Source organism: Lactuca sativa, chromosome 4 (genome assembly GCF_002870075.4).
Source record: "Lactuca sativa cultivar Salinas chromosome 4, Lsat_Salinas_v11, whole genome shotgun sequence".
Classification (NCBI taxonomy): domain Eukaryota; kingdom Viridiplantae; phylum Streptophyta; class Magnoliopsida; order Asterales; family Asteraceae; genus Lactuca; species Lactuca sativa.
This window is the reverse complement of record NC_056626.2, coordinates 104,975,942-105,048,030: the sequence shown is the minus strand read 5'-3', so window position 1 is coordinate 105,048,030 and position 72,089 is coordinate 104,975,942. Positions and strand designations below refer to the sequence as shown.

Genomic DNA, 72,089 nt, shown 5'->3' with positions numbered 1-72,089 from the left:
AATACCAAAGGAATAACCCTAGAACTAGCATACAATTTTCGAAATTCATATATGAAATAGGGTTAGAAGAATACCTCACTTGTTATATTGTAATAACAAGAACACGTTTGAAGATCCTTGACTCTTGAAAGCTTAGTGCCCCAAGTGTTGTACCTCTAACGGAGTCACAAACACCCAATGCAAAGGATGAGTTGGATAGACAAGAAAATCGGCTACACTAGGGTTTCATAAGCATTGGCCGAAATTCTTATGCCTGGGGGGTTCCTTATATAGCTGTGGGCTGCTAGGGTTTCGGGAGAAAACCCAAATTTCTGCTTAAGGCTTAAGCAACCCATGAACTCCTCCTTATGAGGCCTTGGTCAAAATCTATAGGGCCTCCCTATAGGATTTCGTTCACTCCTAATTAAGGATTCCAGTAGCCCAGTTCTGCAACTATCAATGATTTGCAAAACAGCCCCTCTATTATTAATCAGTTCCTTTAATCCTAAAATTAATATCGAATTAATTTCTGATTAATTACTATTTAATAATATGATTTCAAAATAATATATTAATCTTATAATATAATAATAAAATCATTTGAGCACCAATTTATTATTTGATATAATAAATCCATCTCTCTCTCTCTCTCCACCAATCATCCTGTCAAGTTACATGAGTGAAGACAACCCAAAAGGACCATGCTTCAATCAAATCAAGTACATACCAATTATAATTATGGGCTTACACACCTAATCCAATATTTAGGCAGTTACCGGTTGAAAGAGACCGAATGGGTAGGCCACCACCCAGATATGGTAGGCGGTTACCGGCTGAAACAGACCGAGGGGGTTGGCTAGTACCTGGATATGCTAGGCAGTATGTTTATTATATTGTATGTGGTATTATGGGGGAAGTCACTAAGCTTTGAGCTTATGGTTTTCAGTTTTGGTTTCAGGTACCTCTTCTTTGAAAGGAAAGGAGTCGGGATGATTGCAACGGATCACACCATGGTTTCCGCACATGAGATCTTTATGAGTTATAATCTGATGTTGTTTTAGTATGATATCTTTTGATTATTGACATATTGGTTTTGACATGGGATGACACTATGGATGTTTTAGACTATTGGTTTTATAACTACCCTATTAAAAATGAAAATTTTGTCCTTTAATTTTTTGGATGTTTCAAGTTAGTATCAAAGCCTTGGTTTGAAGGATTTGGACACACCTTCGGGGGTGTCTAGACTCAAATCGAGGGTTTGAGATATTTTTTACAAGAAAAATATATATATTTTTAAATTTAGATAAGGGTTTTAAATGAAAAACAATTTGTGTGATGCATGCAATCGGCCGAGCTCAAGTAAGTTTTCCCCAAGAATCCATATATGTTATGTTATGATATGAAGTATGAAAATGTGAACTGCATGCTAGATTAGGGCTAAGGATCTAGGAATGATGCCTTGTATGCCTACTGTATGTTCTTATTGAATTGCGTGCTAGATTAGGGCTAAGGATCTAGGAAGGATTTCGTGTATGCCTACTGAATGTGCTTATTGAACTGCATGCTAATACTGATTAGTCAGTGATATGATGGTTTGTTTAGAATATGCCCAGTTTTGGTTACTCAATGCTCGAATGTTGCTTGCTTTGTGCTTTTAGGAGTCCTAGTTATCTTTAATTAACTAGTAAACGAATACGTTAACTTACACATTACGAGGACTAAATAATATCAGAAGGTTAGGTCTAGCCCTATTTTGCAGCTCTTGTATGAGTCCAACCGTTGTATGGTAGGGCCTCTCATTCGAAGAACTATGTGGTCTTAGTAATATTTAATGGTATTTGCGTGCTGGTTAGAGAGAGATAGCAGGGACTTCTTATGCAGTTAATGGCGGAGATTGGGCCAGAGATCACCCTAGGTCAAGCCTAGGAAGAGATTATGCACATGAGCTATTGAATTGAGAATTGTATACATGGATAGGAAGAAACTTTGGTAAACCAAGGCAAATTAAGGAGAGAGTACGGATATATGTGGAAGGTAGTATGTGTCCCGTACTACTGAAAACAAAGGATCCGTACTTGACTCTTGGGGAGCTGCGGGGAACCACAAGTGGCAAACTATGAGACCTCTCGATGTTATGTATGACCATGACAATTGTGTGTTTTGTTTAAGAATGGTGGTGACACGTCACGGAGCAGGGGGATCAGGATCTGGGTCTGGTTAGGGTACGAGTTCTGAGTCAACTGATGAGGGATTGCATGAGTTCCTTGCATCTGAGATTACGAGAGGCATCCTTGAGTCGACCCCGATAATTTTTGGGCCGATCAAGGAGGGTATCATTGAGCTGATAGAGGGTCACCTAAGGGAATTCAGGAGTGAAATGGCACCTGGCCAGTCAAGGACTTGTACGCTCTCCTTCAAGGATTTCACGGATGTGGAGTGCCAGACTTATGCGGAGTGAAATACCCCATTATGGCTAGGTGATGTATCGCAGACATTCAGTCTTCACAGGTGATGAGCTTCTGCCCTGAGGGTTCGAAGGTCAGATTCACTGTTGGGTGTTTGAGGGAGTGGGCTAGACCTGGTCAGATTTTGTAGCCAGGTTCCGGGCCGAGTTTGCGCCAGCTGTGGAGGTTCAACAGTTGGCCAGGGAGTTCTTGGATATGAGACAGACTACTGAGATGGTGGCGGAGATTACCGCCAAGTTTAGGGAGAGGTCCTTTTTGGTGCCCCAGTACGCAAGTGATGAGGAGATGAAGAAAACCCGGTACCATGATATGTTGAGAGCTGACATTCGGAAATATGTCAGCTATTCAGCATGCCCCACCTTGGATGATATGATAGCTAGGGCACGAGAGAAGGAGATTGATATAAAGCAGATCAGGAAGAAGAAGGCGGAGGCTGGGCAGGCGACTGGGGTTTTAGTGAAGAAACCCAAGGGATTCGACTCGAGGTCGAAGGGCCAGCAAGTCCGGAGCCGCTATGGGAAATGCGGCAAGACTCATGAGGGAGCTTGCAGATTAGGGGGATCGGGCTGCTATAAGTGCGGCAAGTTGGGGAACTTTAGCAGGGATTGTACTGCCCCTACTCCCGACCTTCAAACATCAGACATCCTTTGTTTTCACTACAATCAGCGAGGCCATAAAAAGGCCAAATGCCCTAGATTGGTATCTGGAGCGCCAGTGGCGGCGCTAGCTCCGACGACCCTGCGGATCATGGATGGCCGACATGGAAAGCCAGATGCTCCTATGATGAGGAGCCAAGCCTTCTAGCTGACCGCCGAGGAGGCACGTGTCGTACTAGATGTGGTGATGGGTATGTTTCTTCTCCTTATCTTTTATTATATTTCAGTTTTGAAATTTATGTTCCATGTATTCTGTTTTAGGATCGATACATGTGAATGGTATCCCAGTGTTGGTGTTATTCGACTTGGGAGCTACCCGATCTTTCGTTTCTCTTGCACTCAGCAAGAGGTTTGTCGAGTCTACGAGCTTGTTGGATTGTCCTTTTGAGGTCGAGACTGCACACGACCGATCTATCCGGGCATCAGAGGTTTATAAAGATTGTGTCCTGAGGATATGTGACGAGCGTTACCTCGTGGATTTGGTTCCCATTCCTTTGTGTCGGAACAAGGTCATCATAGACATGGATTGGTTGATCCCTAATGGGGCGGTGATCGACTGTGAGTAGCAGTTGGTTCGAGTTAGGACCCCAAGTGGGGGAGAGCTAGTGATTCAGAGTTAGAGATCGCAACGTGGACCGGTCATGTGTTCAACAGTGAGAGCCAAACGCTACCTTCAGCAAGGTTGCATAGGTTTTTTCGCCTATGTTGTGGATACCCGAGAGAATGGTAAGGAGACTGTGGAGGATGTGCCAGTTGTGTGGGAGTATCCAGACGTATTCCCGGAGGATTTCCTGAGGTACCTCGGGAGAGGCAGGTGGAGTTCAGGATTGACCTAGTTTCGGGTGCGGATCTGATAGCCAAGGCGCGGTATCGATTGGCTCCTCCCGAGATGCAGGTGTTATTTGCACAACTATAGGAGCTGTTAGACAAGGAATTTATCAGGCCGAGCAGTTCACCTTGGGGAGCCCTACTTCTGTTTGTGAATAAGAAGGACGGGTCTCATCGGATGTGTATAGACTACCGGGAGTTGAATAAGATAACAGTGAAGAACTGTTACCCACTCCCGAGGATTGACGATCTCTTTGATCAGCTTCAGGGGGCATCTTGGTTTTCTAAGATAGATTTGCGTTCAGGCTATCACCAGATGAGAGTCAGAGATGAGGATGTATAGAAGACTGCTTTCTGGACTCGCTATGGCCGCAATGAGTTCGTGGTGATTCCATTTGGTCTCATCTATGCTCCTGCCGTGTTCATGGATCCCAACAACTGTGTATGCAGACCGATGCTAGATCGTTCTGTGATAGTCTTTATTGATGATATATTGGTTCATTCCAAGACACAAGAGCAACATGAGGAGTACTTGAGGGAGGTGTTGGAGACACTGAGGAGAGAGAGACTTTTCGCAAAGTTCTCTAAGTGCGAGTTTTGGTTGCGCGAGGTGCAGTTCCTGAGGCACCTTGTCAACCATAACGGTATACTGGTCGATCCGGCCAAAGTGGAGGCCATGATGAGATGGGAGGTTCTGAGGTCTCCATCTGAGATTCAAAGCTTCCTCGGTTTAGCAGGCTATTATCGGAGATTCATTTAGGAATGCTCCAAGATAGCAGTACCCCTAACCCAACTGACCAAAGGGGTAGACCAACACCCTGATATGCTAGGTAGTTAGCGGTAAAAATAGACCGAAGGGGTAGGCCAACACCCTGATATGCTAGGCAGTTACCAGTTGAAAAAGACTGAAGGGGTAGGCTACCACCCGAATATGCTAGGCAGTATGTTTATTGTATGCTATGTGGTATGATGGGGGAAGTCACTAAGCTTTGTGCTTACGGTTTTCAGTTTTGGTTTCAGGTACCTATTCTTCGAAAGGAAAGGAACCGACATGATTGCAACGCATCACACCATGGTTTCCACACATGAGATCTTTAGGAGTTATACTCTAATGTTGTTTTAGTATGACATGTTTTGATTATTGACATACTGGTTTTAAATTGGGATGACACTATGGATGTTTTTAGACTATTGGTTTTAAAACTACTTTATTAAAAATGAAACATTTGGTCTTGAATTTTTGGGATGTTATAGTGTTAAGGTTCGTTCCTCTGTTAGGGTATATGTTCCTGCAAAAATTGGTTCAGTAGTAGTAGCTAAAGGTGGTTTTCCTTATGAGATGATTTCTCAGTTCTATTTTGGTTACAAGTAAGTTCAGTCAGGGTTGGCTGGCATAATAGAGTAAGTTGTAAGGAATGATTTGGAGGAATAAATCTAGTTTGAGTGGGTGAGAGTTGTAACAACTGTTTTTCGGATTAGTGTAGCTTGAAACTTAGTGGAATCAAAGATGGAATTTTTTGGCGAAAAACTCCATGCCATGACGTAGAAAGGTTATTCTAGAACATGCGTTTTAGTGGGCTCCATGACGTCACAAAGATTGGTCATGGCGTGACAGCCGTCGCAGCCCAAAATCTGGGATTTTTAGGGTTTCTCTCATATATAAACACCTTAACTCCCATTCATTGTTATCTTTTTCAGCCTCTATTCCCTTCCAAGCCTCATAAACCCTAAACCTAGCATCTCTTGGTGATTTTAACTCATTTTGGTTCTTTTGGTGGCTTGAAAAAGTAAAAGAAAATTTCTAGTGTATTGATCCAACAAGCAAGCCTCATTATCCTTCTCTTATGCCTTTTCTGGACCTTTGAGAGTTATAGCATCTTTTGCGGGGCCTTGAGTAGTGGTTTAGTTGGTTTCGTGAGTCAAGTGAGTCTTCTCACTATACTCGTGAGTCGAAGGCACCAAAGTCGGCCCACTGAATTGTGTTATGTAGGATGGTAGTTGTATTTGTAAGTCTTGCATTGGTATGTTGGGCGAAACCGTTTGTATGTTGGGCGGGGCCCGATATGGGAGTTGGGCTTGAGGTTATGTATGGTATGTGGTATTTTGGTGAACTCACTAAGTGTCGTGCATACTGTTTGTGGTTTAACATTTTTTAGCTACTTCCAGTTCCACCCGAATGCGTAGCATCCGCAATGGCTTTTCCGCACAGATTATATTTTTTTTTTATTTTGATGTTTGGATAATACAATTTACTCTTTTGGTTTTGGAACAAATGGTTGTATGGAATTATTGGTTTAAAATTGAAACTTTTTATTAATATTTTTGGGATGTTACACAAATATAAATATATTATATATGTATAATATGAAGATTAACTTAGATAAAATATATTTCTATATAAAATAATTTATATAGTACATGATATATACATATATATTAAAACTTTTAATTTTATCGACCAAAAAAAGAATCATAAAGACTTCTTCTCTCTTAGATGACTTGTAATTTCCTACTTTCTCTTGTAAAAGAAAGTGACGAAATATTTTTCTTAAATCACATTCTAAGTACACGACAATAAAGTGAAGATGGAGATGAAATGAGAGATAGATAGATTATTCTCGAGTTTGATAGCTTGAGAGAGATCAAGGGGGTAAGCGGTGCAATGATCTAAGAGGGATGCAATGTTCTCTAGCTCTAATTTCATTATCGAGTAGTCATTTTTTTTTCCTTTTTACAACTCTTTTCTTTACACTTTTTTAACTTTTGTTGCTTTTGTTATAGTTTATATAACATTAATTTTCCTTTATAAACTTCAAAAGGACAAATTACACACAATTTTCCTTTATATATATATATATATATATATATATATATATATATATATATATATATATATATATATATATATATATATATATATATATATATATATATAATTGTGTATGATTTTTAAAAAAGTGTTACACTTGATTATTCAGGTAATTTTATTTTTATTTTATAAACTTTAGAAATTGTGAAGATTGGTCCTATGCAGGGCGTACGGTTATCTCATATGCAACACGTAGGAGGGAATCGTATTGTGGGGACTTAATGATCTACGCCATACGTAAATCAAGCTACGATACGGTTAGCAGCCCAAAATTAAAACCCTAATTTCGGGGTTTTGAGTCCTATTTAAACGCTCTAATACCATGGAGGCCTTTCCATCCTCATCCTCCATTCCCCAAACGTCCCTCTTTGAACCCCTAATTCCTTTTTTGGTGTATTTTGAACTTGAGAGTGTTTTGAACTTAAGAATTTCCATGTTTTGTCCACATAATCTTGGTTCTTATGAGTATGAGCTACTCTAGGGTATTAGGGTATCGTTTCCAATCGATTTTGTAGTTGTTAATTCATAAAAATAAGAGCTTGGACACTCTCATCCTCCCATACATGAGTTTTTTATCAGCAGTTGGATTTTTAGACCTAGGATTTGGGTTGGTGTCCTTTCGATGCATGAAAATGGATAAAGTCAGAAACTTTATACATTTGGACATTTATATTGCTTAGATCTGAGAGTTTGAAGGGTAGGCCTCCTGTATTAAGCATTTATTGGATGGTTTTAGGAAACAACTTATTACAAGGGGCATAATTCTACCTACGCAACACGTAGCCTCATTTTCACCCGTAATTGCCATCTTAGGATCTATTATGGGTGTAGAGTTGTTACACATGGCGTAATCTGGCTGGATTGTGACTTTTAACTTTTTGACCGTTGAACGTTTACTTTGACCAAGTTGACTTCCGGTCAAATGGATTACTTTGAGTTGTAGATTGAAGCTTGGTCCCAATTTGTTGTATAGGTGATCTGTAGAGATGGTATTTGGAGCAGTGTTCTTTTCAACTATTGACTTTGAGGTGAGTTTTCATCACTGTTCTCGTGGGTCAAAGATACCAATATTGGCCAATTATGTTGTGTTATGTATCCTGGTATTGATGGGTTTTGAGCATTACAACATTCCTATAGTGCACATGCTACCCTAATTAATTTGGATCTAGGTTTTTTTCAAGTTATACATGCATATCAATTATCCAAAGCATAACCCTAGATCTAGTACATACAATTCGAAATTCATATATATATATATATATATATATATATATATATATATATATTAGGGTTAGAAGATTACCTCACTTGTTATATTGTAATAACAAGAATAATCCTTGCTAGATCTTGACTTCTGAAAGCCTAGTGCCCCCAAGTGTTGCACCTCTAATGGAGTCACAAACTCTCAAACAACAAGGATGACTTGGAGAGAAGAAAATCGGCTATCCTTAGGGTTTCTCTAGCATAGGTTGAGGCCGAAATTCTCATGTAGAGGGGTTCTGTATATAGTTGTGAGGGTTGCTAGGGTTTGTGGAGGAAACTGTAATTCCTGCTTAAGGCTTAAGCAGCCTATAAACCTCCACTTTAGAACCCTTGGACGAAATCTATAGGGCCTCCCTATAGGATTTCATCCACTCTACTCCATGGATTCCATCAGCTATGTTTTGCAACTATCAATGATTTGCAAAACCAGTCCCTCTATTATTAATCAGTTTCTTTAATCCCAAAACTAATATCAAACTAATTTCTGATTAATTACTAATTAATAATATGATTTCCAAATAATATATTAAACTTATAATATATTAATAGAATTATTCTAAGTACCAATTTATAATTCATATAATAAATCCTACTCTCTCTCTCTCTCTCTCTCCTGTAGTCATCCTATCAAGTTGCATGAGTGAAGGCAACCCAAAAGGACCATGCTCATAATCAAATCAAGTATGTACCAAATATAGTTATGGGCTTAGACACCTAATCCAACAGTCTCCCACTTGGATAAGTTTAATAACTATTATTGCAAGTATGACTTCAGAATCTGATCAGCAATCGTAGCTTTCAACAGCCGATGTCGAACTTTGATCTAATCATTCTCTCTGTCTAAGTTTGTTTCTTGACTTCCTATTTACGACGACTGACTCAGACTATAATTGAACACATCAACTTAGTCCAGGATTGGCCAAGCGTTTAGGGTGTCATCACTAAATCATCAAGGGGCCCATATATATTGCTTTTATCCCATTTAAGGTAAAAGTAACGGATAAACTTCGAATCATATGCACAACAATATGTTTTTCCTAGATAGCATCATTTCACATTTTCCTAAATTAACTAATATTGGAAATTTTTTATAAAAATATTTAGTTTCTTTATTAATCTTTATACTTTTAATGATGAATTAGTTGCCCTATCCTACCCATTCAGCTAACGATCCTCCACCAATCAAGGAAGCGGTGGGTGAGATTGGACACCCATTAAACTGCAATTTTATAAACAGCAACCTTATACCCCCCCCCCCCCCCTTATAGATCGGCTTTGTGAATGAGGCCTAATAACAATAAGACTAGCTTAATCTTATATATATAATTATTAATCTTATAATATTATAATAGTATAAGGGTTGAATTTTAAACTTGTAAAATTCTCAAGTTTGGAATTTAAATATTTCAAAATTAAAAATTTAAATCCCAAAACTTGAGGGCAAGTTTTGAAACTTTTCAAAACATCTTTTAGATCAAATTTGAAAAATAATTAATTAATCATACTATTAATATTTATCACATAATTTGACCTAATTTATTTTCTTGACAAGATAATTAAAATCAAAATACAAATACTTAATCTTTATCATAAAAAACAAGTAATTATCTTATTTATGACAATTATCTTTGAATTGCATTATGATAATCCATACCTTATTGAAAAAATCAGATTTTCACAGCCAAAAACGTTTTTGGTAATTATCCTACTTCAATTTCAGTCAAAATCCCAACAAATCAGCCACCAGACTACCCGACTCGCCGAGTCAGAGAATGGACTCGTTGAGTTGCCTTGACTTGTCGATTTCATCAGGTGACTCGACGAGTTCATCAGGCAGAAGCATGATTTTTCAATTTTCAGCTTTCAACAATTTTAACCGTGCATCAAATACAAATGAAAAACAACGTGTCTCTGATACCACTGTTGGGTTATGAGCAAATCATAATTCCTATGGTGCACATGCAAACCATAAAGCTTAGGATCTAGGTTTTTCTATTTATACATGCAATAATCATCCAAAGCTCTCAAACCCTAAACTAGCATACAACAAAATCAAAATCAACATAAATAAACTGGTAGGAATGTTACCTTTGATTGTTTCTTGAAGATTTGTAGCTTTTGAGAAACCTAGCACCTCAAATGTGATGCCTCTAATGAATCACAAACACCAAAGCAAGTGGATGATGTTGGAGAGAGGAGATGGAAGCTTAAAATCGGCTCTATGATCTCTAGGGTTCAAGTGGCCAGTTTTGTGAAGCCAAAGGGGTCTATATATAGCTGAAGAATTAGGGTTTCAGTCAAAGTCCTCATCTGGTTGCTTAGGCTCTTTGCAGCTCACAAGAATCTTCCAAAACTTGGCCCCTTGGACGAAATCCTTATAGGCTCCCATAAGATTTTGTCCAAACCCTTTCCAAGGGTTCCTCAGCCCATATTGCAATTATCTTATCATCACAAGTTCAGTCCCTTTAATTCAATTAACCTCTTTTGACCAAAAAATTAATTCTAAATTAATTATTGAGTAATGTTAATTAAATAATGTGATTTCTCTTTTAATATATTATTCATATAATATATTAATAAACCATAATAACCTCTTTCTCCATTATTCATCCAATCAAGTTGATTCGGTGAAGGCAACCCAAAAGGACCATGCTACAACCAGGTCAAGTACATACCAAATATAGTTATCGACTTAGACACCTAATCCAACAGACACAAAATACTGACATGCACCCGAGTCAAGGAACACTAGAGTAGGTACATAATTCACTAGAAAAGTACTAGCCATGACATCCGGTGTTGATTTGGCCTCTTTTGTTGTTAGATGGAATGCTCTCCCTCAAGCCCTCGGAGCCTCTGCCTTCCCCTGTCGTCCATCAGTAATACGCAAGGTCATGGGAGTTGGAGCCTGAATCGTCCTCGATGCAAGCTGAGGACACTCGGACCTCAAGTGACCTGTCTGGTTGCAATTGAAGCAAACCCAAATTTCCTTGGGGAAATCCTTTTCCATATGCCCCTCCTTGCCACACATATAGAAAATAATCCCCGGCCGACAAGGTCCCTCATGACCCTTGCCGCACTTACTGCATGTGTTGCCCCTCTGGCCTCCAACTCTCGAATCAGCAGGCTTAAACTGCTTGCTCGTCGAATACGAATGCACTAGCCTCCTATCTCTCCCCTGAGCCTCCTTCTCATCTCTCACGTGGGTCTCTAACTCGATCTCCTTCCTCATGGCATTGGTCTGTAGCTCAACCAATGTCTAATATGAGGTGTTCACCATGAACTCATGGATATCCTTCCTCAAGATACTCCGATATCGGCACACACGTTCCTACTCTAGTGACACATGTTCAGGGCTAAACAGGGCCCTATCATGGAACATCCTGATGGTCTCAGTCATCGTCTCTATTTTCTGCTTGAGATACAGGAACTCTTAGGCCAACCACACACACACACACACACACACACACTCTCTCTCTCTCTATCTCTCTCTCTCAACCAATGACACAAACTCATCTTTGAACATCTCAGTAAATCTCTACCAAGTCACTACAGAATGCTCCACAGTAGAATAGTCAACCGTCACAAACTTCCACTAATCATTTGCTCCCAAACGAAGTAGGTTCAGCGCAAAGCGAACCTTCATATTCTCCGGACACGAGCAAGTTTAGAAGCAACCATCAACATCATAAATTCATCTCATTGTAGAAATCGGGTCCTTGGTCTCGTTAAACTCTGATGGCTTCATGTTGTTGATGTTGGATTAGGTTTCTAAGCCCATAACTAAATTGGTATGTACTTGATTTGATTGTAGCATGGTCCTTTTGGGATGCCTTCATCATAGCAACTAGAGAGGATGAGTTTTGGAGAAAGATGTTAATAAATGGTTTATTAATATATCATAAGAATAATATATTAATTAGTAATCATATTATTTAATTAGTATTAATCAGAAATTAAGTTGGAATTAATTTAGTAATCAAAGGAACTGATTAAAAGAACGGGGACTGATTATGTAAATCAGAGATAGTTGTAGTTTTAGGCTGATGGACTTTATTGAAAGTGGTGGACGAAAATCTATGGAAAGCCCCATAGAGTTTTAGTACAAGGCCTATCATATGGGGGTCCATGGACTGCTTAGGGCCTAAGCAAGGAAATTAGGTTTCCAACTGAAAACCCTAGCAGCCTCCACTATAAAAGGAACCCCAGCCTTTAGAAATCGGTCTACCTGCTTCCCAAGAGAAACCCTAATCGGTTTCTACTTCCTTCTCCCTCATTCTTTGCTTGTGGTGTTTGTGACTCCGTTAGAGGTTCAACGCTTGGGGCACTAGGCTTTCGAAGGTCAAGGAATTGAAGAAAGATTACTTGTTATTACAAGAGAACAAGAAAGGTAAGATCTAAACCCTATTAGTTTTGATTATATATATATATATATATATATATATATATATATATATATATATATATATATATATATATATATATATATATATATATATCTTAGAATTAGGGTTATTGCTTTGAAAATCTTGTTTGCATGTATAACTTGAGAAAAACCTATATCCAAGGCAATTAGGGTTGCATGTGCACATAGGAATGTTGTAATGTTTAAAACCCATATTGTTATCAAAGTTTACGGTATTTTCTATTATATTTGATGCAATTGTGATTTATCTAAAGGTGGAACAAAATCGTTTTTGCTCAATGTCTGCTGAACTCGACGAGTTCAAAGATAAACTCGACGAGTTGGGGTCAACTTGACGAGTCCAGGCCCTGACTCGACGAGTTGACTCGTCTGACAACAAATTTTCCAAATTTTTGATCTATTTTGGATTAGGACAATTACCATAACTTGTTTTTATCATAATAAATTTATTTTATTGAATGGTTATCTGATTTCCTTATCCAAATAGATGGATTTGGTCAAATTTTAAGATAATGGCAAATTATTTGATTAATTAATTATTTAAATTTTGAATTGAATAATTTTGAAAAGTTTCAAATTACACCCTCTAGTTTTGGAATTTAAAAAAATTTAATTAAAAGTTTAATTTTGAAATATTAAATTCTAAAACCCTAGTATTTTAAACTTTTAAAATACAACCCTTATACTATTATAATATTAAAAGATTAATATGTATATATATGTATAAGTTGCGTTAGTCTTACCGTTAGTAGGCCTCATTCACAAAGCTGGTCTATAAGGGGTGTTTAAGGAAGCGACCTATAAAATGACCGCCATTGGGTATCCACTCTTTCCCACCGCACTCTTGACTACGGGAGGGTCATTAGCCGAACGGGTAGGATAGGACATTAATTCTCTCATTAATAAGTGTAATGATAAATACAAAGTAACTAAATGTTTTTATAAATTCCCAATCTAGTTACTTTAGGAAAAATGTGAAAAGGATGCTAGTCCATGAAATTGCACTTTGCACCTTGCCAAGTCGTTAGTGGATCGTGTGTGGTTAACCAGCACACTAACTTGGACTAACAAGGATGGAAAAGGGTAGCTTGAGAATTATCATAGATCAATGGAGCTTGTTTGGTTGACCAACACATTGATTAGGTGGTAAATTACATCGAGAGTGCCAAGCTAATTTGCATGGTTATTCACACCTTGTTTGTGATCCTCGGTATCCCAATCACAAACTTGAAGGGCATAATCGAGATTAAACATGCCATTGAAAAGTTCAATGAATCTCAAAAGAATCTAGGAATTTCATTTCATTTAAAACCTGATTCTTTATTTCGTTTTTCATGTTGGAATTGGTAAGTCGTCAATTGCCTACCTTCAAATAATTTACAATTGGATTACGGCATCCCTCATCCGAATTGTGTGTTATTGTGTTGGGTTCTAGCCTTATTATTTCATTTGGGTGTCATATTAAGGATTCCTTATCTAATCAAAAATTTGTTCTTCTTTTGCAGATGTCTACCTCAAACAACGCTTCCGGTTCCTCAAACAATAACTCCTTCTCACTCATGAACATTTACGCGAGGGTTACATTCCATAGATCAAGTTTTAATCATTGGATCTGGAACATCTGCATGGCCTTGCGTTACGAGGACAAAGAATATGTCCTCGATAATCCGTTAAAAGAGGTTAATGAATCCAAAGCTACTCCCAAAGAAATAGTTGAGTATGAGGCTCACCATAGGATGCCACTAAGGTGTCATGTATTAAGGTAGCCACCATGACTACTGAGTTGCAGCGGTTCTACGTGGACCACTGGCCCTACGAGATGTGCAAGGACTTGATGGAAAACTACCATCAAAGAGCACGTCAAGAGAGGTACGTGATAGTCACCTCGTTTATCACCACCAAAATGAAGGATAGAGAGTCCATCATGACCCACTTGCAAAGAATGCAAAGATATGTGGGACGTCTCTTGAAGTTGAATGTGAACTTCGATGATGAGTTGGCTATTGACATAGTCCTACACTCTCTACCTCCTTGCTAGGATGAGTTCAAGATGACTTATCATATGAGCAATCGGGAAGTCACATTGAGTAAGCTTCAGGGTCTGCTAAGAACTGCTGAAAGTGGATTGAAAGGGAAAAATGTCGAATCTACTCCTACTCCTGCTGCTGCCCCAGTCCTGGCTATTGGACATGGAAAAGGGAAAAAGATGAAAGCTCCCTCAAATAATTGGAATGGAAAGTCCCATGATGGATCTTCTTCAAGTGGATCCAAGGAAAAAACCAGTTCTGCCACTCCCTCTTCCGATCCTAATGAAGCAACGTGCTTCTACTGCCATGATAAAGGGCATTGGAAGAGAAGCTGCCCGAAGTACTTGCATGAAATCAAGGATGGAAAGATAAAGACCTCCTTCACATGTATTTATACTATTCTATCTAATAACTAATCACATGCTAGTTCTTGGGTCCTTAATACAGGATATGGTTTTCACATTTGTTCTGATTTGAAGGGGCTAAAAAGAAGTAGGGATGTGGAGCATGGGAAGATGAACTTGATTATGGGGAATAGGAAATTGTCGCCTGTCACCAAGATCAGAGTTTATTCTTTAGTGCTTAATAGTAGGTTAGGGTTAGATTTGAATGAATGTTGCTACTCGTCAGAGATGACGAGGAATAATATTTCTTTTCATGGTTTGTATAGACACGATTTTATATTTTCATTTAATAATGAAATTGGTTCTATTAATGCTTATTATAATGGTTTATTTTATTTTGAAGCATTGCCTTGTAATGGTGTGTATGAAATTGTGATGCTTGTAGATAACTTAGGAAATAATGTTTTACATATTGATTCGTCTAATGGTTTAGATAAGGCATGCTTATGGAATTGTCGCCTTGGACATGTCAACAAGAAGCGCATAGCCCAACTCCAAAAGGATGGAGTGTTGGAGTCATTTGACATAAAGTTAGATGACACTTTTAAGTCTTGTTTACATGGAAATATGACTAAATCACCTTTCACTGGTACTTGTGAAAGAGGTGAGGGATTGTTGGATGTCATACACACAGATGTGTGCGGGCCCTTTAGATCCACCACAAGGGATACTAACCGCTTCTATGTGACTTTTACCGACGATTATAGCAGATATGGATATATCTACTTAATCAAGTACAAGTCGAAAACATTTGAAAAGTTCAAAGAGTTTAAGCAAGAAGTGGAGAATCAATTGGGCATGAAGATAAAGATGCTCAGATCCGATAGGGGTGGTGAGTATCTTAGTATTGATTTCCACAACTATCTTAAGGAATGTGGCATTGTTTCACAATTGATGCCACCTAGAACACCGCAATTCAATGGTGTGGCTGAAAGGCGCAATCAAACCCTGTTGGACATGGTTCCCTCCATGATGAGTCGAGCTTCACTACCAATCTCATTATGGGGGTATGCCTTAGAGACTGCCGCCTATATCCTTAATCTAGTCCCAACTAAGAAGGTTGCCAAAACACCTCATGAGATATAGAAAGGGAAGGTTCCCTCGTTGGCACATATCAAGGTTTGGGGTTGTGAAGCTTTCGTAAGATGAGAGACTCACGACAAGATTGAACCTCGAAGTGAGCGATGTATTTTCATCGGTTACCCACATAAACCCTTTGGATAACTTTTCTACAAACCTAGTGATAACTTAGTCTTCGTAGTGAGGAGAGGAGTTTTCTGCGAGAGGGAACTCATATGCCAAGAGGATAGTGGGAGGACAATTGATCTTGAAGAGATTCAAGCATCAAGCAGTGAAGGAACCTTTAACACTAGCGCTCAACCTGAGGAAGAGATTCATGTTGAACCAGTTGACGATTCGTTACCTCTTAGACGTTCCAATAGAGTTAGCATTCCACCTGTATTATATGGTTTCCATATAACTGTGGAAGGTGATATGCTTATTAGTGATAATACACTGATAAATTTGGATGAACCTAATAGCTACAAGGAAGCCATGGCGGGCCCTGAATTTGCTAAATGGAAAGAAGCAATGGACAGCGAGATCCAGTCCATGTTTGACAATAAAGTTTGGAACTTGGTTGACAATGTACCAGGTCAAAAGACAGTTGGGTGTAAATGGATCTTCAAGAAGAAGACCGACATGGATCGAAGGTGCAGACGTTCAAGGCACGACTGGTTGCAAAGGGCTTTACTTAAACCCTGTGGGTTGACTATGATAAGACTTTCTCACCAGTGGCCAAGATCAAGTCTATTAGGGTCATGTTAGTTATCGTTGCGTTTCATGATTATGAAATTTGGCAGATGGATGTCAAAACCACTTTCCTTAATGGGAAGTTGGCTGAAGATGTTTACATGTGTCATCCAGAGGGTTTTGTGGATGCTAAATACCCCAATATAGTGTGAAAGCTTGAGAAAAACATTTATGGATTAAAGCAAGCGTCTCGCAGATGGAATCTTTACTTCGATGAGAAAGTCAAAGATTTTGGTTTCTCTAAAAGTGAGGATGAGTCCCGCATATATGTCAAAGCTAGTGGGAGTATAGTTAACTTTCTAGTACTGTATGTCGATGACATACTGCTCATAGGAAACGACGTTCCAACCTTGCAAGAGGTTAATTCCTGGCTTGGGAAGTGTTTCACTATGAAGGATCTAGGGAAACTGCTTATATTCTGGGGATAAGGATATTGAGAAATAGAAGTAAAAGACTAATAGGACTTAGTCAGAGTACTTACTTGGACAAGGTACTGAAACACTTTAGCATGGAGAATTCCAAGAAAGGGGAGTTACCAATCCAGATCAATACCAAGCTGAGTAAGACTCAGAGTCTGAGTACCGATGCTGAGATAGCAGAGATGAGTCGATTGCCATATGCTTCTGCCATTGGCTCGATCATGTATTGTATGACATGTACTCGCCCTGATGTGGCTTTTTCATTGAGCATGGTTAGCCGATATCAAGGGAACCCGGGTAGATCTCACTGGACAATAGTGAAGAACATTCTTAAGTACATGCGAAGGAATAAGGATTGGGTCCTTATACTTGGTTGGAATCATGACTTGAGAGTGACATGGTATAGTGACGCCAATTTTTAGACCGACAGAGATAGCTTCCGCTCTCAGTCGAGCTGGGTGTTTACCCTTAATGGAGGAGCAGTGACTTGGAAAAGTTCCAGGCATGAGACTGTAGGTTATTCAATGTGCGAATCAGAGTACATATCTACGAGCGAAGTGTCAAAGGAGGCTATATGGTTGAATAACTTCATTGGAGACCTTGGAGTTGTACCAACCATAAAGGAGCCCATGGAGAGGGGACTCCTAGTGGTCAAGAGGGTATTGCCAGAAGATCCATACATATCAACAGAAAATACAACCAAGGAACCAAGGGATCATGGAAGATCTAGACATATCAACAGAAAATACAACTTCATCACACATCGGGTGGAAGAGGGGACTCCTCGTGGTCAAGAGGGTATCGCCAGAAGAAAATCTTGCGGATCCCCTCACGAAGGGTCTAAGTAGGATCAAGCACGTTCGGCATGCAAGGAGCATTAGTCTGAAGGATGATATTAGTTTTAGTGATTAGATAGATGTTTAGAAACATGTAATAGATAAATGTAATTGACATTTGGTGGGTATATAATGAAGATTTATATATAAGTATTGTTTACTATCTTGTGTCAATTGTTTACTATTGTTTCACTTTTGCATGTTTTACTTCCTGAATAATTGGATTTTTCAAATTATCCGCAGTCGATCATACTTTGGAAGTAAGTAATGAGGCAAGACTGTCATGAATTGGTTTGTAGATTGTCTAAGTGCTTAGACATAGAAAAAGTTTGCTGCAACATTCATGAGTACTTCTGAAATAAGATTTGAGTATTGGATTAAACCCATGCTCATTTGAATCACTTCATGGAAGTCATCACGAATTATTGTAACACAATAATATCGTATAATCTTTAAACGGAGATATATGAGTTGTTATTTACAAGTTGGTTGTGCATTGATAATGCGTAAACGCATCAGTAACTTCATGTTATAAAACGTATTGTTGTGAACGATTTGATGAGTAAATAGTACAAGTATATAAGTCAAAATTTATCTATTTCTTTTATCCTTAGAGGGTAAAAGCAATATCTTGGGCCCCTCGATGATTTTGTGTTGACTTATGTGTCGGGCCCGTTCAGGAGTGAATTGACGTGTTTAATTAAGTTATATGTCAGACAAATCAGAAATTGAGAAACAAATTGTTGGACATTAAGAATAATTCTATTCCATATCTTTTTCCACATGATATCTTGTAGAACGGAGGATTATATGATCCCTTATCTAAAGGACGTGTCATTGACTAGGTCAGAGTTCGACAGCGGCTTTTTAAAGCTATGATTGCTAATCAAATTTTGAATTCATACTTGCAATTATAGTTAATAGACTTATCCAAGTAAGAGACAGTTGGATTAGGTGTCTAAGCCTATAACTATAATTGGTATGTACTTGATTTGATTGTAGCATGGTGCTTTTGGGTTGCCTTCACCATAGCAACTGGATATGATGAGTTTTGGAGAAAGATGTTAATAAATGGTTTATTAATATATCATAAGAATAATATATTATTTAGTAATCATATTATTTAATTAGTATTGATCATAAATTAATTTGGAATTAATTTAGTAATCAAAGGAACTGATTAAAAGAATAGGGACTGATTAAGTAAATCAGAGATAGTTGCAGTTTTGGGTTGATGGACTCTATTGAAAGGGGTGGACGAAAATGTATGGCAAGCCCCATAGAGTTTTTGTCCAAGGTCTATCATATGGGGGTCCATGGACTGCTTAGGGCCTAAGCAAGGAAATTACGGTTTCCAACTGAAAACCCTAGCAACCTCAACTATAAAAGGAACCTGACCCTCTTGAAATCGGCTTACCTGCTTCCCAAGAGAAACCATAGCCGATTTCTACTTCCTTCTCCCTCATTCTTTTCTTGTGGTGTTTGTGACTCCATTAGAGGTGAACGCTTGGGGCACTAGGCTTTCGAAGGTCAAGGAATTGAAGAAGGATTACTTGTTATTACAAGATAACAAGAAATGTAAGATCTAAACCCTATTAGTTTCGATTATATATCTCTTAGAATTAGGGTTATTGCTTTGGAAATCTTGTTTGCATGTAAAACTTGAGAAAAACCTAGATCCAAGGCAATTAGCGTTGCATGTGCACATAGGAATGTTGTAATTCTCAAACCCCATCAGTTGAACTCCCGATACTACAACAAATCACCCCTGTGGTCTCGCAACAGCAACGACTGTGGTGGCTACGGCAGCAGCAGCGTCAAAAATGATAGTATAGCATTCATCGAAATTCTAGTTTAGCACGGTCTTAATAGACCCAAACATCTCTGGTATGGCATCTCTAATCGTCGCGGCCACCTCGTCAGCAACGATCATGCGAATCTCATCATCACTGGAACTCGGCCTCTTGGGTTCATCGGAGCCTGAACCTTAGGTAACCACCATACGTAAACATACAAGAAAACGATCAAAAACAAGCTATAGCACATGTAAAAAAAACTTACACACTCCTACAAGTTCCTTAGTGCCCAAAGATTCATCCTTGAGTCACGTATGGATCTTTTGCTTTCAGTGGTACGGGCCCAATACTATCTTCCACAACAATTTGTATTTGTCTCAAATTGTCCTCCTAAGGCCCTAATTCATGAGAAATTTATTACTCAAGGGCAGTTAAACATCCACACTTGTAGGTTGCTCATAACCACTACTAAGCACCTAGGCACTTAACCTAGACTACTTCCCAACACCACTCCGCCTTGTAAGGATTTTGTTATCCTTGCCATTTGTTGCTTGTATACCAACCGTACACAGTACATGACTCGATATAAAGTCAAATAAATGATTCTATATTAAGTCCACAACTAAACAAGGAATAGGAAGAAAGGCTAAATAAGACATTCTAAGGCTATAAAATCCTAACTATGTACAATTATGCAACATACACTTAGCAAATAGTAACGGTAGATTAATTCTTATAAAAGCAACCTCATACGATAAAGATATCACAAATCAAACAACCCTATTACAAACTTCCTGAGGGATCATTAGCCTATAAACTAGAATGCAGTTCTATCGGTTTATAAGATAACAACTCAACACTACACATAGAATAAGTAGAGATATTTTGGGAAACTACCGCTTGGGCTCTGGATGATTGTACACGCTGCTTCATCTAGTTTTTCTCCTTTTAAATATGTTCATCTAAATCCCTAAAAGTAGGGCTCTAATACCAATTTGTAACATACAAATTTTCAAACCAATTTTTTTTATTTTTAATTTCATATATAAACATTGTTCATAAAAACCATTCCAAGAAAATCACGAGTGTCAAATACAATCATCATCGAAATATCAGAATGTCCCAAAATATCAAGCCTTCACTTTACCGCGATCATCAGAAATACCTTAAACACATTTAATCAAAAATTATAAGCACAAAGCTTAGTGAGTTGCACAAAATATCACATACAACATAACACAAAATAAATAGCTATGGGTTATCAACAACCCTGAAGACTAGCCTAAGTCTCAGTAGGTAAACAGAACGCCCTATGGGTTATCAGCAACCTCAGACTACCCGAAGTCTTAGCGCACACAGTATCACATATCACAGTAATGGCACATAGACCCAGCTGGTCAATACACACACACACACACACACACACATATATATATATATATATATATATATATATTCTACCACATATGTAAGAGTAGTGAGGAGACTCGTCTCGAATACATGACTGATAGAACTCACACTCGAATTGCCGAAACTAGACTCCGCCTATTAATTACACAAAATAACCCTAATTAACAATTAAGGAAATTCTCCATACTTAACTAGTGTTAAGCCAAGTCTATTCCACAATATGGGCAAAAGACCATTTTGCTCCTCCAAAGACTAAAACCCTCACAAATTGACCAAAAGTCACTCTACGTCAACACTTTGATCTTTACGTGAAGCTTACTCAACTTTATGTTGGGTGTATAGCACAAAGATGGATGAAAACGAGTTCGCAACTGGCTACGCTGGGCGTAACCAGATTTGCATTTAGTGTACTCGGTCTGTACTCAAAACCCAACTCTTAAGCTCTTAATCATTAAGACATTCTATCTCAAACTCATATCTAACCCTAAAAGACATCCTAATCCATAAAGTATCTGGCCTTATGCCTTTGTATGGTTAAAGAGAGCTTAATCCCAAAACCATAACTTCTAACATCACCAAAAACTCCATAATGCGTGCATGGATGAAAGAAAAGGACCAAACTTGCATTTTTTTACACCATGCACTCTAAAACGTTTAAAAGGATAGCTCAAAAGGTCTGGAGTAGTACATACTCATAAAGACCAATGTTTTGGGACAAAATGAACATAAACTTAAGCTTAAACAAGATCTTAGCAAAACAAGCCTCAAGGTATGAAATTTATACCTTCAGTAGATCAACAATGAGATGTGGATTTTGGATCCAAGAGCTTGAGTGCACCACCACTTCTTCAATGATCTTCCTTCACCAACAAGAACACTAAAAAATAACTCAAAGGCTTCAAAACTCATACTAAGAGCTAAGGTTTCAATATTAGGGTTTAGAGGAATGGAAGTTGGTCATAACAAGGTCCAAGGGGGAATCAGACGTTTAAATAGGGGACACAACCCTAAAAATTTAGGGTTTAGGGACAGCACGAGTACACTCGACATACTCATGTGTACACCAAGCATACTCGACCTCTGTTGCGATCCTTTGGTTGTCTTATGCCCAACGTACAATCCATGTACACCCATCGTAAGGACTGGTTTTGCAAAAAGAAAAATCATTTTTCGATTAAAAGTTTAATTACTTGGAAATGGGTGTTACAAAATGCATATTGATTTGGTAATTGTGTTTATGTTTTAAGTGCAACAAATATCAATCTACTTTTTGTTTTTTGTCCCTAGTTTAAAAATAGCAACGTACTTTGGCATCAATATATACATGTTGATTTGGTAATTGTGTTTTTGTCTCAAGTACAAGAAATAACAATGTACTTTTGGTATTTATTATAATTAAGTGCAAGAAATAGCAATGTACTTTCGTAGTTTTTGTTTATGTTTAATAATTTAACTTATAAGTTTATATATGTTGTTATTTATTATGTAGTTGAAAAATCTTTGGGCACTGCTCAACAACCCGACGTGTAGGGAGGAACTTTATGCGTTTTTTCAATCGGGGAAAGTTCAAGGTGGAAAAATTGGGAACATAGATGATGGTTCGTCGGATAATAAGTCTGTGTTTTGTATGTTACACATATTGTGACACTTTGGTACGTGTTGGAATTATAAAACTTTTATTGTTTATTTTAGTATGTAATTAATTATAACATTATTTGATACCTAATCGGATGTTATTATGTAACTTTTTTCTGTATTTAATGTTGTTATGTATTGGTTTTTTTGCACTCAAAATTGTTGATTTACAAAAAATTAAAAATAGAAAATTTTGTTACCATCGACATTATTATCGACAACAGAAGGAATTACCGGCGACAAGAGTAGTACCGACGACTTTTTACCGGCAACTTGTCGCCGCTATTGCCTTTACCGACGACTTTGCTAGCTTTTAACGGCGACTTTGTCGCAGTTGATTCCCTTTTTTTTGTAGTGTTTATGGTATGTTTTCTATAAGAAAAAAAAATATTGCCACAACTCTTTCATTAGCATAAAATTACATTTTTAACACAATGCTCACCTTTTTCAATTCGAATATTAAAGTTTCGGGTCAGTTACCCAATCATAAAGGTTTTTAGTCTAGCGGTATAGATGTTGTCTTCTCTTTTCGAGATTGGAGGCTCACGTCCCATTTAAAGCATATGTAAAAATTAAAAGTAGTATATCAATAGCTTAATTTGTCATTCAAAAAACAAAAAAACAAAAAAAAAAAAAAAAAAAAAAGAAGTTAAACGTGACGGTCAACTTCAAGAATATCATATTTTAGACCACTAACAAACCTCTTTATACTAATTTCTATTACAGGAACGCGAAGTCAATTTACCACAACAAACCTCTTTATACTAATTTCTATTATAGGCTTAAAGCATGAGGTGAGCTTAGAAATATATTGCAAATATATGTTTGTAAATGGAGGCAGAGGCTAAACCCCCTTACCGAACCGAAATAATAGGCTATACACCATACAAGTCTCAAAGCGGCTAAACCCTAGTACACCGGCCGATATGAAAGCTGAAGGTTGTTACCAACCTGCACTAATTTTGGTTCCTTTATTTCCACCATACAACCGGAAGAGGCCAAAAGCAGATAAACCGGAAACGATCACCATGCTCAAACAAGCAACCACAGAGCTCGCTATTCCTTCTCCACTTTGTTTACAAAATTTCCCATACATATCGCAGAGCTTCATCCAGTCTAGCTCAGGTTCTGAAAATTTAGCAAATATCGATGATTGTAATGCGGCTCCTAGTGCTGCTAACATCATGTAAGACAAAATCTGCAAATCCCAGATGACAAAACCGATCAAATAATGTGATAGCTAGCGATCGAACAACATGTAATCATCTATAAGAAAAACATGCATTTCTTTTTTGATCGTTAGCAACGTGTCATTTTATGAGAAGTATATTTTCGGAGGACCCACAAATCGAATAATTTCATTTTTCTTTTATTTTTTTGTTGGTCAAAGAAAAACGATTGAACGACCGACAGCCAATATGTCAGATCAACTACACGAAATAAATTGCATGATAAATGAGCAGAGTTAATACACAAACGGAGGTAGATATCACCAATAGATAGATAGGTCTACACCTCCATCACTAATGTCTTTCATGTGAATACAATGAATACATAATGTAGGTAGGTGAGTATGCCTCAGCTGGCATGTGTTAAATTATGATGTACATTACAATGCAGAGAGTGATGATGAGACATGGCATGTCACATGATGCACATGCATGGAATTGAAGCATACACATATGACATATGATGTATACCTGATCACCAGATAAAATAAGCCAAGCCAAGGATTTGCTCAAGAGCACACTTCCCCTAACCATACTCAAACCACATCTCAATACTTGTACCAATGAGTAGGCTGCAGCCATCCCATTCACCACCACCAAAAACCTATGAAACAAACCAGAATCGAAATATTTAATTCATACCATAACAATAGTTTTGACTAAGTTTTCAACTGTTGACCCAGGACAACAACACCCAACTTAAAACAAATTAATATAACATATTTCGGGGAAAAGATGACAAATTTGAACAAGAAAAGTGAAAGATGACATACACAAGAGATTTCATGTCTGTAAATTTCGCTTTTTTCTTGATTGTAAAGATGTCTTGAACCTGAGAATCTGTAGTAATAAGAAGAACAGAAGCAAGAGCAAGAACACAAGTGACAGACCTTAATATCAACTCAGCAAGCCTCACTTTCCGATCAACCGCCCTCAAATCGGTTCCATGATATACAGGAACATTCCCAGGACTCACACCTACACCTACATAACTCATATTTAGACGACCAGTAGATAGTAATGCTTGTACTAGCTAGCTATATGCTTATCACACGATACTCTTGTGAAGTTTTAAGGTGGTGGAGAAGAGGGGAAAATTTCACTATGTATTCACAACCACAAAAGAGAATGAGAGAAAGGTACACCTCACGTCCCATCATTTAAATGCCCCCGTCTACCCCCTTTAGCATTTTTTGCATCATTTCCGTTGATATATGTCTTCTCCTTTTATACAAATGCAAAATTTTGGAATAATTTTTTTTTTCTTGATGTTAACGATCGTCCATATAATATATGGGGTAATTATTAATCTAGCCAAATTAAGAAAGTGATTATCAATTTTTAGCCAAAAATTAGTAAATGTCCAAATATAGCCCAAGAAACCGTAGGTTTCTAAAATCGTCTACTGTTTTGTGTTTTGTATAAATTTTTTTTTCATTTGTAAGCTACAAAACCGTAGGTTTTGAGAAACCTACAGTTTCCTCTCGGTTTAATTAGCTACGGTATTCCAAACCGTAGCCTACGGTTTTGGCAGAAAAATACATTTTTTTTTAAATTTTTAAATCTACTGTTTTTGGAGTTTCGTCTACTGTTTTGTGAAAAAACCTACAGTTTTAATTTTATTTTTTAAAATTTTTTTTATAAGATGTACAAGCCGACACTGCACAAACTGTGCATTGGGCACTTGTACACCGTATGTTTCGTATGAAACCTACGGTTTTTTTTTCAGTTTTATTCAAAAAAAAAATTAACTCAAATACAAAACCTACTCCTAATCACAAACACGGTAAAATTTTGATGAAAATTAGACAAACTGGGTTGTTCTTCGGATGCTCCATTGAAAGAAAAAAGCGGCCAAACCAAAGAAAATAATAGAAAAAATGACTAATCTGAAAAAAATTTCATTATATACTATGGGCTAATGGGCCACGAAAAAGTAAATGGGCCCGTCAAACAGTAGACCATTAGCACGAAAGAGTACTTTTCGACCTAAAACAATAGTCAACGGCGTTGACCGTAGTCAACTATTTTGTGGGCTATTTTTGGCTAAGTGGTATTTTTTTGGCTATTTTTTATAAGTAATTAAGAAAAAATGCTAGATTTATAATTACCCCCATAATATATTGAGTAAATTACACAAATTGTCCTACGGTTTAGGGTAATTTATGCGTTTGATCTCTAACTTATTTTTTTTAACCCGGAATGTCCTTATTGTTTGTTTTTGTTACGCGTTTGATCCCTGTCTTACCTAAAAAAAAAAATTTTCCCTTGATTTTTAATTTATTTAAATAAACACACTCCCAACCCCACCCCTCACCTCACCTTACCTACCCCACAATTTTTCCATATTTAAATAATAGTTTTTTAGGTAAGAAAGGGATCACGCACGTAACAGAAACAAACAGCAGGGACCAAGTGTGTAAAAAAACAAGTAGTAGGGATCTTCTGAGTCAAAAAAAATAAGTTAGGGACCAAACATGTAAATTATCCCAAACCATAGGAACCATTCGTGTAATTTACTCTATGGAATTTATATGTATTGCTAGTTTTCTAAATATAACTTATTAACATGTATCTCATGTCTAGGTTGGAATTGAGCCGGCAAACTCGTGAGATACTTTGACTCGAAAAATACTTGAAATTGACTTCGTTTAAATTAAGTCGAGCTCGAGCTCAAGCTACTCGAGTAGGTTATTGTGTCAAGCTCGAGTATAAAAATACTCGGCTTATGAAACTCGCAAGCTTAATCGAGTATTGTTATATTTATAGTTTCTCTTTGTTTTCTTCATATTTCCATATTATAGAGTCAAGCTCAAAAGCTTCATTGTATTCCTATTGTAATTTGTTTTTATTTTATTTTTTAAGAGCTATACTGAGTTGAGCCGAGCTCGAAAGACTCAATTTCTTTATCTAGCTCGAATTTGAGCTTGAAATTATGGCTTGAGTCGAGTTCGAGCTGAGTTTCGAGCTCGAGTTTTTTAGTCGGGTCGAGTTTCAAGTTTGACAGTGATCGACTCAGCTCAGCTCGATTACACCCCTACTCATGTCGTTAAAAAATATGTTCTTTAAATATTTTAATATTTATATCCCCTCTTCTAATAAAACACTCCTAGAATGCCATATGCCATCTTCTAAGCCTACATTTTGCCACGTGTCCGCTTATTATTCTTCAGTCTTTTCGTTTTCCCGCTCAACTTTTCTACAAAAGATTTCATTCAGTTCCTACTTTTTCTTACCATTCCATTTTTTTTGCATAATCAATTTCAAATCATAAATTACCTTCAAAAAATCTTCATCATAATCTTCAAAAATCAGGAAGAAAATCCCATTTGATTTTCATTAATATATGTTATCAATTCTTCATGCATACATATTCTTAGTCTTTCTCCCTCTGATTTTCTCTTTCTTCGTTCTTTTTCTCTCAAGTCTCAACCGACATTTCTAGGGTTTTAGGTATCTAACGCTATCTTCGGGGTATTAGAAGTTCCTTTCCTTTGAGTGCCTTTGATGTTCTTTACACCACATTTCCACATCAGCATGTTCATCTTCTTCAATCTTGATGGGGAAGATTGACAAATGGAAGTACCGAAATCTAACACAAGGTAAGTTAGATTGATTTCTTTATTTTTTTCTTTTTGGGACGCCAATTGATGCATTCTTGATGCTATGATGATTTGACTTTGATTTTTGAGGGGCTCTGTTTCTTTGTCTCTTCGCATTCAATGGTTAGGTGAAGTATGTGGAAAATGATTCTGTTGATTCTCTAATGAGAGGATATGTCTTTTGATCTTTTCATATTCTCACCAGGCAAACAAGGAAGACTCTGCATCCCTATAAGATACTTTATAGGTTTGGAAGATAAGGAAATTCTGGCCATTACATGCGATCAAACATGGTGTAAGTTCACTTGCACCAATTCTTTCTTTAAAACTCTTTTCAGGATAAATCAATTAGTGTATTTGCTAATTTGTGTTTATATGTAGAGTTACGGAAAGAATGATGTTACTTATTTACTTGAAGCGTAAACCCTAAAATAATTAAGCTAACAAACGATTTTATTTTTTTAGAGGGTGTTTGGATAGGGAAAAAAATGTCAACTTATTGCTTATTGCTTATTCTCACCACAATAAGCTAATTTAAGTGTTTGGATAAGATGCTTAAAAAATCAACTTATTATGGTGGGAATAAGCTAAATAAGCTGATTTTAATAAGCAAGGGGGGTAATGATTATTGCTTATTGCTTAATTTTAATGATTTCGAAAATTACATAAATACCCTTCAAACCAACGACACAAACCCATAACCCTCGTCGCTTAATCGATCACATGTTGTCTATTGTCGATAGTTATTCCCATTGCGCTGCCATCGCCGATCTTCAAGCAAGAGCCATCAACGATCAATCGGTAAGAATTCTGTTGCTTCCTTTTTTTCTCGCTTGGTAACGAATCCGATCAAGCAAGCAGCCATGTATGCGTTTTTTTTCCCTTTTTTGTGATCGATCAAGCAGTCGACTTTCTTGACTGTTCCTTTTTTTTTCTTCATTCTTTGATTGTTGTTGTTATTAGCTTGTGGTTAATGCCCCTGTTCTTGCACTGTGAATTGTTGTCGATAGCCATGTAGTTTCTTTGTTTTTTTTTCCTTCTACATGCACTGAATTGCACCTGTAATGTTTGATTCAACAATTTTCCTGACATGCTTCTATTTTTACTTCATTATTGTTGTGGTTATTTGTTCCACATGATTGTACTGATTCTTTTTTGTATTTAAGAATTTTCTTCATACTTGTGGTTATTTTTTTCTTCCTGTTTTGATTCAACATTACCTTGAATTTTAGAATTTTATTCATTCCTTATGATGATGCAATATAGGTAATGGACACTGTCAATGTTCATGATGTGGATATTGATACACCCAAAATGAAAGTTCCAAATAGGTTTCATTGGGATCCTCATACATTCAAGATATTTCTTGAGGAATGTATGACCGAGCTAAATAACAGGAATAGGACAGATACTTATTTCAAACAGGCGGCGTGCCAAAATATATGTAAGAGGCTTTTGGAACGAACGGGTAAAGAATTGGACAGAAATCAAATGACAAACAAATGGGACATTATGCGGAAAGAGTTTAAATATTATGACCGTTTAACAAGACTAGAAACGGGAATTTCAACTGATCCCACGAAAAATATAATCTCAGCATCAAAGGAATGGTGGGATGAGAAAATAAAGGTAATAATTAAAAAATGTATCTAACAATATAGTATTTGTATTGTGTTTTTCATGACATTTTCATTTTGTACATATAGGAAGATAAAGAGTATGCTAAGTTTAAGGATAAGAATTTGGATGTGTATCAGACATATTATGAGGCTTTATTTCAGGATACTGTAGCTGTTGGAGACAAGGCTAAGGTACCTTGCGAATTTGGCACTGGTAGCATTCCGGTTGATGTACAGTATGTGGATATTACGAATGAAAAAATGGATACTGACGGAGTCCGCTTATTTGAAGATGTTGATCCTTTTCTCACATATGATAGTTCTAGTATGAAAAGGAAGGGAAAGAAGTTAACTCCCAGGCATGACAACAAAAGAAAATTTGAAGGGAATAATGAAGGAAAAAACGAAGGGAAAAATATGGCAAACTTGTCATATGAAGAGAAACTAGACACTATTTTTGATGTTTTGTTAACAAGGAGCACTCAACCCTCTAGACAAACCATACAGTCACCCACAACAGAAGATTACATGGCAACTGTCTCTACTTTCCCGGGTTTTGAAGAAGGGTCAATATGATATTTAGAAGCGTTAGAGGTCTTTTTAAAGAAACCAGCTCATCAGAATTTTATGGTTCCAAAGACTAATGAAACAAAGATGGAGTTTCTCAAGAGGCTTATAGAAAAAGAGAAGTATTTGAAGACTTTAAACAATCATTAGAACATTTGTGGTCAATTTTGCCCTTGCCCTTGTCCTATGACTTTGTTTTGTTTCTTTTTCAATGATTTTATGTATTAGGAAGACTTTAAACGGTTTTCATGTGTTAGACCTATCCTTTCAACTATTATGTTATATTTAAATGGTTGTTTTGCGTTTGTTTCCTTTTTAATGATTTTATGCAATGTCGTTTGATATTTGTTTTGTGGTCAATTTTTCCCTTGCCATGAAGTCATCTAGTATGTGATAAAAGTCAATCTTACACTAGTTTCCTTATCGTTTAGTAACAGGTTATATTAATGGCCAGTGACTGTGAAAGTGATAACTCATATGACAGTGATGAGTTATGTGATGAAAATGAAGAAAATGAAGATATTCAAACACTTCTTTTATGTGGGCTTGCTGTCAAAGGGTTACTAATGACTCATAAATCGAAATATGTACGTAGACGTCGCCGTTCATCTTCGCGCACAGGAAGCATGCTAATCAATGAAATACTTAACGATCATGAGGTCCGATGTTATCAACCTTTCAGATTAGAAGTCCCGGTTTTCAACATGTTATGTAGGGATCTTGTTGCACATTATGGGTTGAAGAAATCACGTCGTGTATCTACTGAAGAGTCCCTTGGTATTTTCTTGTTGTACTTAGCGCATGGATGTGGAAATCGGTTAGTTCAAGAGTTCTTTAATCATTCTAGGGAAACAATCCATAGACATTTTTATAAAGTCTTGGATGTTGTGGTTAACCTAAGTAAGGACATCATCAAACCAAATGTTAACTTCAAGGTACTTATTATATTATTTGAATTTGTAGGATTGTATTGGTGCCATCGATGGAACACATGTGAAGGCCTCTATTCCGCAACGTGACCAAATCAAATACATTGGACGAAAGAATTGTGTTACTCAAAATATTATGGCAACATGTGATTTCAACATGTGTTTTACCTTTGCGTGGGCTGGATGGGAGGGGACTGCACATGACACGAGAATTTTCAATGAAGCGCGAAGGAGACGTGAAGTTAAGTTTCCACTTCCAGCCGATGGTTAGTATGCTTACTCATTAATAGAAGTTTTATATTTTCAAACCATATGAATGAATAACAATCTTTTTTTTTTATTTCTACAGGTAAGTATTACCTTGTAGATGCCGGATATCCTAATACAAAAGGTTATCTTGCTCCCTACAAAGGTTCAAACATCCGTTATCATATTCCTGGTTTTCGACGTGGACAGACCTGTGCCTCGCGAGAACCAAAAGGATTCAAAGAAAAATTGAACTACTATCATTCGTCACTTCGCAATATAATTGAGCGAACTTTTGGAGTCTGGAAGGCTCGATGGGTGTTACTAAGAGATATGCATGTAAATTTCAACTTCGAGACCCAAGTAAAAATTGTGCTAGCTTCAATGGCAATTCACAGTTACATTAGAATGAGCGATAGTGGTGATGCAGCATTTCAAATAGCGCAAGAGGAATCTTATATTTCGCGCAATGATGAAGGACCCGATGATGGTGTTGAGCCACATGACGAAGTATCAAGTATACAACGTAGAAGTGATGATATGTATATGAGTGCAGTACGCGATATGATTGCGGGACAAATATTCTCAAGGTCAAACACTCGTGCACGTAACGGCGTATGATTTGTTTTGAAACGAATTTTATGGATAATATTTTGGATATTTGGATAATATGTTGGATATTTTGGATAATATGTTGGATAATATGTTGGATATTTTGGATAATATGTTGGATAATATGGATTTGGAATGAAATTTGTGGTTTCATATAATTAAAAAAAAATGTTTTTATATAAAAAAATGGTGTAAAAATAAAATGGCAAATTTTTTTTTAGTTATTGTGAATAAAAAAAAGTATTATTATTGTTTAAAAACCAAAAATGTTTTGTTTGAATAAGAAAAATATGCTAAAATATAAGAGGAAGTCCTTTTTGGTCATTTTACTAATATAAGCTGTTTTGTTTGCCAAACACTTAAAAATGCTTATTGTTTATTGCTTATTCCCACCACAACACAAACACTTTTTAAAAAACTGCTTATTCCCACCACAATAAGCAATAAACAATAAGCTAATAAGCTAAAAATTTATTTATCCAAACACCCTCTTAGTAGGAACTACATTTTGAATTTCGTGTTAAGAGATACCATGCATAACATAGAAAAAGAGACAAGATTGGAATTTGTTACTTAAAACATATGATTTGAATAAGGTTAATGCTAACAGTTTATCTTGGAAAACTTGGTTTTAAGGTGTTCCTGTGACCCTAATATACATATGTTAATCTCATTAATTAGATTACATTGTTTTAATGAGTTTTATCGTATGAGCATGCTTGGCACTCACTCACATAGTCTACAATTCTACAATCTACATAATAACCGGTACTTAGATTGCTTTAGTTATGCATTCATGTGATTTTATCAAATTCAAATATATTTTTTTATTCTCAGTCAAATGTTAAAGTTTTCTCCTTTTTTTGTACTGAACTTTAGTTGTTTCACTATAGGATACTTTCTAGGATGCTCAGTAGAGTTTGATCCATGTTTATTTATGCATTCATGTGATTTTATCAGATATTTGTTTTTATTCTCAGTCAAATGTTTAAATTTTCTCCTTTTTTCTGTACTGAACTTTCAGTTGTTTCACTATAGGATACTTTCTAGGATGCTCAGTAGAGTTTGATCCATGTTTATCATTCCATGGCAACAATAACATATATTTTTTCCAGATGCAAGATCAATATTGTTGCTTATTTTTATCAATATTTACGTTGAAGAGTAACACCGATACTAATGTTTTCGGGCACAAGAGTGACTTGATGAGAAGGTCGAGATGATTCAACATCAGGAGCAGGACAACAACTTCAATGAACATGTTTCGAGTGTCGATTACTTGAATAATTTTTGAATGTTTGAAATAATTTTTAATATCTTAAGGGTAAAATGTAAAATAGAAATGTGTTTTATTTGTTTTAATTTTTTCTATTTATGTACATAAATGATATTATTAAAGGAATGAAGGGTCACATCAATAGGATTGCTCGCGAAAGATTTGGCAGTGTGGTAAGGATAGATGATAAAAATCTTATTATAGGTAAGAAATTGTAAGTAATTTGCTATCATGTGTTGCATATCACAATTATTTTTAGAAAAACTGAAGTAAGGTGTTATTATGGCTAAGGACTTGAAAGTAGATTGCTATTATGACAGGTTTTCAGTGCTTGGAAGACCCTATAATTGCCATGAAGTCTAATAGGTGGCTAATTGCTTATGTACAATAGGACTAATATGGTTCTTGAGAGAGATGCAAATCTGTTTATTATTGTTATATCATGTATTTTTTTTTTTAAAAATGGTGTATCAGATTCATATATTCTCTTGAAAGATAATATATTAAATTTGATCACTATGTAATTCAAATTTGTAACTAATCATGTCAATTTGTGTCTACATGTGTGAGGTTTTCGTGAAGCACCTCTTATCTACATCATGACTACTTTAAGTATTTCTATTGACTATGGATTTGGAATTTTTGGTCCAATATTCTTGATTTTGTAGTTGTTCAAGTGTGGTCCAATAATCATGGCAATTTGTCTCATGTTTGATTTATCAATTATTATTTGCATTACCTTTGCTCATATCGTTTTAGTGAAAAGAAAATTTTATGTTTATAGTCTGATCACATTTTAAGTGTAGAGGGGAAGGTGTTGTTTACATGTCGCCAATTTTTGCGTGTTGTTTATATATGATCACATCTGTCATGTTGGGTGTTAGTTATGGCCCATACACCTATCGATAGTGAAAAAAGTTGGGCTTTATCATGAATTTTTGATCATCTACAACTTTTAGTGCATGAAATACTAGTCTGAAAAATCACTGTTTATTGAAATTGCTTTATTTTTTATACTACAATTTAGGGATTCAGAACAAGTATTAGTTGTTTGGACAAGATTTCAAATTCAAGTAAAAAGACCTGCCATGCTAATTAAATTAATTGATACGTTATATTTAGTTAATGACAATAAGAACAAGAAATAAAGTAGATTTTGACGAGTACATTACATAAATATATGATGGTTAAATTTGTTTTCAAGCTTCCAGTTAACCAATAAATATAATAAACAATAAAAACTATTAACTTGGGAAAATACAATCACTATTTTATGAAAAATTAAATATCCTCCTATATTTTATTCCTACATATCATCCTACCCAATTAAATGGTGACATGTGTAACATTTAATGAAATTTAAAAATATTTTAAGATATTAATATGACAAATGTCATTATTTAAATGGGTAGAATGATTTGTAGGAAAAAAAAATATAAGAGGATATTTAATTTCTCCTATTTTATACATGTCATAACTACTATAAATTTACAAAATATTTTTATATTTATATTTTAGGTTTAATATTATACTTCTTTATTTTGGTCACTTATGTGATTAATATTATTTTTAATTTCTAAATATATCATAATCCTAATAAATAAGTAGAACTCTGCCACGTGTCAATCTATAAAACCCCCAAAATCGATTTTTCCCGCTCTTTTATTCATCTATATATTTACGTAAATGCCATTAACTCCAAATGCAATAAATCCCGGAAAATCAGCAATGAAATGCTTTCAAAATATTCAACCAATCATTTTAAATGAATAAAAGTTATGGAAATAAACTGAAAAATTAGGTTAATCAATATTCAAATTCGAAAATTCCGATTAAATTTGAAAGTTTGTTTATTTTGATTGCAAATTAAATCCCTAAAAATCTGCATTGTTATTCTTTGCAAACGCAATCTTCTATATTCTTTGCAAACGTAAGTACCATTCATACGGTTTTTTTTTCTTTTTACCATCCTGCTCCATAGAAATTCTGCTCCATAGAAATCTTTTCAAGCGTATTCTTCTTCATTCTGCAACGCTTCCAAAATCAAATATCAGGTTAGTTTATTAAAATATCTATCATTTTGTCATTATATGAGTGATATTCTTCTTCTTCTTTTTCCTAATTCTTCTTAATCATCTTCTTCTTTTACCTATTCAGTTAAAAAGACGAAAATAGTAATGAACCTGAGATCTTGATTTTGTTTTAAAAAAAAAATTCAAATCTGCTTCAGATCTGAAGCTTTAACTATTACAATATGAATCAAATTACATAGTTCTTTACTTTTCATGAAACAAAATACATTGTTATTTACTGTATTTGTTTAATGTAGTCTATTATAACTAAATGGTTTACGTGTAATTCCATAAACGTTCCTCTTCTTTACATAGTTTTATTGATCTTATATTGATCTATAGCATTGTACTTCAATAAAAATCTTATTTATTTATATCGGGACCATATAAGGATGTTTTATTTATCACATACCATATATCAATATTTTTTTACAATGAAATGATATAAAATATTAGCTTTTATAATTTTTTATTTTTACAAAACCACTTGCAGGGGCATAATGGTCATTTATGTTTGTGTTTATATGTTTCTGTTTGTGTATGTATGTATATCTGTGTGTGTATATGTATCACTTTGCCACATAACATTCTCTTAGCATTGTACTTTAAGATAATATAAGATGATACACAAAATATTAATGTGTATATTATATGCATGTGTGTTGTGTTTGATGTGTGTGTGATGGTAGGTTTATGTTCAGAAATTATACATTAGTCTATAAAAAAATGAAACACTAAATTTAGTATGTAAATTCACATACATAATCAGTGTTAAACTGTAAATCCGAAAATGCCATCAGTTAAATCAGGCAAAATAAATCCGTAAAAAATTAACATAAAAGAATGCAATCAAATAATTAAAAATTAAAACAGAACCAGGGCAATTTATATTTTTGTTCCATTTTATTATAAAAAATTTTATTCAATCTAAAAAAATATTTCATATGAATTATTGGTTTTTGTTTGTATTAAATTTTAGTATAAAAATATTATTGGAATTTAGAAAATGATTTCATATGAATTAATGGTTTTTATCATGTGCTGATTTATAATTTTTCAGTTTTAGTTGTTAGTTAGGATGTTCTGTACCTTCTTGAAGTTTGCTATTTTCACTTACAATTCTACATGATTAAAATTTTTTTTGCAGAAAATGAATATAGGAAATAAAGTTTACCTAAAAAACATTGACCAGATAGATGAAAAATCACATATCAAGGTTCGGGTGCTTAATATTTGGAACTTTGTGAGAAATAATAAAGTTGATTCAATTGAAATGATCATGATGGACGAGGGGGTTTGTTGTATTTCGTATATATTTTATTCATCATTCAATATTACACATGTTTCAACAAAATAATAATTATTATTGTTTTTTTTAACAGGGTACACAATACCATGCTCGTGTCTTCAATCAGAATTTCTCCAGATTTCGTCATCTTTTAAAGGAAGATGAAAGTTATATAGTTATAAAACCCAATATGGCTGCTGTTACTAATGGTTTTAGTTATACAGGTCATAAACAAACCTTAACTTTGGATTGGAAAAGCATCCTAAAAAAGTGTGATGATTTCTCGGGTCCGGTCAATGGATTTATGTTTGTTGATTTTAATTCTATCATAGAACAAACATGCCCAAGGGACACATTCTTTGGTTAGTTATAAATTTTTATTCAAATCATTTTTTATCAGTTGTGTTGTTGGTTATACATTTTATTATTCAAATATTATGATATTAATGCAATAGTTTATCCTGTGTTATCTCTTGTGGTAGATGTTATTGGACAGATTGTGTCATTTAGGCCTCTTGAAACTTCAAATCCAGTAGCATCCAAGCATTATATGAAACTCACGCTTAGCAACCTAGAGTGTGATTATATTTTTTAATTTATTTATTGTCTTTAATTAATCACAAATTAATATTAATATACGATTTTTTGGTTTATTTAGTTCTGTACATCTGAAGGTTACTATTTTTGGAAGTCAAGCATATCAAATGTCAGAATATCTAAAAAATAACCCGACGGTTAATTGTGTTGTTATCGTGATGCAGTTTTTGAAGCTAAACATTTGGAATGGTTTGTATTCACTCTTTATATATACATGTTTATAATTAAATATATTATATACTTTTTATTAATTGGGTACACATTTTTTACAGATATTGGTGAAGCTAAAAGTCATTTTGAAGTAACGAAATTGCTCATAAGTTCTAACATTTATGAAATAAATGAGTTTAAAAATAAGTTCGTTTACAATTGTTTTTTTATAATGTATTTTAACTTAAAATAATACAAATCATAATATTTTTGAATTTAATTTAAACATCACAAATTGAAATGTCATGACAATTTCGGTATAACTGAAAAAAGCATAACTACACTTCAAAGCTACTCTTCTTCATATACAGATGACTTTAAGGGCAATTTTCTATTAAAAACAGTTTGTGAGATCACCGAACCAATTAAGGTATATTGCATTATTTCATATGTTTTATATTTTATTTTTGCATATTTTTTTAATAATTTTTACCATTTAATTTGAGACAGGAAATGAAGTTTTTATTAGTTGCTTCCATTGTTAATATAAGGCAGAATCTGCCATGGTATTATGAAGCATGCAACAAATGTGGAAAAAAAATAACCCCTGTTCCCAAAACCAATCATTTGTATACCGACCCTGAAAAAATTTCAGAAACTATTGTTGTCAAGTGTACAAATGCACAATGCAAAAAATCTGAAATTCAGACAATTATAAAGTAAACACATTTTTATTTCTATTAATTTTATCATTCTGTAAAGAAAACTAACAATGACATAATTTTTTTAGGTATATAATTCCAATCAACGTACAAGATTGTGCTGGAACCATTGGATTGACTCTTTTTGATAGGGAAGCAAAGAGACCGTTAAATATAAGTGCATACGAGTTGAAAAAGATACATGAAGCGGTATATTATTCATATCTTAAAATCAGAAAACATTTACTTTTTTTTAATTTATTAAAATATATGTTACAGGCCGGAGACAGTGATGGACTATTTCCAATGCAACTTAACGTTTTGAAAAACCGCAAGTTTGGTTTTGTTGTAGATATTATAGAATACAATGTCAACAACTATAATAACATCTACACAGTTCTCAGAGTTATAGAAGATATGTCCATTGTTTTTGAATCGGAAAGTAAAATAGAACTTATGGTGCATAACCTTTTATTGTTGAACATTTAAAATTCTTAACTGTTTAAATACATATGGAATAACATATTTCCATTTTATTTTTTAGAGTATTCAATCTGTCTCCTTAAATCAAGTTGCTTTGGAATCAGATGATGTTGTACAGCCTGTTCAAAAGGTTTTTCAATTCATTTTATAAACTTTTATTTATATTTAATTTTTCGAATTAAACACTTATTATTATTTTTTTAAATTAGGATGTGATCTCACAAACAAATGAAAGTTTTTCACCCTCAACAGTTGATAAGTCAATTGCAACAAGTTCTAGCAAAATATCAAATGATTTGAAGCGCAACCTCCAAGAAATTTATGATGTTGAATCTAGAGATGATTTGAGTTCAACTAAGGCTAAAAGAAAGTCAACAGGAGAGGAAACTCCACTCATAATTCCAAAAATGGAGAAGTGAGTTAGTATTGGTTATAACACACATTTAATACATTTTGATCATTTTTTTGGTTTTAAAGATATTTTCATTGCTTGGTATGATTCTTATTTTGGAATATTTAGGATGTTAGATATTATTAGTTTTTAATAATTTTGGATATTTTTATTGTTAAAAATTGGAAAAGTTAGTTGATTTTGGGTTTAACGCAAATTTAATATATTTTGAAGTTTATTTGCTTGTAAAGATAGCTTGAATTATTTCTTATTTTTTTTTTTTAATTTTGAATATTTATGATGTCTTAATGTTAAATAAAATCAACTCCAATCTTTGATTGTTTTCTTAAACAGTATTTGATCTTCTACTTACACTTAGTGGTATCTTTAGTTGTTGTGGCTGTTTCAACTTTGGTTGATTTTTCCCCATAACAGCTTATGGTAGAGGGGTTCATTTGTGCTTGAGAGTTCATTACGTTCCACTTTGGCCGATATTGCCCACGGTTTATTAATGTTCATATGATTTGTTAATTACCCAAAACTTCATATCTTAATATCGAAAAAACATGTGGTTTGATATCATTTTTTTATATTTAAGAAGAAAAAAATGAATTTTATATGTTATGTCTTGAAATAATGACCATTTTACCCCTGTTATACTTATAAAAGTTTACCCTACTATACAAATAAAAATTGCTTTATATTTGAATTATATTGTTATTACTTGGTATATTTATCAGAGTACAATGTTGTAATAATAATAAATGAAATTAGGATGCTAAAATAATCAAAAATTTTGAAATACATTTTTATTTCTAACATTTAGCTCAATATTTAACAAAAAGTGACATAAAAAGAATACCTGTTCATTAATAAAATGTGCTGAAACCGACTATTGGTGAACATGACTTTAGGGTCATGACTTTTCTCACAAATGTTTGTTCCTCTCACTGAAGTTCGACCAGATTTGCAATCTAAAGAACAGGTAAAAAGAATGCAATTAAGAACTGTAATTTAACAAGATTACTTGAGTAAATTTACTTGAGTAAATATACTTATATATTAAAAACTGAATCACATGTTCATGTCTAGACTTAGCGAAAACACCCATTCGACCAGCACACTCTATGGCATATGATAAATGAACACTTTCACCATGACAATTCTGATAATTATAACGTGAAGGGGACATTACATTGAAAACTTCTAGCGTTTGTCCTTACTTTAAATTTAGTAGTATAAATTTCAAATAGTTGTAATATTAAGCTTCTTAAAGTTATGAAAAAGAAAATTACTGAACAAATTTGGTGTGAAGGTTTAATAATGAGTCAAGTATGAGCTATTTTTTAGAAATCTTAAAAGTGCATTGCCTTATAGAGTTACAAAGCTACTTTGGAGAAAAACCACAAAGTAAGTAAACAAGCTCTTATAGTTAAATTACACAAATTTTGGAAGAACAAGAGCCTAGGCACTAGAAATTCCCCACCAATATAACATGGGTAACACTACTTACACATAAATATAATAGAAAACACCTAAAGAAGTAAAACCCTAAACATACCCACAAGAACCCGACCTGATTAAAACACCATCATAGAAATAACTCCTACTAAGACCCCAAAAACAATAAATAGTTAAATCAAAAACAAAAGATCAAGGGTAAAATGGGTCGTTTTCATTCCTTGAGGAGGAATGAGAAAAAAACAGGGGGGCTACAATGAAGATCTTTTATAAATTTCGTATATTTAAAATAATGTTTCCTAATATTCTTTACTCACTTTTTAGATGAAAATTGTATACTAAAATAAATTTCAGTTGTAATCTTTAAAATCCCAAAAAATCAGGAACAAAATTTTATCCAATAAAGATGCAACAACAATAAAATCAAAAAATCATATCCTTTTTCGAAATGTGAATCATAAAATCATAACCTTTTTCGAAATTCCTCATTTGTCTTCTTTATGTTTCAATTGGTTCTGCGATTCTTTTTTCATCAAAGTTACATCAAACTGCTTCATTCAGTTCTAATTCTCATTCCAGAGAAGACGTCAACTGCATTTCATTTTAAAGTTGTCTTACTTCCTGCAACATTTCCATATCCATATGTCAGGTTAGTATTATGAGTTTACATAACAATGGTTTCTGTATGAGTTTATGGTTGAAAATTACAACAAACAGATTCATACAAGTTGTAACAAAATTTTGTGTTATTGGTTTTTGAATGTCTTCATCTGTTATAATATCTACAAATAATAGAGCAAAATTTATTATCTCTTGTCAAATAGTTGTTACAACACCTAAAACTTAAAGAAATACGCAAGAATACATGTTTACGATCAATAATCAAGTTTTAATCATGACGATTTTCGTGTATCACACGATTTTACCTTGATTGTTTCCATGGAGAACTAGGGTTTTACCCCCTCAGATCATCCGAACCCAAGATTTGTTGAAATTAGGGAAAGAGCAAATGTAAATCGAATAAGCCCTATGTTGGAAATGAGGATCATCAGTCATGATGCTCATCAGGGAAATAATTGATTTTCGCACTGGTAGAAGGAGAGCCTACCTTCGGATCGTATTTTTTCATCCTCACGGAGATCAAATCGGACTAGGAGACAACAAAGTAGATGAAATCTTCTAGGTTCCCTTTCATGGTATGTTGATTGCGATCGATTGTGGGGGAATAGAGGAGAGTCGTTGATGGCTAATCTTCGACGAAAGTGTATGGAAGATTCGAGTCGTTGTAAGGAGGTAGTTGTTGGTAGAGTATTGAGACTTTTATTGCTGGAGTTCTTTCTGCAACTACACTACAAGTGTCCGCTTCGATTAAAAATTTATGCAACTACACTACAAGTGTCCGCTTCGATTAAAAATTTATCCGACTCCGACCCATATCTACATTTGTATCTGAATCCAACTCATGTTAACTTTAATATTTTTATTTAAAGTCTGTTATACACAATATAAACAAATATAAAATTTCTATTTTATATTATTTAAAATTTTAAAGATTTCAATTGATTCTATTTTTTAAAAAATATTATACATGACTAAATTAAAATTTTCAAATATTGTTACACATTTTAATAAACGAATTCATAAAGGTAATTTTTTAAAGACATTTACTTTATTATTATTAGTTATTTAATTTTAGCTAACTTCAATTGTATTATATAAACATATTTTTTACCTAATTACACATTTCATATTCTATTCTATGTCTTCTTATGCAGAAAACATTAGTAACATGTACCACCTGCAGGCCAGAGAGAAAAAAAGACAAAGAAAAATATATTTGGAAAATAAAAGATCGAAGAAAATAAAAACAACATCGAACTTTCCAAGTACTTCATTACATCTTCTTTTCAAAAATTCCAATAACTGTAACCGTATTAGTATTTTATATTCTATCTTTTACTGTTAAATAGTTGTATACATATATTTACAAGTTTTATAACTTATTTGTATTTGCAGTTCAATCAACCAACATTGTTCGTCAAACTCACAATGTCAATTCATTTACAACACCTGCAATGCATAACACAACCATACAATACTGTCCTTCCTTTACAGATGTTAGATCTCCATTTTCTAACGTTACAAATGTTAGAACTCCGTTATCTAACATTACAAATGGTAATTATTTATTGTTTTTTAAAATATAATATTTTCCATTATGTATATAATTGGGATATACATATATATATATATATATATATATATATATATATATATATATATATATATATATATTTAATTATTTTAGTTTTTTTTGGTCAGATAACATCATTTTCGATAAATATACCACTTCGAAGTTAGCAAACAAAAGACAATACCATGTACTTTCAAATGAAATGACATCAAAAAATGCATCTACAATGACAACTTCTTCATCATCAATCAAGTTAAATCCAGGATGTCATAAATTAAAAACAAAAGCAAGACATTTATCCCCTATCCCATTGATTGATTTGACAGAAGATGTAGAAAATATACATCAAGTGAACAGGGAAAATCTTATACTTGGTATCTCAAATGGTAATCAAAAAATAAAATCCATTTTTCATTTAAAATACTATGTTTTATATAATTATAAATTTCATTTATATTTTATTCAACGCTTTTATTTTACAGAATATTTGGATCATGGTGATCAAGATGTTGTATGTCAAACATGTCGTGCAAAGTTATGGAGAAATGAATCCATTAGAGGTAAAGAAAAGGGGAACACGGATTATTCATTATGCTGTGCTTACGGAAAAGTTCAACTTCCAGATTTAAAGAATGCACCCCTGACTTATGAAAGAATGTTCTGAAATATGGATTCAAAAAGCAAACACTTCATGAAAAACATTCGACGTTACAATTCTATGTTTTCTTTTACGTCGATGGGTGGTAAAGTTGATTCTTCAATCAATAGAGGAAACACTCCATACATTTTCAGATTTGGTGGTCAAAATTATCATAGTATTGGAAGTCTTTTACCAGCAAAATGATCAGAACCAAAATTCTCTCAGTTATACATTTATGACACTGAGAACGAAATTACAAATAGACAAAGATGTTTTCGGTATTTTTTCAAACTTCTTTTTCATAATTTATTATATATATATATATATATATATATATATATATATATATATATATATATATATTACTAATATTATGTATACATTTATTTATTTTAGTGGTGAAAAGGATCAATCAACATCAATTGATAGTGATATTATTGAAGATATTAAGGTGATGTTGGATTCAAATAATGTCTTGGTTAGATCTTATAGGATGGTAAGAGATACTTTTCCGAAAAATCCAGAAGTTGATATGAAATTACGACTTATCGAGAGAAGGGAGCAAGATGGAAGAACATATAACCTACCGACTGCTTCTGAGGTTGCTGCTTTAATAATTGGTGATATTTCGGATTCAATCGAAAAGAGGGATATTGTCATTCAAACAAAAAATGGTTGTCTACAACGTATCAGTGAATTGCATCCTTCGTACCTTCCTCTCCAATATCCATTGCTATTTCCATATGGGGATGATGGTTACAGTGTAGACATTCTTCATAGAGGTGTGTCATATACGACCGACAGCACGCGTGCGAAATGTACAATGAGAGAATATTTCAGTTATAGGATTCAAGACAGAGATCATTCGTTCTCTCTCATACTTAATTCAAGAAGGTTGTTTCAACAATTTCTGTTAGATGCCTATACTATGATGGAAACGGAGAGAATGTACAACATACGTAGGCAACAACTTGTTCTTAGATGTAATTCTTATGAAAATATACGTAACCAAAAAGCTCAAGGAACAACTGATATCTCGAATGTTGGCCAACGTGTCATATTACCTTCATCCTTTACCGGTGGTGCACGCTATATGCTGCAAAGCTATTTGGATGCCATGTCACTATGTAAATGGTTTGGATATCCTGATTTCTTCATAACCTTTACGTGTAATCCCAAATGGCCTGAGATTAAAAGGTTTCTTAAGGATACTTCACTTCAACCAGAAGACAGGCCTTATATACTATGTAGGTTGTTCAAGATCAAGCTTGATGCATTCATTAAAGACTTAAGGGAGAAACAAATTTTTGGCAAAGTTCAAGCATGTAATTAAAACTATATTTTATAATTTTTTATAAAACATTGATCTTATTATTATATTTTAAATATGTTTTAATATCTAATCACATTATCTTTTTTTTTTCCAAATTCTTTTACAGATGTTTATACCATTGAATTTCAAAAAAGAGGTTTGCCGCATAGTCATATATGCCTATTCATGCATTCTGACAACAAGCTACCAACTGTTGAACTTATCGATCCGATAATTTCAGCAGAGATACCAGACAGAATTGAAGATCTTGAATTGTATTCACTTGTAAATGAGTTTATGATTCATGGTCCATGTGGAGCTGAAAATATCAATTGTCCGTGCATGGTGGATAAAAAGTGCTCTAAAAACTTTCCAAAACAATTCAGTAATCATTCGTTTGTTGATCAGAATGGTTTTCCGTTATATAGGCGAAGAAACGATGGTCATTTTGTAGAAAAATCACGTGTAAGGTTGGATAATAGAAATGTTGTTCCATACAACAAATATCTATTGAAAAGATATTAGGCACATATTAATATTGAATGGTGCAATCAGGGATCTTCCATAAAGTATTTGTTTAAATACATAAACAAGGGTCCTGATAGAGCTACAGTTGCTGTTGTACCAACTACTAATGAATGTGAAAATAATGATGCGGTCGATGAAATAGCTCAATATTACGATTGTAGATATTTATCAGCATGTGAAGCATCATGGCGAATTTTTAGATATGATGTTCATTGCAGATATCCTTCTGTTGTCAGACTACCTTTTCATATTCCTAATCAACAGCAGCGAAGACGATGATATTGATGAAGTTCTTGACAAACCTTTTGTTGCGGCTTCAAAGTTCACAGCTTGGATGGAGTGTAATTCAATCGACAGCGAGGCACGAAAACTCACATATGTTGAATTCCCTACTAAGTGTGTTTGGATATTAAATGGTCGGTTTTGGAAGAGAAGAAAAGTGGGAAAAGCCATCGGTAGAATTCATTCTGTTTCACCTAAACTAGGTGAAGCATATTTCTTAAGGATTCTTTTAAATAAAGTAAAAGGACCAACATCATTTGATGATATTCGCACGGTAAATGGTCAAACACATTCTTCCTTTAGAGATGCTTGTTATGCACTCGGGCTATTAGATGATGACAAGGAATACATTGATGCAATTAAAGAAGCAAGTCATTCTGGATCTGGTTTTTATCTACGCTTTTTATTTGCTACATTGTTGATGTGTAATAATATGCCAAAACCAGAGGTCGTTTGGGAAAATACATGGGAATATTTGACAGATGGAATTCTATATAGCCAACGACAAAGATTTAAGTCTGCAGGTATAAAAATTTTTCTTATTTTTTTAAATTAATTTATTTTTATTATTCACAAACCATTAAATAATTATTAATAAAATGATTAAATATCGACGACATATTTTATTAATTATTTAATATTTTCGTGCAGAATTGTCACTCGGAGTAGATGAACTTAAGAACTTAACTTTGTTCGAAATACAACAAATTTTACTTCAAAACAACTCTACTCTCAAAAACTTCAAAAACATGTCATACCCAGATGTTGAATCCGTTTCTTCTTCAAACAATCGGCTTATTACCGAGGAGCTAGATTACGACGTTCCCGTGATAAAGAATGACTATGATCGTATGTTTCTTGCATTAACAAATGAGCAACGTAACATTTTCCTAAACATCATGAGTGCTATTCAAGAAAATAAAGGATGTGTCTTCTTTGTTTACGGTTATGGTGGAACGGGTAAAACTTTTTTATCGAAAACAATATCTGCAACAATTAGATCTGAAGGAAATATTGTATTAAATGTTGCTTCAAGCGGTATTGCTTCCTTATTATTGCCCGGTGGTAGAACAACACACTCTCGATTTATAATTCCATTTGAGCTTACAGAGGATTCTTTTTGTGACATAAATCCAGACGGTGAGTTGGCAAGCTTAATAATAAAAACCTCTTTAATAATTTGGGATGAAGCACCTATGGTCCATAAGCATGCATTTGAAGCTTTAGATCGAACTTTGAAGGATTTATTAAGGTGCGTAAATTCAACCATCTCAAATATTCCATTTGGAGGGAAAGTTATTGTCTTTGGAGGAGATTTTAGACAGATTCTACCTGTTGTTTCGGGTGGCAATAGACAGAACATTATAAATGCTTCTTTGAGTTCTTCATATTTATGGCAACATTGCAAAGTCCATAGATTAACAAAAAACATGAGGCTAACTATTGGAAGGGATCAATCAGATATAGGAAAAATAAGAGATTTTGCAAATTGGTTGTTGGATATAGGAGAAGGAAAACTTAGTGGTCCGAACGACGGTGAAACGATTATCGATATTCCGGATGATATTCTGATTAATGATTCACATGATCCTATAGGTTCCTTAATTGAGTTTGTATATCCTTCAATTTTAGAGAACTATAGTGATATAAATTATTTCCAAGAAAGAGCGATACTTGCTCTAAAAAATGAAGTTGTTCAGGAAATAAACGACCGTCTGCTTAAGAAGTTTCCAGGAGATGAAATTGAATATTTAAGTTCATACAGCATATGTGAATCCGAATATCTCCATGATCAATTTGATTCAAATTTATACTCTCCTGATGTATTAAATGGTCTCAAAGTATCCGGTTTACCAAATCATAAGTTAGTTTTAAAAATTGGTGTTCCAGTAATGTTACTGAGAAATATTGATCAGAAAAACGGCTTATGTAATGGCACAAGACTACAGGTGTTATCATTGGGCAAACGTGTTATTGAGGCACGTATAATAACTGGAACTAATATTGGAAATCAGACTTTTATTCCAAGAATGTCTTTAACTCCATCAGAAAAAAAGATTCCCTTCAAATTCACAAGAAGACAGTTTCATTTGGCCGTATGTTTTGCAATGACTATTAATAAAAGTCAAGGACAATCGTTATCAAAGGTTGGTTTGTTTCTGAAAGATCCAGTTTTTTCACATGGACAATTGTATGTTGCCTTATCTAGAGTTTAGAGCAGAGAGGGATTAACATTATTAATTTTAGATAAAGATGGAAAACTCACAAATAAAACTTCCAATGTTGTTTATAAGGAAGTTTTTTGAAATTTGTAGCCAACTTTTTTTGTAGCATATTTTATTCATTTTTAGCATATCACACTTAATCCATCATATTACTGTATTTTTTTATACTTATGTATTGTTGTATTTTATGTTAATTTCATTACACGCATTCATAATGCATCATCTGCATATGTCCAACAATAATCATGCATCAAAAATAAGAGTTTTCAAAAATCTTCATTCCTAATTAAATACTTTTCATTTACTTTGTAATTAAATATTTACAAATAATTTTTTTTAAGAATGCAATATTAAAATTCATAAGTTATAGAATTAATGAAATATAATATTATTAAATAATTAATTTTTAAATTCAATTCAAAATCAACACCCGTGGGTTCCATGAGTTTTAACCTATATATATATATATATATATATATATATATATATATATATATATATATATATATATATATATATATATATATATATATATATATATATATATATATATATATATATAGAAACGGCAAATCTATTCTACTCCTAAATCTCCACCTATGTCTTTCACGAGACTTGAACCTTCGACCTCAAGGAGGGAGGGCAACACCGTATACCGCTAGGCTAGAAGCCATTTGATATGTATTTCAATATATGTTCCGACGAAACTAAGGGTCACCTTTGGCACTTCTAATTTACCCATATACATCATGTGATTATGTTCAGTTAATTGTTTTTAAGTTGTTGCATTCCACAAAAAGAATAGGACTAAAGATAGACTCACAAACTAAAAACACCACCCGGAGACGGGCAAAACTAATCAAGTTTATTTTATGTGTTGACATACATATGCTTTTGAGACATTTAATTCATGTCTTTTAGTAAAGAAGTGAAATTCTTTCCAATGAAAATTGTGATTTTAATATGACAGTGTAGATAGTCATGTCACAATTATACTTGGTAAGTTTTTTATAAGTTATTGTATTAAAGTGGAATTCTTCATCATTAAAATTTATGTCTTTTAAAATTTTAATGTTGTTTTATTTTGTCAACCTAAATTCCATGGGTTATAACTTAGTATTACATATAAATTTGAATCTTATATGAATATTAATTACAAGTTGGTCTAGTCTATTTGTCTATTAAGGTGGTTGGTTTTAATAAAGTGGTCGTGTGTTCAATCTCATATATACTAACTCGTTGCTCTAATAAATATGAATGCTAATTAATTTGTAGCAAAATAACATGTATTTATAGTGTTTCCAGAACTGATTTAGATGTTTACCATGTAACTCATTCGTTAAAAAAAATGTCATTAAGATATGTTTTTTTTGAAAAAATAAATAAATTTTGTCAACAAAATGTGTTCGCCCCGAAAATTTATCAAAACGTATAACAAAACAAATAAGAGTATCATGTCCCTTTAACAAGAAGCATAAAACCAAGTCATTAATTATAATAGGTACAGACCTACAGTTATTCCATTCATCTAGAAATTAGTAATGGGTTTGTAAAGGACGGGAAATATGTTCTCTATCTAAATAAATAGAAAACCTTTTAATTGTTTTTTCTTATATTAATTTGGACTAATATTATAAAAACACTGAATTTTTTACACGTAATTGAAAAAAACCATAATATTTTTTTTATTATTGTTATGGCCACAACTTTCTTGCAGAATTATCATTCTAGCCCACTTAACTAGATTCATGGATAACTTGGTTAATTTTTTTTTTTTTGCAAATTCAGTCCTACAAAGTTCAAATTTGGTCCATGAGGTTTGCAAAAAATTACATCACATGATTTTTTAACTTTATTTTTCGTTTTTTGTATACTTTATTTATTTTCGTTTGTTTATAAATATATATACATTTTTTATTTTCTTTTTTATATACTTTATTTATTTTCATTTTTTAACTTTATTTTTCAACAATTTGATTTTTTTTTCTATTTTAGTTATTTATGGTTTTTATAATGTTTTTATTTATTTTGATTCAAGTAAACGAACTCGAATTTAATATAAATTTTTATAGAGACCGATTATTATTATTATTATTATTATTATTATTATTATTTTCTTTTAGTCTATTATCAAATTGAAAAATATTATCATGATTTTAAACTATTGATATCACATATAGAAATATGACTTAATTTCCAAGTTATATAACACATTGAAACACTAATTCTCAATAAACAAGTTAATTTCTTTTTTTATCTTTATTTTTTGCGTAACATAAATATAATAGCACTAAAGAAAAAAAAAGTAAAAAGAAAATACGTTGGACCGAAATTATAAATATAAACATAATTATTTTATTTACATCAATAAATAAAAACAAATAATTGGAAACAAGTAAGAAAAATAAATAAAAATAAATAAAAAGATGAAAAAAATTAAAATTTAATACGAAAAAAATATGAAAAAAAACTAAAAAAAAAACTCTAATATACTCTATATATACACTAAAAAATAGAATACAAAAGGTAAAAAGGTAAAAGAAAATCAAATTGTTGAAAAATAAAGTTAGAAAATGAAATTAAATAAAGTATATTCAAAAAAGAAAATAAAAATTATATATATATATATATATATATATATATATTTATTTATTTATTTATTTATTTATTAAAAAACCGAAAATAAATAAAGTATAAAAAACGAAAAATAAAGTTAAAAAATCATGTGGTGTAATTTTTTGCAAACCTCAGGGACCAAATGTGAACTTTTAGGACTGATTTTGCAAAAAATTAACCAAATTAACCATGAAACTCGTTAAATGGGCTAGAGTGATAATTCTGCGAAAAAGTTGTGGCCATAGCAATAATAAAAAAAATATTATGGTTTTTTCTAATTACGCGTTAAAAATTTAGAGCTTTTATAATATTAGTCCTATTAATTTCCATGACTTTTCGATCGTAGTTATTAATTTTAACGATTAGTCATTATTCACTTAAGTTTGGAACTTTATCTTCGTTACTACAAGATACGGATAACAATCGAGACACAATTAGTTTTTGTTTTTTTTTTTTAACCGGAAAATATATTCAAAGCCCCCGCCACCGCCCGCCTAGCAAGTCACTAGACAGCGGAGGAAAACAAAAGAATAAAAACAAAAGTTTACATACAAATAAAAGGAGAAATGGACCAATCAACCTATTTGTAATTAAATTCATTTGTCTATGTTTGATCCATACGAACACACCTGAGACTTAATAATATCTGCCACCATAGTTGGAGACGAACGTATGTTTTTAAGTACTCTCTTGCACCTCACCTTCCAAATCCACCATAACTTCCCGTAGCAGATAGCGACTATGTTATTTTTTCGGTCCTTATCCTTCACAAAATCAGCCAAGTACCCAGTTAATTCTCCAATTGTCGATGCCTGTACCATCGGAATGCCACACCACTTCAGCACCCAATCCCAGAATGCTCTCGCGAACAGACAGGATAGCAAGATGTGATCAGAGTCTTCCACATCTGCTAAGCAGTAGCTGCACATCACCGAATCCAAATCCAAACCTCTATCTCTAAGTGCACATAATGATGGGATACGCTTCTGCATTGCTCTACAGATAAAACCTATAACTTTGATAAGAACCTCAGGAATCCATTTCACCCGATCCATCATTACTTGGTTTTGAGGTTTATCGATTATTTTCCTGAGGGCAGCCACCTGAAACTTTCCATCTATTGTGATGCCGCACTTCCAACCATCATTTGAAGCCTGCAACTGCAAGGACCCAATCAATGTCTTGATACTATGTAATTTCTCCAAGTGGGCATCATATTGTGGGTGTGAGATCGAATCCCACGAGGGACCATCATCTCAAATTTTATCTTCAATCAAGCATCTCTTTTTCTTTTCCAATTGATACAACCCTAGGAAAGCAGATTTTAGACGTTCGCCGCTAATCCAATGATCCAACCAAAACATAGTATCATCTTCTCTCTCAATGTGTTTTGTAATCACATGCTCCATATTTATACATATACTGCTCAAGTCATGCCGAATACCGGGAATATTGTTCTGTACTCCTGCAATGGTTTTGTTTGACATAGTATTAGAGGGATTGATAATGAGGTTATGAAGTCCTTTAATAACATGGGCCTAGATCGTCGTGGGATTTGTTATCAGACACCACCACCACTTGGTTAATAGAGAGAGGTTAAGAGCCTTGATCGAGCCCACACCCAAACCTCCCATATCCTTTGGGGAGATTATTTTATCCCATGCGACCCGGTGTATTTTTTTTCCTATCCTCAACACCTCCCCAATTGAATTTTCTCCTGATGCCATCCAGTGTATTTAGTACCCCCGATAGGTGCAACAAACAGTGATAGAAAGAATGTTGGAAGGTTTCCCAGTACTGCTTTCACTAGGGTCAACCTTCCACCGAAGGATAAAGTTTTTGCCTTCCATGTAGATAGCTTGGAACAGAAACGTTCAATCACCTGGGCCCAATGACGCTTAAGGTTCATGTTCGCTCCGACTAGGATTCCTAGATAGATAAAAGGAAGTGACGATGGCTCACACCCTAGAGGCACAACTCACCTTTGTACTTCATTGGGCATGCTCCAATTCCAAACACATGGGACTTATAAAAATTAACTTTGAGTCTAGAAGAGATTTGGAAACATCGCAGTATCCGTGCTAGATTGTGTATGTTAGACCTGCTTTATTCGCCAATAAATAAGGCATCATTTGCATAAAAAAGATGTGAAATTGTCATATCTTCTCGTGGTACCCGGACCCCCTTAAAGATGCCTTTCTCGTACGCCGACTTCATAGAAACGTATAGCCCTTCCATTACCATTATAAAGAGTAATAGTGAGAGTGGGTCGCCATGTCGTATCCCCTTCCTGAAATTGAACTCAGTTGTGGATGAGCCATTTACAAGGACCGGTCCCTAGCAGATTCGAGGCACCCCCTGATCTACATCCTCCACTTTAAGCCGTACCCCATTTGTTCTATTATAGAATCCAAAAACTCCCCTTTAACTGAGTCAAAGGCTTTGTCGAAATCCACTTTGAAGAGGAGTAGTTTCTTTTTTGTTTTTTTCACCCATGAACATAATTTGTTTACAATTAGCAGCCCATCATGTATATTTCTTCCTTCAACAAACGCTGACTAGACCTCATCTATGTTATGACCAATAACCTTTTTAAGCCAGATGGCAAGAGCCTTTGCTACAATTTTATACATGCTCCCAATTAGACTAATCGGCCAGAAGTCCCCAAGAACTAGTGGGACCTTAACTTTTGGCACCAGAGTAATAAAGGATGAGTTACACCCAGGACTAAGTTTCCCCTATTGTTCGAAATGTTTAACAAATCTGAATATGTCTTCCTTCATTAAGTCCCAATATTTTTTATGAACTTGAAGCTAAATTCATCAAGCCTAGGAGCCTTGGAAGACACAATTAGCTCATCCGTTATACCTACCACTAACCATTATAATGGTAGGTGCCACATCATCAACACTAACCTTCACTAAACATATGAGATATCTACCACTAAAAACACCCCTCCACCTCATTTTTTAATTAGATTTAAATAAAAAATACATAAAAATCATATAATTCATTTTAAATACTAGTTTTTAATTAATTTAATATGCCAAATTACATTAAATAAAAACTACGTTAATTAAAATAAAAAAATAAAAATTACATTAGTTAAAATAAAAAACAAAAAAATAAAAATAACATTAAAAATTAAAAACCTAAAAATACCAAACTTCTTATTTGTGTTTTAGGAAAGGTTATTCCATTTTCGGAAATTCTTCAACTTTTGTCAAGTTTTGACATGTTCAAAACGTTTATGATTTGTGTTTTCATATTTCTCCATGGTCATATTAACTGGATCGATATCGGCTCTGTGTATTTTGTTTATAACAAAGTTGTAAATTCCATTGAACTCAGAACATTTGGCCCTCATATCACGCCACTTCGAACATATTTCATCAACATTTCGAATTGCACAACTCATTAAACCATGGAAAACAATTTCAACATTTCTCCAAAAAGAACCAGACGTTTGACCAACACCTTCTTCCGAAACCGTCACCCATTCTTGTGCTAATTTCTCTTCTTCCTCTTCTGATCATTTCTTATTTTTGGGAGGCATGATTTTTAAAAGATCAAACAACAAAAATATATAATGATTAAAGGGAGAAAAAATGTGTGAAAAATAAGAAGATGAGTGGTAATATTTATAGGTAAATATTAAAGGAAGAAAAAGAAATTGAAAGTAGTCGTTAGGTGGTCAAGCGAGATTTAAGGAAAGAAACTGAAAGTAGTTGTTAGGCAATTGAAATCGTTGTCTGGAGCACGAAGGGTCATGACCATGACCCACCACAAGCCATCGGGATGGTGTGCACGGCCATGGTTCATGGCCACCTAGACAACGACCTTGTTCATGGCAACCATACCAGAAAGTCTTAACGTGACACCATGCGGGTCCCGCTTGGGGTCGTCGCTATATGTGTCTATGCTATTGCCCAATTCTCACAATCGACGCGTTTTATTTGTCTGTAATCCAAATCATTAATCTTTTTGAAAATGAAACAGCTTTGCTTAGTTGTAATTCGAACAATAACAAAAACATCAATAGGGGCGGCATCAAGACTCTAATTAGGGGTAGGTAAATTGGGCAATCATGTCGTATTTTTGTCTGACATGACACGACAATGTTTTTGTAACACGGACTAGTTTATTTAATTAATACGGAATTGTACAAAACACGACAATTAAATACTAAACCGTATCAACTTGAAACACAAACACAACATGTCACGACGTTGTTTTTTACACTGGATAGAAACATAACACGAACATGAATTTTACTTTTAATTTTGTTCCAATTTCGTTTTGTGGCGTGTATTTGTTGTGTTGTGTCATTAATTGTCACCCCTACTTATAATACTCATAAAAAAAACTTACGACAACCCCCCCCCCCCCCTCTCCCCATATTTTTGAATGTCGTCGCTAATAACTCTCGTCAATAATGGATTTAAGGTGTCGCCTCTATTTCTGAAGTCACCGTAATGTTGTCATTAATACCCCCTAAAAGCGGATATCTACCCCCCACCCCCGGTCCATCATTTTCGTGTCGCCACTAATACTACTTAAATGCCACCGTTATTTCATCATGTCGTCACTATTATTGTCGCCACTAATACGGTCGAAAATAAAAACACCATTTTCCTTTCTTTTTGCATGCACTTTTAGTCTAAGCTATTCTTACTTTCTCTCGATCGGATTCTATTTTACCCGTGTTTGAAGCGTCAACACCAATTTTTTCTTCTTTCTCCTTCTTCATTTGCAATTTCAAGCCCTAAACTCTCATTTTATCTATCAGAAACAACACCACTATGCCTCCCCATTCTTCAGATTCAAGCCATAGTTAGCATCTCTTTCTCAAGAAGGTATACCGCAACACACACTTAACTTTTATCTTCTTGATTTGTAGAATTTTTTTTTATAAAATAAGTTTAAATTTATTGAAATATATGTTTGAATGTGTTTATATTAATTTAAATATATAAAATCTCTGTTTGGATATGTTTAGATTAGTAAAATTTTAGGTATGTTTTGATTAGTAAAATTGTATGTTTGGGTATGCTTAAATTAGTAAAAATGTATGTTCAGATGTATGCTTTGATGTCAGTTTTAGCCCTTATGTAGTTTGTGTGATGATCGAGTACGATGGGCGTAATATAGAGTACGTTGCGCGTACTCGTGAGCGTATTCATGATGCGGAGGTTGCCTAATATGCGGGGTGTACCAAGGTGTACGCGGGGCGTACTAGGCCCAGAATGAAACCCTAATTCTAAGTGAGCCCCCTATTTAAAGAACGTTATGGCCTCATTGTTCGCCACCATTTCAAGAGACTTGCCCATCCAAAACCCTAATCCTCATTCTTGAAGCTTGAGAGTGCCCTTGAGAGCTTGTTGGTGTGTTCTTGAGCCACAAGAGTGGAAAGAAAGCTTTGGAGAAGAAGGAGTAAGAGCCCAAGCACTTGGATCTGAGCTTAGCAGTGTGAGAAGCTTCATTTGGAGGTATAAAGCTTCAAACTTTCTTCCTTTTTTCGTTGTGTGTTCTTATATGGAATATTTTAGGGTTTTTGTCCCAAAAGTTAATGGCTTTGTGATTTGATGACCTCTAAGAACCTAGATCTGTCCCTTGCTAGTGTATTTCATGTTATAAAGTCATAAAAATCCAATCTTGGTCATTAAGAGCTAACCATGCATGGGATATGGGCTTGAGAAAGAAAATGGACGAAGGTTTTGAGTGTTTAAGGCCAAACTAGCCATGGAATGGTGTAAAGTCTTTGAATTTATGGATTAGGAGGCTGTAGGGGGGGTCCAGATCTGCATTTTGAGCCAAGGTCTTAACTGATTAAGACCATAAGTGAGGAAATAGTGAAACAGGGATGTACGCTGAGCGTAAATCCCAGTACGCGGGGTGTAGGTTTCAATCAGCCTGATATCAGCGTAGTGGACGAGTACGCCCAACGTAAGAATATAGTACACACAACGTACTCGCAGACGTTGACTTTTGTTGACTTTTAGGGCTCGGTCAACAAATGGACTTTTGAATTCAAGAAAGGGTAAAATGGTCTTTTACCCTTCTGTGAGAGCCTAGGAGGTGGTCTAGCTTAATGAGTGTTGTTATTCAATAAGAATTTCTGTTTATGTGTATTAGACGGAGGCTAGACAGGAGATTAGAGTTTGATATTATTCCGAGATAGTTCGAGGTGAGTTTTATCACTATATCTTACCTAGAGTAGTAATTATATGTGACCGGAAGGTCGTATGTGCTTATACATGATATGTGATATATGTTTTATGTGATATGCTATGAGTTGCCTGGTTCGGACCAGAAGGTCGACAGGGCTTCGACCGGAAGGTCAACAGAGTTGGGCCGGAAGGTCAATAGAGTAGGACCGGAAGGTCATCAGAGTAGGGCCGGAAGGTCTACCAGAGTTGTGGAGCCGGAAGGTTCACTGAGACACATTGGGCGGAAGGCACCAGAGAGCTATAGCCTCGAGTGGCTAACTTATATGCATGTGGTATTTTGGGGAACTCACTAATCATTCGTGCTTACTGTGTTATGTATTATGTGTTTCAGGTACCTCAGAGGATCACGGGAAGGCACTGGCGTGATTGTACACACACTTTTGATTTGGAGCTGTATTGTGGATCCTGGAATTGAACAATTGTTTTGAAAACTTGCTGATTGATTTTGGAGATGTAATGTTGAGACATATGTTTTATGAATATTAAAAAAGGAAAATTTTATTTGAAAAATTATGTCGTTACAATAAGTAAGTGACAAGCTGGAAAGTGAACCGACTCACCTTAGATTATGATTCGAAGATAGGAAGCTTAAGATAGAATCACTAGAAAGAGAGCTTGTAACATCTCAAGATGAATGTATCATTTTAAAAGAAAAATGTGAAATCACATTTTTGGAAAGAAATGTTATAGTTTCTTATAACAAACGTCTTAATGCAAAAATTGATGCTTTACATCACTCTATAGATATTCTTGAAGCAAACGAACAAATGACTCATAATTTTCATCATCCATGGTCCAAAGCACCAGGCCACGAAAGCGAGTTTCCAAAACCTATTGCTCGTCCCTTGAAGGAGTTGCAAAATCTAACTTTTATGGGAGACATTCTGAACCACAAACATTCGGATATCCATATCTCACCATTGTCACCTTTTCCTGAGACCTCAGACCAGTTCCAATATCTGATTCCTGAGTTTCAACCCATAATTGTCAAATGTCCTGATTCCATGCCTCTTCCGCCTCTGATACACCTGGACTTGAATCGGACCTCATATTCATTCCATGACACCATCCGTATTGAAGTTCAAATTCTGAACTTCGGTCCTCGGAACAATTGTGTTGTTGAGGAATTAATTCCTAAGACAATTGGACTTGAATCTGATGATCGGATTTCGTTTAGGCATCGTTAGATAGTGATGTTGATGATGAAATTATATGTGATGATTCATCTGATTCTTGTATCTCAGATTCTGAAGTAATCTCGCGAACAACTCTAGTGCCAATAAAGCCTAAGTTTCACAATCCATCATCTGGAAAAACTTCCAAGTCATCATCTGACTCTCGGGTGAAACCATGGTTAAATATGAAAGATATTGTCAACCCTAAGAGAGAAGCCAAAAATGCCCTTAATAAAGAAATTAGGTCAAGGCAAGATTCCAAATTCATTAAGAGATCCGAAAAGAAAGTATCTCGGACAACTAGCCCAACCACTAGGAACCAAAATACCTTTCTTCATGCTAAGATTCTTAAAAGGTCATCCAATCTTCTTAGTTTGGTCACTCCAAATAAGTTTGTGAGTCCTAATTTGAAAAAGGTTACTGTTGAGAATCATTTAGTAAAAACTGACTATTCTCAGACATTTTCTTCTATATTTATTGCCAAATCTGATGACACCATTTTTAAACCTCAAAAATTTCCAAAATCAAATGTACCATCAATAGCAGCAAGCATGGAACGAGTTGGTAAGTACATTGTTGTTAAAAAATACTCAAAATCTTCAAAACAAAATATTGAGTTGAAAGTGAAAAGAGTTGAAAATGTTTCTGTAACTCTATCAACACAGTGATTCTTACTTCATAGAAAGTTGTTGGTCCGAGAAAAGCAGTGTCCAATCAACCTTTGGTTGAATATGATTTTTGTATTAATGAAAAGACCATGGCGTTTTGTTTCTTTCCCAAAGGATCTCGGAACAAACTCTCTGAGACAACATTTGCTCCAAAGTCACACTTGAAGTCCAAAGCCCGTGCCAAAGTCCCTAAATGATAGTGCTTATTCCATGCACATGATGGAATCTATGCTTTGGAACAAAGATACAATATGGTATAATGATAGTGCTTGCTCCATGCACATGATGGGGCAGAATGACTTTCTGCATGATCTCAAACTCACTCCAAACATTGGCTACATGATGTATGGAAACAAATCCAATTATCATATCTGAGTTATGGCATCCTCACCAACAACAACTTCTTTGTCTTAAATGTGGCATATGTAGCTGACCTGAAACACAACCTGATTAGTGTGCCTCAACTTACTAACTCCAGCCGAAGAGTTGAGTTCTACAAAAAGCATAGCTACGTCATGGCAGGAGATTGGAAAGAATCTCTAATCAAGTCCAATCGCAACAAAGGCATGTATCCATTAGACATCCATATGATCATTGGCAAGCCTCAACTCTGTCCTCTCTCAGAAGCCATTCCTGACATCAGTTGGTTATGACATTGAAGGCTTGCTCATCTATACTTTCGATATATGAATGATCTTGTTTCCAGTGAAATGGTCTCAAGTCTACCACTCCTCAAGTTCGAAAATGATCATTTATGTGTTGCATGTGAATGTGGGAAGAAATCCAACAAAGGTCATCCCGTTATTATTGAAAATTCAATTTCGAAACCATTAGAACTTCTATGTATTGATCTTTTTAGGCCTTCAACTGTAGAAAGTCTGAATCATAAAAAGTACATTCTTGTGATTGTTGATGACTATACAAGGTTCACCTGGGTCTTCTTCCTTAGGCTAAAATCTGAAATAGCCTCGAAACTTATTAATTTCATGAAAAGAATTGAAGTTCTTGTTAAACTTCCTATAAGAAGAATCCTAAGTGACAATTGCTCGGAATTCACCAAAGTCACCATTGAAAAATTTCTCTCCGACAAAGGCATCGACCACAAATTCTCTGCTCCCTACACTCCGCAACAAAACGGTGTTGTTGAAAGAAGAAACAAAACTCTTTTTGCAGCCGCTCGATCAATGCTCAACATTGAAAATCTTCCACTTTATCTCTGGGCTGAAGCTGTGTCCATTGCCTGCTTCACTCAAAACCGAAGCATCATTAATCGACGCCTCAACATGACATCGTATGAAGCCATGAATGGTCGCAAGCCGAGTATCTCGCTCCTACATGTTTTCAGCTACAGGTGCTTTATCAAAAACAACTGTGATCAACTCACCAAGTTTCAACCCAAAGCCGATGAAGCAGTCTTCTAGGGATACTCAGCAAAATCCAAATCTTATAGAATTATGAATCGTCTAACTCGTGTTCTTGAAGAAAGATTTGATGTCACTTTCGATCACTACTATGTTTGGAATTCTGGCCCAACTCATATCACAACCCACATCATGGAGTCCGATGCTCCATCTCCAGGATCTCCGAATTCCTAAATCATCTATGAAGTTGACTTCGAAAGCATGTTCAAACCTTTAGAAACTGCTCTTGAATCGGAATCTCGATCAAGACCCTCCTCATCAAATGTAGCTCCTATTGGGTTTTGAGCATTCTAACACTCCTATGGTGTACATGCAACCCTAAATACCTTAGATCTATGTTTTCTCTATTATACATGCAAATATCAATTTCCAAGGTATTTATCCTAACTAGCATATTATGAAGTAAAAATAATATAAAATCTAGTAGAATGACATACCTCTTTGTTGGTGCTTGATTCCATGTAGCTTGAGAGCCTAGTGCTCCAAGTGTGACACCTCAAATGGTTCACACAACATCAAATGCATTTGGAATAACTTAGAGAGAAAATAGAACACTTCAAAATCGGCTTTCCCTCACTTGTTTCACTAGTTGCCGATTTCTTCAATATTAAGATCATTATATAGTTAGACACAATTAGGGTAAACCCTAATTGTCATGGCTTTCCATTTCCTTGGATCCATGGGTTCAAATACACCATGGAGCATCCTACGGGTTTTAGCCCAACTTGATAATCCATGGAGCATTAGCCCACTATATAAGTATGGATGATCTACACAATCAACCAATATATTTAATTAGTCTTCTTTTGATCACTTAATTAATTCTAGATTAATTCTTGATCAATACTAATTAAATAATCTTATTAATATATTAGAACTTATAATATATTAATAAACCTTAAGTGTTACTTCTCTCATGTTAGTCTATCCAAACGCATGATGCCATGCAACCCAAATGGACCATGTCGGGTCGGGTCAAGTCTTACCAATTATAGTTATGGACTTAAACATTAATCCAAAAGTCTCCCACTTGGATAAGTCTAAAACTATTATTGCAAGTACGACTTCATAACCCGACTGGCAATCGTAGCTCTCAAAAGTCGCTGTCGAACTCTGAACAAATCAATGACGCGTCCATTAGATAAGTGATCATATATTCCTCCATTCTAGATATCATATGGATTGAGACATGGATTATAATTATTATCTCTGTCCATTTGTTGTTTCCCGATTTCCGATTTATGACAACTGACTAATTGAACAAATCAAATCAGTCTAGGTCCTGCCGAGCACTTACGTTTTGTTATCACTAAATCATCGAGGGGCCCACAAATATCGCTTCTATCCCGAAGGTAAAAGGAATGGATAAACTTCGACTCATATGGCTTGTTCTCCTACTTGTTGAATCATACACAAAGGCACGTTTTATAACATCGAGTTACCGAATGCATTTTCGTGCAATCAATGTATAACCAACTTATAGTAACAACTCATATCTCTAGGTTTGAAGAATATAAGATATTATCGTCTCATGATTCACTCGTGATAAAATCCATGAAGTGATTCAAATGAGCGTGGGTTGAATCCAATACTCAGAACTTATGAGCACTCATGAATGTTGTAGCAACCATTGCTATGTCTAATGCACCTTAGACAAATCTTACAAGCCAGATTCATGACAGTCTTGATTCATACTTACTTCCAATGTATGATCGACTATGTATGGTTTGAATAACTTAGTCATTCAGGAAGTCAAAAATGCAAAGTGAAACACAAGAATAATAGTTAATCCTATATGGCCCCAATAGTTTGAGAGTAAATAAAAACACCTTTTATCTAAGCACCATATTGATTACTCATTATTCAATGTTTCGATTTTATCAACTTAATACTTGTATTGAAACAATAGTCACGCCATGCACCAAGCATGCACACTATGTTCGTCCAAACAATAGCTATGCCATCCTCCAAGTATGCACACTATGTTTACATGTGGTCCTCTCTTTGTGAAACAGATCGATTGACAACATTTCAATGATGCTCATTTCACAATCCCAAATCCTTTACAATAAATGTAAGAACACCAAATTCTTGTCATTTACCGTAATCTTGTTAGATTCTAAACATATATGCAATGATCCTCTTGTAATGAATATTTCACACAAGTCACAAAGACTTGGTAACAGACATTACAAAGTATTCCAATGGAAAGCAATTCCATGGAAATTAAGTCTCACATTCAAAGTACATTTCTTTGAACATCCTTCTTTGCATTAAGTTCTTTAATCTTACACAGATTCAAAGAATAAGTTCCACCTATGGAAAAAATTCCATATTCCCATTTTGACCATCACTTTTGAACAAGAGTTGCCCTTTTTCAAAATATATCAATATGGTCCTTCCTCTATACTTCCAATTGTAGTAAACCTCAATTTGTCCTCGACAATTGCTTAATCATTTTAGTCATATCCAGTTCTATTCCTTTTTCCATCTTAATGCCCTAGGAATTTGGAAAATTTAGACCGGATTATAGCACATGTAATCGAACCTATACCCAAAACATATGGGACACGATTCATGTTATAAAATTTTTATTTGCCATATTCTCACAATTCGAACTATGAAGAGGTATGTTGTAATCATAATCGAATTTTGAGAACACAACATATATAGAATTTCCTTATGTTGAACCATTCCAGCATAACATTCTTATATATCCTTAACTAAAGTAGATTAAAATCTCAATCTAAGCTTGTAGAATTGGAATGAAGTATAAAATCCTCTCCCTTAATTATAGCAAAACAACTTTTTCAAGGCGAATTGAAACTTTTGTTTTCTATAATTAATATTGCTAACTTGCAACACTTAACATAATAATCATGCTCCCACTAGCATAATGATTATTATCTTACTAGCATAACACTTATGCTCCCACTATCTTTGACATGTATCCAGAGATCAACTGGACTTCTAGAAATCAATACTTTATTGACTTTCTTACCAAAGTTCAGATTTCTGATACAAGATGCTTTGATAAGACTTTATCAAAATCATACACCTTTCCTTAGATAGCTCACTTGTGTGTCTAAACAATTATAGAACTATGAAAACGGATGTCGTAATCATAATCTCAATTGTTTAGACCTTTTCCATTTCTCACAAGTCTATGTTAGTGTGTCGGTTAAGCACACGCGCTCCACTAACGACTTTGAGAATGCAAAGATTACAATTGCTATCTTCTTAGTGGTAGCATTTCCTCACCATCATATTCATGAATCAAATAGAAACCTTATGCCACTTAGATATTTATGGTGTATGTGTTCCTATCCATGAGAATTTGTCATAACCATAATCACAAGACACGGTCAGTGACAAATCCAAACACATATGGACTGAACTTGTTCAATCTTAATTTCTTGCCACCCGACAGCACAAGGGCCTACCATTGCTTCCAGGTAGTTATGTAAACAATTGAGAACTCATAGAACTCACAAGAAGAGTCAACTTTTACTGGAATAGACACAGAAATAAGAATATGTCAACTCGATAGGTTACAGACCTCAAGTCGTGGGCTAGTGATTAACAAAACTCTTGATTAGTTCTTGAAACTATCTCAATACTCCCACTGTCCTCTTGACATATAAGATTCTCTTTTTCAAGAACCATTCCTTGAGAAAACAAATATTCAAGAGTTAGTGCGGATTGTTATCAAGTTAAACACTTCTCACAACTGGTCTTATTTGGTCTTTGTTTTATCCAAAACATCACAACTTACCGATCTCAAATGTACAAGAATAGGAAACATCTTACTCTACATTTGACAAGTGTTAAAAACTTTCTAAAGACTATGTCACTCAAGTTACAATCTTGGAGTATAACTCTAGGATTTGTTTTTGGAACGAAGTATCTTTTATCTTTTGATTTAACCATTTCAACAATTCACGATTCCTCTCCTTAGGCACACAAATGCACTAAGGTGTCCTTAGAGGATCAATTGTGATATGGTTCCATAATCACTAAGATAATTATAAAACAAGATACACAAGTACTCTCCCATCTCTCCAGATTGGAGAAACTTTTATTTTCTGCCTTATTTTATTCTTCTTATTCATTCTGCCATACATTGAAACTTTTCCAATGTTTCAGAATTACACTTAAATTTGTAAGCATAACCATATTTACTAAACTTTAGTAAATCATGATGAATAATCTTATCAACCTTTGTGGTGGACCTGACTAGTGCATAACCTAATGTACCCGATCCTTTAGTCCTTCGCTTGACTCACATGCGAATGTGAACAAGGAATTAGTCTTAAGTTACCAAAGATGAAAATTCTCATTCATCACATAATACAACTTGCATGATTCCAAGTTTCTATCCAAATGAAACTTTGGTGATGAGAATCTTTCCTTATTTGATAAATTATGACACTACCACAAACGAAAGAATCAAATTCATTTTCCAATATTGCTTATCAATGGAAACATATAAACAACAATTTTTCACAAATGCCAATGTAAGGATACTTAAAAAATAAATAAAACAAAATTTTATTTTATTTTAAAACTTGCGGAAAACTTATCCTTACAATGCAAATACATATGAAAACTTTTTGTTATCTATTCCTAAGCAATATTTCATAACTCTTATGCAGCGGCTCAAAATTCTGGTCATCGAACCATGCGATCAGAATCAACACACTCTTTCTTTAAGCTTGCTTTGATTCTTCCAAGAAATCAAAATGTAATTACATTACATCATGTATTAAGAATCACAAAAGGAGACTTAATTGAGTTAGATAATGGAGTTTACTCGAAGCAAAGTCAAACTTTTGACTTTTACCAACCTTATGAAATTTCAGGTAAATTGGGCAGCTTTGCAACCAATGTCCCTTTTATTGGTAAAAGAAACATATGGACTCTTTGGAAATGGTACACGAGACTATCACAAACTTAGTCTTTCTCTTTACCATTGGGTCAAACGACTTAACCATGGCCGATCCCTTTCCATTGGGAAGAGAAAGTTTTTCTGGACTTCTAGTGTTATCATTGTTAATGTCCACGAAAGTTTAGGAAGTAGATCTTCCAATCTAATTTGCTTTACCAATGCTCAAAATCATTACTGATTCAGCATCATCAAGAAAATATACAAGATCATTAAGGGTCATGTTGTGATCTGTCATCAAGGAGTGACTAAAGAACCAAGTCAACAGCCAGCTACCTCAAGGCTTCGACACCCGACTTGTCAATATCTGACTTAAGCTCTAAGATGTAAGCATATATAGACTTTTCTTGCCAATAAGGATTGAGTGACTTAGAAATTATCAAGTCTTGAAACTTGTGGGATTGGGAGAATAATAGGAGGAGGTGGAGGAAGTGAAGCATGATTTTCCAGTCCCATTAATGCACAACAAAGGGATTGATCTTTCACCTTGATTGCGATTTGGGATATCATCTTCATTAGGAAAGCTTGTTCCTAAGGATTTGGGAAGACCATAGATGTCTTAACAAGACATCTATAATGGGAGAAATTCAAGTTTAGTTGATTTAAAGTCCTTAACTTAACACCCAATATGAAATATTAAGGCTAGGACCCAACAAACTATTTTATAACTTGGAAGAGGGATGCCATAATCCAAGCTATAGAATATTTGAAGGTAGGTAAATGACGATTTACCAATTTCCACCATGAAAAACGAAATATAATTAAGTTTTAATTGGATTTGAAACTCCTAGATCTTTTGAGATACATTGAACTTTCAATGGCATGTTTGAATCTCGATTGCGCCCTCTCAAGTTTGTGACTGGGATGCCGAGGATCACAAACAAGGTGTGAATAACCATGCAAATTGACTTGGTACCCTTAATTTTATCACCCAATCGATGTGTCGGTTAACCACACACGCTCCACCGATCTATGATAAAACTTAAGTCACCTTTTACCACACATTGTCAGTCCCATGTTAGTGTTCCGGTTAACCACACACGCTCCACTAACGACTTAACAAAGGTGCAAAGTGTAATTTCATGGGTTAGCACCATTTCACATTTTCCTAAGTAACTAAGACTGAGAATTTATAAGTGTTTAGTTACTTAGTATTTATCATTATACTTTTAATGAAGGGAGAATTATAGTCCTTTCCTACCCGTTCGGCTAACGACCCTCCACCAGTCAAGGAAGCGGTGGGTGAGAGTGGACACCCATTAAATTGTCATTTTATAGGCAGTAACCTTATACCCCCCTTATAGACCAGCTTCGTGAATGAGGCCTACTGATGGTAAGATTGACTTTATCTTATACATATCTATATAATTAAAATTATAATAATAGTATAATCTTGTATTTTAAACATTTAAAATACTTGGTGGTTTAATCTGTTAATTAAAGTATACTATTAATTTAATTAAACTTAAACCATGTCTTTATGGAATTATTAACTCTTTTAATTAAACAATTTAATTAATTTAATGAAGTCCATAACGTTTGAACTTTTAACTTTTAAAATTCTAGGGTTTGGAATTAAAGTGTACATGGGGGGTGAATTTACAAATTCCAAAACTTGAGGGCAAGTTTTGAAACTTTTCAAAACTCTTCAATTTCATAACATATGAGTTTAATATAGGTTTTTAAAAATTTTAATGAAGAGACTCTTGGAAATCCATAACTTGAGGACAAGTTATGGAGGTCATAAAATAATTTATGGAGAAAAGACTTTTCAAGTTCATAACCTATGTTTTTTTAATAAAATTCATTAATGAGACTTTTCATGTAACTTGAGGAAAAGTTAAAAAAACACATTTTATGAATAAATTTTAGATCAATTTGGATCAAAAACAACTATCACAAACATATCTAGCAATATTCATAATTTTGATTAAACTCATATGAACAAGACAATTCTAGTCAAACAATTTTCATGTGATTAGCCTAAACATTAAACTAATACAAAACATGAAACTATTGACAATTATCTTTGAAATTTGATTAGAATGAACATTACCACATCAAAAACAGGTTTATAGGCTCAAAAACAGCTTAGGGTAATGATTCTAATCCAATTCCAACCTTAAAAGTCGAAAATATGATGTCTGGGGCTCCTACTCGTCGAGTGTATGAACCTACGCGACGAGTAGGATGATTTTCTTCATGGACTAGGCGACTTTATCAGTGGACTTGGCAAGTCCAGTGCCCAGAAAGCCAGAAAATCAATTTTTTCAGCATTTTTCAGCACTTTGCATCAAGTATAATTGAAAACAAGACTAGGCTCTGATATCACTGTTGGGTTTTGAGCATTCTAACACTCCTTTGGTGTACATGCAACCCTAGATACCTTGGATCCATGTTTTCTCGATTATACATGCAAATATCAATTTCCAAGGTATTTATCCTAACTAGCATATTATGAAGTACAAATAATATAAAATCTAGTAAAATGACATACCTCTTTGTTGGTGCTTGATTCCATGTAGCTTGAGAGCCTAGTGCCCCAAGTGTGACACCTCAAATGGTTCACACAACATCAAATGCATTTGGAATAACTTAGAGAGAAAATAGAACACTTCAAAATCGGCTTGCCCTCACTTGTTTCACTAGTTGCCGATTTCTTCAATAATAAGATCATTATATAGATAGTCACAATTAGGGTAAACCCTAATTGTCATGGATTTCCATTTCCTTGGATCCATGGGTTCAAATACACCATGGAGCATCCTATGGGTTTTAGCCCAACTTGATAATCCATGGAGCATTAGCCCACTATATAAGTATGGATGCTTTACACAATCAACCCATATATTTAATTAGTCTTCTTTTGATCACTTAATTAATTCTAGATTAATTATTGATCAATACTAATTAAATAATCTTATTAATATATTAGAACTTATAATATATTAATAAACCTTAAGTGTTACTTTTCTCATGTTAGTCTATCCAAACGCATGATGCCATGCAACTCAAATGGACCATGTCGGGTCGGGTCAAATCTTACCAATTATAGTTATGAACTTAGACATTAATCCAACAGCTCCAACCTCTCAAAATGTTTTTGGTCTGACACCTACTTTTCCTCCATTTGATTCCAAACTGTTTCAATCTTCTTAGGTTGAGGGGGAGAATGGTCATCCTCCCATCGAATCAAATGTGAATGGATTTCAAGATGCAGCAAATCAATTCACTGAATTTGATCCTATTCCAAATAACAACAAAGATGATGCTCACTTCCTTGACTTTTCGCTTCAAGACAATGTAAACCTATCTGGTTCAGAAGTTCAGGGGGTGCATCATCCTCAAATTCTAATGTTTAGGGGGAGCAACATAAACCCATTGTGGATTTTGGATCATCCGCTGCACAAGAGCTTACGAGATTACACATCTAGACAAAGGATCATCCTCTAAATTAGGGCATCAGAAATCTCAATGCTGGTATTCAAAGTCGTTCTGCTAAAAACATCCAAAATGAATGTCATTTCACAACATTTATCTCAATTAATGGTTGAACCAAAAGCCATCAAGGAAGCATTAGAACATGCTAACTGAATTACAACCATGCAATAAGAATTAGCAAAATTTGATAGAAATAAAGTATGAACTTTCGTCCCTCCTGCTCAGGATCAACGTATTGTTGGTACAAGGTGGGTCTTCTAAAACAAGCTAGATGACGCTAGAGTTACTATTAGTGTAACATCCCAAAACTCATGACAAAAAATTTCATTTTTAATTATTAAATAAACCATAGTTATCAAATCATTTCATCCAAAAGCATGAGTCATAGTATCAAATCAAAGTATCATATCAAAACACATAGCAATCTATCAGAGTAAAACATCCCAGACTGAACATAATGGTGTGTGCACTACAGTCATCCCGAGCTCTTCCCTTTGCTACCGAAAGTACCTGAAATCAAAAGTGAAAATTGTAAGCACAAAGCTTAGTGAGTCTCCCCAAATTACCACATACCATACACATAATCATGCTACTAAGAGATACGGGCCCCGCCCACACTCAAGGAGATACGGGCTTCGCCCACTCTCAGCTAACTAGGAGATACGGGCCTCGCCCCCACTCCTCTGACTATGAGATACGGGCCCCTTCCACACTCGGCTAACTATGAGATACGGGCCCCGCCTACACTCTACTAACTATGAGATATGGGCCCTGCCCATACTCCGCTAACTATGAGATACAGGCCACTCGTACACTCAGCTACTAAGCATTCATACAAGTATCACACAGACAACAAGTATAGCCAATTTTATCAATGAGCCTTGTATCCATTCTCAAATAATGCTATGCGATACGGGCCTTGACCACACTCAGCAATCCATAAGATACGGGCCTCACCCACACTAAATTACTAATAAATAAAAATAACATATACGGCCGGCCTTGGTGCCTTCAACCCATTCAAACCAGGAGGAAACTCACCTCACTGTCGGATGATAGCTGAAACGTCTCTGCCCGGAATCAGCTCTACTCACTCCTAGAACCAAAACAGCCCCTTAGATGCCATTCCATACTCATAACCCTTAAGGGTCAACTCCGGTCAAGTCAAAGTCAACACTCAGAGTTGACTCAACTCGTCGACTTTACCCTTCAACTCGTCGAGTTCTCATGAATCATAGAATCGTGAAATCGCGATCTAACTCATCAAGTTTTCCTCCAACTCGTCGAGTTCCTCCTAGTCAACAGAAACGAGACTTTCTTAGTATAACCCGTCGCATTCCCGTATGGACTTGCCGAGTTCCATTAAAAGAATCGGGAATGTTCGACCGAACTTGTTGAGCTCCTCTATGAACTCGTCGAGTTCCTCACATTTCTAGTCTACTCAATCCTTTCTTTATATCTAAGGTTCCAGAATATAGATCTACATTGTTTCCATGGCCTATTTCTGTAAAGTCGACAACTTGATGGCTTTGCATGCCTCAAATGGACCCAATCTCGAGATATAGCAACCTACATCTATAGGCATGGTCTTTTCTTGGACAAGAACGAGTTTAGGACCTTTTCTATGAATCTAAGGACCAAATAACAATGAGAATGGGAGTTTTTAGCATCATGACTATGAAGGTTATCATGCTTCTGACAATGGGGTTAAAAAGACCCATAAAACAAGACTAATAGAGATCTAAGCTATTAATCATCAAGTTAGGGACTTTTTACCTCAGAAAGTTGCCAAAGATAGACGAGATCCCAGATCTAGTGCATCCCCTCAAGCTCAATGACCTTCTAGTTCTTCCAAGTCCTTCACCAAGCATAAATTCACACAAAAATCCACTCAAAACTTCAAGTTTCTCACGAAGGAGCTCACAATAAGATTTAGGGTTTCAAGGAGGCTAATGAGAGGTTGTAGGATATGATTAAGTCCTTTAAATAGGGTGTAAAACCATGGAAATTAGGGTTTCATCCTAGCTGGTCTACTTATCGAGTTGAGGTCTCTCAACTTGTCAAGTAGGTTACTTAAATCATGTGGTCCTGACAATCTCTACTCGACAAGTTTGGGGCTTCCAACTCGTCAAGTTGCTCTATAAACATGAATAAATTATAAATTAAATGCGTACTAGGAACCAGGAATTACAATTCTCCCACACTTGTTTTAGACTTCGTCCTCGAAGTCTGCTGCCTCAAATAAATCTGGGTAATGCTCTCTCATCTTCTCCTCCGGCTCCCAAGTCCACTCTGACCCCTTACGGTGCATCCATTGCACCTTCACTAACTATACAACCTTGTTCCTCAAGGTTTTCGTCTTGTGATCTAGAATCACCACTGGCCTCTCAATGTAGTTCAGGTTGTCATCCACCTGAATGTCCTCTAGAGGCACAACTGCGGAATCATCCACCAAACACTTCCGCAGCTGGGAGACATGAAAAGTGATGTGGATCTGGATGAGCTCTACTGGAAGATCCAAACAATAGGCCACACGGCCCATCCGATCTGTAACTCTAAAAGGACCGATGTACCTAGGGCCCAACTTGTCCCGCTTCCTGAACAGGATGACACCTTTCCAAGGTGACACCTTCAGGAGGACCATATCCCCTACCTGATACTCTAGGTTTGAACGACGCTTGTCGGCATAGTTTTTTTGCCGACTCTGAGCAGTCTAGAGCCTGCTCTGGACCTGCTGGATCTTCTCCATGGTCTTGAGTACCACTCAATACTCCCCATGACTCTCTGACCGACCTTTCCCCAACAGATTGGGGTCCTACATTTTCTCCCATAGAGTATCTTAAAGGGTGGTCGATCTATGCTGGCGTGATAACTGTTGTTATACGAATATTCTGCTAACGGAAGATACGTATCCCAACTATCATCGAAATCCAATACACATGCCCACAGCATATCCTCGAGTGTCTGGATCATCCTCTCACTCTGCATGTCAGCCTGAGGGTGAAAGGTTGTGCTAAAGTGAAGATGAGTGCCCATCTCGTCAAGAAACCACTTCCAAAACCTGGAAGTGAAGCGAACATCTCGGTCTGACACAACCAAAATCGGCACTTCATGACATGCCACCACCTCACAAACATAGATCTTGGCTAGCTTCTCATCCGATATACTCTCCTGGATCGGGATGAAATGAGAAGTTTTTGTTAACCGATCCACGATGACCCAAATCGAATCTACTCCACGTGCAATCCTGGGAAGCTTCGTAATGAAATCCATAGTGATATCTTCCCATTTCCACACGGGAATATCCAATGGCTGCATCATACCGTGAGGTCACTGATGCTGGACCTTGACTTTCCTGCAAGTCAAGCACCGCTCCACATACCATGCAATGTCCCTCTTCATGCACGACCACTAATAATCAGTAAGAAGATCACGATACATCTTTGTCGCTCTGGGATGGATGGAGAATCTCGACTTGTGCACCTCCTCCATAAGGACGTGGCGCACTCCACCTTACTAAGGAACCCAGACTCTCCGATGTAAGGTCAACAACCTGCGGCTGTCGAAACCAAATGAGGCCACCTGGCCTATGATCCACTCACACTTCCAGCTACCTTCCTACCTACCCTCGACATGCGCCTCCTATATCTATTCTAGCAACAGAGTAGTCACTGTTATCCTCAGACATATGTCTCGAATCGGAGCTGCCAATGCCTTGCGGCTAAGAGCATCGGCCACCATATTGGCCTTCCCCGGGTGGTGGAGGATCTCACAGTCATATTCCTTCACCACTTCTAACCACCGACGCTGCCTCATGTTTAGGTTCGCCTGGTCCATTAGATACCTCAAGTTCTTGTGGTCCGTGTAAATGGTACAACAAACCCCATAGAGGTAGTTCCACTAAATCTTAAGGGCGAAAACGATAGCCCCCAGCTCCAAATCGTGTGTCGGGTAGTTCGCCTCATGAGGCTTCAGCTGCCTCAACGCGTACGCAATCACGTGACCCTGCACATCACCACTGCATCCATACATGTGATCAAAGCATCACAGTAAACCACGAAATCATCGACGCCCTCCAGAAATGTCAGAATCGGTGCCTCGCACAACCGCTGTCTGATGGTCTTGAAGGCTGCCTACTGATCAGGCCCCCAACGGAATGTCACCGACTTCTTGGTCAGTCGGGTCAAGGGAACAACAATCTTGGAGAAATCCTTGATGAATCTCCAATAATAACCTTCTAAACCAAGAAAACTCCGAATCTCAACTCAAGACCTCGGAACCTCCTACTGCATCACGACCTATATCTTGGTCGGATCGACCAGAATACCTTTTTGGTTGACAAGGTGCCCCAGAAACTGCAC

At 35.1% G+C, this 72,089-nt stretch overlaps 5 protein-coding genes across 5 annotated transcripts; 4 read left to right on the top strand and 1 right to left on the bottom strand.

Annotated features, from left to right (window-relative positions):
• Positions 1 to 23,510: 23,510 nt before the first annotated feature.
• LOC111886232 (CASP-like protein 2B1) lies at positions 23,511 to 25,245 on the bottom strand. Its single transcript, XM_023882468.2, has 3 exons — positions 24,831 to 25,245; positions 24,529 to 24,661; positions 23,511 to 24,026 (listed from the first exon to the last, which is right to left on the bottom strand). Exons 1-3 carry the CDS (start codon positions 25,052 to 25,054, stop codon positions 23,772 to 23,774), a joined length of 612 nt encoding a protein of 203 aa, XP_023738236.1. The 5' UTR covers positions 25,055 to 25,245; the 3' UTR covers positions 23,511 to 23,771.
• A 3,137-nt stretch (positions 25,246 to 28,382) lies between these two features.
• Positions 28,383 to 29,854, top strand: LOC111886194 (uncharacterized). The gene is made up of 3 exons (XM_023882427.1): positions 28,383 to 28,460; positions 28,926 to 29,288; positions 29,366 to 29,854. The coding sequence occupies exons 1-3, from the start codon at positions 28,383 to 28,385 to the stop codon at positions 29,852 to 29,854; spliced, it is 930 nt and encodes a 309-aa protein (XP_023738195.1).
• A 437-nt stretch (positions 29,855 to 30,291) lies between these two features.
• Positions 30,292 to 31,678, top strand: LOC128133485 (uncharacterized). Its single transcript, XM_052770948.1, has 3 exons — positions 30,292 to 30,735; positions 30,809 to 31,040; positions 31,124 to 31,678. Exons 1-3 carry the CDS (start codon positions 30,292 to 30,294, stop codon positions 31,639 to 31,641), a joined length of 1,194 nt encoding a protein of 397 aa, XP_052626908.1. The 3' UTR covers positions 31,642 to 31,678.
• A 4,308-nt stretch (positions 31,679 to 35,986) lies between these two features.
• LOC128133484 (replication protein A 70 kDa DNA-binding subunit B-like) lies at positions 35,987 to 38,618 on the top strand. The gene is made up of 12 exons (XM_052770947.1): positions 35,987 to 36,007; positions 36,128 to 36,274; positions 36,363 to 36,630; positions 36,724 to 36,844; positions 36,927 to 37,054; positions 37,138 to 37,222; positions 37,349 to 37,445; positions 37,526 to 37,734; positions 37,806 to 37,926; positions 37,996 to 38,175; positions 38,261 to 38,329; positions 38,409 to 38,618. Exons 1-12 carry the CDS (start codon positions 35,987 to 35,989, stop codon positions 38,616 to 38,618), a joined length of 1,656 nt encoding a protein of 551 aa, XP_052626907.1.
• Positions 38,619 to 42,471: 3,853 nt separating this feature from the next.
• LOC111886193 (uncharacterized) lies at positions 42,472 to 57,921 on the top strand. Its single transcript, XM_052770946.1, has 8 exons — positions 42,472 to 42,631; positions 42,728 to 42,902; positions 43,282 to 44,210; positions 44,325 to 44,662; positions 44,753 to 44,882; positions 44,944 to 45,531; positions 45,659 to 47,154; positions 57,256 to 57,921. Exons 1-8 carry the CDS (start codon positions 42,472 to 42,474, stop codon positions 57,919 to 57,921), a joined length of 4,482 nt encoding a protein of 1,493 aa, XP_052626906.1.
• Positions 57,922 to 72,089: the final 14,168 nt, after the last annotated feature.

Bases quoted from the DNA above. Each gene is read 5' to 3' on its own strand.
- LOC111886194 (XM_023882427.1), top strand. From the start codon at position 28,383: ATGTTGTCTATTGTCGATAGTTATTCCCATTGCGCTGCCATCGCCGAT. The intron at 28,461-28,925 runs GTAAGAATTCTG...GATGCAATATAG, and splicing joins GAGCCATCAACGATCAATCG to GTAATGGACACTGTCAATGT. The intron at 29,289-29,365 runs GTAATAATTAAA...TTGTACATATAG, and splicing joins GGTGGGATGAGAAAATAAAG to GAAGATAAAGAGTATGCTAA.
- LOC111886232 (XM_023882468.2), bottom strand. From the start codon at position 25,054: ATGAGTTATGTAGGTGTAGGTGTGAGTCCTGGGAATGTTCCTGTATAT. The intron at 24,662-24,830 runs GTATGTCATCTT...TTTGTTTCATAG, and splicing joins ACAGACATGAAATCTCTTGT to GTTTTTGGTGGTGGTGAATG. The intron at 24,027-24,528 runs GTATACATCATA...TGGGATTTGCAG, and splicing joins TTATTTTATCTGGTGATCAG to ATTTTGTCTTACATGATGTT.
- LOC128133484 (XM_052770947.1), top strand. From the start codon at position 35,987: ATGATTTCATATGAATTAATG. The intron at 37,446-37,525 runs GTATATTGCATT...AATTTGAGACAG, and splicing joins AGATCACCGAACCAATTAAG to GAAATGAAGTTTTTATTAGT. The intron at 37,927-37,995 runs GTATATTATTCA...TATATGTTACAG, and splicing joins TGAAAAAGATACATGAAGCG to GCCGGAGACAGTGATGGACT.
- LOC128133485 (XM_052770948.1), top strand. From the start codon at position 30,292: ATGGCCAGTGACTGTGAAAGTGATAACTCATATGACAGTGATGAGTTA. The intron at 30,736-30,808 runs GTTAACCTAAGT...TTGAATTTGTAG, and splicing joins ATAAAGTCTTGGATGTTGTG to GATTGTATTGGTGCCATCGA. The intron at 31,041-31,123 runs GTTAGTATGCTT...TTATTTCTACAG, and splicing joins GTTTCCACTTCCAGCCGATG to GTAAGTATTACCTTGTAGAT.
- LOC111886193 (XM_052770946.1), top strand. From the start codon at position 42,472: ATGACAACTTCTTCATCATCAATCAAGTTAAATCCAGGATGTCATAAA. The intron at 42,632-42,727 runs GTAATCAAAAAA...TTTATTTTACAG, and splicing joins TATACTTGGTATCTCAAATG to AATATTTGGATCATGGTGAT. The intron at 44,663-44,752 runs GTAAGGTTGGAT...TGGTGCAATCAG, and splicing joins ATTTTGTAGAAAAATCACGT to GGATCTTCCATAAAGTATTT.